Source organism: Patagioenas fasciata, chromosome W, assembly GCF_037038585.1.
Source record: "Patagioenas fasciata isolate bPatFas1 chromosome W, bPatFas1.hap1, whole genome shotgun sequence".
NCBI classification, from domain to species: Eukaryota; Metazoa; Chordata; class Aves; order Columbiformes; family Columbidae; genus Patagioenas; species Patagioenas fasciata.
In genome coordinates, this window is record NC_092559.1 from 6,425,034 (window position 1) to 6,495,624 (window position 70,591).

General features: G+C 55.1%; 1 protein-coding gene across 1 annotated transcript; it reads right to left on the reverse strand.

The window, feature by feature from the left end:
* Positions 1-19,494: 19,494 nt before the first annotated feature.
* LOC136115684 (olfactory receptor 14J1-like) lies at positions 19,495-20,427 on the reverse strand. The gene has a single exon (XM_065861889.1). It carries the CDS (start codon positions 20,425-20,427, stop codon positions 19,495-19,497), a length of 933 nt encoding a protein of 310 aa, XP_065717961.1.
* Between the last annotated feature and the right edge of the window lie 50,164 nt (positions 20,428-70,591).

A 70,591-nucleotide genomic window follows, 5' to 3' on the forward strand; every position in this document is an offset into this window, starting at 1 on the left:
CAACCCCACAAGTTCCCTGCCTGCCCTGCCGGGGGTCGCTCCTTCCACCCACAGCTGCTGCCATGGGATCTCCCTGGGCAGGCTGAGCGCTGACCCTGGCAGGCGGCAGAGTCCCTGCCCCGGCACAGCCCTGGGGTGCAGGGACCCTGCTCTGCAGGACAGCCCTGGGCACCCCTGGGTGCTCACCCGGCTTCACAGCTGTTCAAAATTGAGGGGCAAGATCCCCCACCTTACAGATCCCACAAGCTGTGCCTGTGTCAGTTTTAGGAGATGCCTCCAGGAGCTACAGCTGCATTGCCCTGCACCCAGAGACTTACCATGGCAAGGGCTGCAAAGGTTTCTCCTCCAGTGAGCTCTCAGTCATCCTCCCAGTCCTGACCACCTTTAATCTCTCTCTGCCTTGCTCGTCTCCCTGAGATCCCCAGGCAGAGCCCTCAGCCCTGCTGCGCTGTGCAGAGGAGCTGCTCCTGGGCAGAGCTGTCTCTCTGCAGCGCTGCCGCTTGCCAGGAGCTCCCTCTGTCCCAGGAGCCCAGCCCAGCTCAGCAGCACAGGAGCAGCCCAAGGCGCTTTAATGACCCCTCTGGTGGCTTTGGTGCAGAGTCCATGGACCTCAGGCCCTGGAGGAAGATGATGAAACCTCTCAAGAAGTCAAACTCATATCTAAGCTTCAAAGTTTCTTTTAATGTTAATGGGTCCCACTGAGGGACACAACTGAGAAAGCATCCCCAGGGTCAGTTACAGAAGAAAACTGGAGGCAGTGATAACAGATCAGGAAGAGCAAAGTAAAGATGGCTGATGCTGAGTAAACCTGGATGTGTTTCATTAATCAAAGGGCCAAGCCCTGACTTTGTACCATGGGAAGTCAGATCCTCTCCCTCCCACGTTGCCCAGGGCCCTTCCTGGACAGTGTGATGTGGGGCTGTGCAAGGCCAAGGGCAAGACTATGGTCCCACACCTCCCAGGCTCCTGGCTGGGGCCAAGGAGGCCATGAGGCCCCTGTGCTGGAAGGACAAGGTGTCTCCTCACAGGCATCAGAGGTGCAGACAACAGCCATAGCCAAGGGGAGAAGGAGCTCATGTCTGCTGGGGCTTTCAGCCTCTTTACATCCCTTGATCATCTCCACCACAGCCTGTCCTGTGCTGTGGCATCCCCTGCACCTCTTCCCCTGCAGGCTGCAGACATCCCCCCTGCTGCCCCACCTTGCTCTTGTCTGAGCATCTTCCTTCCTTTGCTGAGATCTCTGCATCCTCCCCAGCTGTTCCTTGAAGCACAAAGCCTTGGGCTGATGCAGACTCCCTCTGCTGACCTGCTCCACCACAGCACTGCCCTTCCAGTCACATTCCTTCCTGCTCATGTCCAGCCTGGACCTCCCCAGCTGCACTTTGGGCCATTATTGCTTTCTCATGCTCTTTCCCACTAGGCAGAAAACCTCCACCACCTCTGAAACCACCCTTCAAGCACTCTCAGGCTACTCCTGCACTGCTGCAGCCTCCCCAGCGCTGCTGGGCCCAAGCAGCCCAGGTCCCTCAGCATACCACACCATGTGCACAAGGTGCTGAACCTGGCTTGGCAGAGCCCTGCACTCTCCAGTTCCTCCCTGCTTCTCCAAACTGGGAAGCGGCACACTAGCACACCCCCGTGTGTGGGGGGTCACACCAGTGCTGAACCGAATGGGACGAGAACTCCAGGTGTCTGGGTCCCCACGCTCCTCCTCATGCAGCCCCGTGTGCAGCTGCCTTGTTCATGGTGAGCGTGCACCACGGGCTGGTGTGGGGACTTTGGAGTGCCCAGGCCCTTCTCCTCAGGGTCACTGCTCAGTATGTCAAGTCCTCGTCTGTCCTGACAGATGGTGTAGTTCTCCTGCCCCAATACAGAACAGGTCACTTCATCTTGTCAAAATTCAGAGCTTTCTGAATGGGTGAACACCAGATTTTCTCAAGGTCTGGATTGTCCCTTGACTGAAGCTCCATTTGCTCATCTGTTAGTGTTTGCAGTCAGGTGGTTTATCCTAATGAGGTTTTCTCTCTCAAGATAACAGCATGAGGAGTTACAGAACATTACAAATATCATCTCATGGAGAAACAGTGGGGGCTGGAGGGTCCAGTACTCATAATGCCAGAAGTCTGGAGTCAAAGTGATAGATCCCCTTCATGTTGGAGAGCAGCAGCAATGTGTGGAGCTCTGCCTGGGGACAGACAATGTCAGCTGAAGGTTGAGGAGTCAGCATGAGAGGGCAGAACAACATGGGCAATGTTGTGGTGACTGGACATCAGCTACTGACTCACTGATGAGGAAGAGGAATTAGATGAGGCCTCCTTCAGACAAATGAAAGGAGCCTCATGATTGCACGGCAGTGTCCTCCTGGCAGACCTGAGATATCCCAATATCTGCAAGGTACCAGCCAACCAGGAGGGGCTGGAGCTCATTGACAACATCTTCCTGACACAGGTGACTGAGGAGTCAGTGGGATGAGGTGCCCTGTGGGACTTCACACTTACAAACCACAAAGAGTTGGTCAGGATGGAACAGTCAGGGATGGGAAAGTGGAGCTGAGGCTCCTGGGAGATGATAACAAGGCCAAGAGCAGGATTTCAGGAGAGCAAGCTTTGGCCTGCTGAGGGACCTGCTTGGGTCCTATGGGATATGACCCTGGTGTCTGCAGTGCTTTTGTCTCATATTTCCTCTCTCCTCTCTCCCACCTGCTGTTGTGCAGCGTTTTTTACCCTTTCTCAAATACAATATCCCAGAGGTGCTGCCAGCATCACTGAGTGGCTCAGATTTGGCAAGGAGTGGGTCCATCTTGGAGCAGCTGAAATTGGCTCTGTCTGACGTTGGTCCAACTCCTGTTGTCTTTTCAGAGAGGTGACAACTGTAGCACACCCACACTCACCCCAGTTCCAGGACTTTGCCATGTAAACCCAGTACAGGATGACAGCCTGTTGGGTGTTACAAACTACTTGCTCATGGAGAAGAAATGGAAAAGATCTTCTGTCTGTAACCTGAGGAAGTCACCGGACAATGAGCAGGTTCCTATGCGGAACTGTAATTGCCCTGACATTCGCTGGCCATGCAAAGCTGCAGGTGCCAACAGCCCAGAGGATGTTGAGCCAACTTCTTAACATGTCTGCCTGATGGGGCAACAACAGTGATGCTCACCTGGATTGGGAACTGGGAAACAAGGAAGAGCTGGTGAGGGATGTGAACATCAGTGTCCACCTTGGCTGTCGTGACCAGGAAACAGTGGGGTCCCAGGCAGCAGAGGGGAGGGAGGAAGGCCAGCAGCAGAGCGCAGGCTGGTGGGCTCCAGAGGAGAAGATTTGACATACTGGGGAATGGTGAGCGATGTGGTGACATGGAAGTCGGTCTGAAGGGTGAAGGAGCTCAGGAAATCTGACAAGCCTTACAGGACAGCCTGCTCCAAGCACAGGAGTGATCTCCTCAAGTACACATGAAAAGAAGCATTTATCTCATGAGGGTGTTTTTCTGAACTGATGGAGCTGTAGGGCAAAAAGGCAGCACACAGGAGGTGGAAGCAGGGGAAGCTGCAAAGGAGGAATTTAGAAACCTTGTCCATGGATGTGGGGATGATGCCAAGTTCCCCTGGACTTGATACCTGCAAGGGAGTCTGAGGGCAGCAAGATGAGCTGACACTGCTTCATTTGCAGTTAAAGAATAGACAGGGTTAACGTGGGCTTGCTGCTCAACTTTGTAAGAGGAGAATCAAACAGGACTGAGGTTCTTCATGGCTTCTTTGCCTCATTCTTCACCAGCAAGGTCTCCTGGGACTTTGTTCCTGAAGGCAGGAGTCTGGAGAACACCCAGCAGTGGATGGGGCTCAAGTCAGGGGTGACCTGAGCAATCTCAGACACCATTACAGAACAGGAGATGGGTCACTTGACCAGCTCCCTGAACACAAGTATCACTGTGCTGTGGCACCTGAGATTCCCAGGAACACCCACATTTTGGTCCAGAGGAGTGAGATTCCTCTTTAGGTGTCCTGGACTATCTCCTTATTCACACGGTGATTTAGGTACCAACTTTCTGACATATTCAGTCTTATCCTGAGACGCTCCACATCAATATGAACTGGAGGCTGCTGATACCACCTGTTCTGGAAATGGATGGAAGGGCAAACAGGGAAGGAAATAGAAGAATTCTGGATTTATTGTTATTGATTATGGAAATGCTCTCTGTTTGGCTATTCCTGAAATCTCCCTCATCATCCACACCAGACTTGAAGCCTTTAGGAAAATGATGCACAGTGGATTGGAATGGAAGAGCATTTTCCATGTCAATGAGCCCTCTGCTGCCATGATCCTGAACTGCAGCTACTGAAAGAATGAACAAACCTCTGATGAAGTGAAAGGCAGAAGCAAACCCCAAGTTTCTGAGGGTGTTTGGGACCCCATGAAGGGCCATCAGTGACACAGCTGTGAAGGAAACAACCAGTGCAGGTCCCTGTCCCTGGAGGCTGGTGAAGGAAAGACTTGGAGACACTGATTACAGGTGGTGAGGGCCATGTGGATGTGGCTCTGATGCCATGTGAGCCCTTGATGCTTGTTCATCATCACAATGGGTGAGCCCTGACCCCTGGGACCTGGTAGATTTTTCTCAAATGTTTTACAAGGCTTTTCCTGTGGTCACTGTGAGTGTTTCATGCTTTGGGGGTGGGTTTTATGTCAAGTGCTGTTGCTTTAACAGCAAGGCTCTGGTTTTCTGTGGAGCTGCAAATGCCTGTGAGTTCCTCACAACTCATCCAGCTTCTTTCATACACCTGGCAATGGTCACCAATCTCCTTAATGTCCCAGTCCCAAACTTGCTTGAATCCTCTATTTGGATCCATACCCATCACTCCAGGAGGTTCATGCATCCACCAGGTTCATGGATGATATCTGAGGTCCATCCAAGCGTGGGCAGTGTGAGAGAGGAGCAGAGCAGAGCAGGGTCAGCCCTGACCCTCTCCCACACCTACACATGTCCAATCACCGCTGCTCAGGCCTCCTGCTCTTCAGAAGAGGCTCTGTCAATCAACACCCCCATGTCTTTTTCTGACAGCAGCTTTCCAGCCGCTCTTCCCCAGGCCTGTACTGTTGCAGGAGGTTGTTATGACCCATCTGCCTGACCCAGCACTTGGCCTCATAGAACCTCAGACAACTGGCCTCAGTCAGCCAAGATCCCTCTGTATGGCCTTCCCAACCTCCAGCAGATTAACATTCCAACCCAACTTGGTGTCAACTACAAACTTACTGAGATTGCCCTTGATCACCTCATCCAGATCACTGATAAAGAGATTAAACAGAACTGTCCCCAATACTGAGTCCTGGGGATACGACTCCTGACCGGCCACCAACTCGGTTTGGCTCCATTCACCACAACTCTTTGGGCCCAGCCTTCCAGCCAGTTCTTTACCCATCACAGCTACACCATCCAGGCCATGAGCTGCAGCTTCTCCAGGAGATGCTGTGGGATACGGTGTCAAAGGCTTTACTGCAGTCTAAGGACACAACACCCACAGCCTGTGTGGCGGATTCACTCCCCACGACAGACTTTCCCTCATCTGCTCAGCCGGTCACCTTGTCATAGAAGGAGATCAGGGTGGTCAAGCAGGACCTGCCTTTCACAAAGCCATGCTGATTGGGCCCGATTGCTCGTCTGGTGTGTGTGACCTCACAGTCCTTTCCCAGCCATGTTCCTGCTGTTGGCCTATCCCCTGAAGAGGCAGAAGTGACCTCACAGTCCCCTCCACAGCCATTGGCTTCCTACTGGACTATGAGTTCCTGAGACACAAGTGACCACATGGCATCGTACCCAGCCATCACCCTCCTTGTGGTCCAGTGTGTGAGCAGATCAAACTGAGCTGCTTTCATCAAATGTATCCAATAGATTTCCTATCAGGGTTTGAGTGGAGAAACGTTCCTCAGAGGAGCTGCTGTATTTACTCTGGGGTATTTTATATCTCTCTTGATAGAGCTCTCCAAGGAAAACATTCATGGAATCCTACAATAACACAGGTTGGAAGAGACCCCTGAACATCATCTCTGTCCCACTGACCTTCATGGCACCCCAAGGTGCATTTGTGCTCCCTTGGGTTCATCTCACCACATGCACACAGTGGACATGCACATGATGTGTATGGTTACAACTCATCTGTACAATGGAAACATGGACTTTTGACCTAGTATTTCATAGAATTGTAGAATGTCCTGAGTTGGAAGGGACCCACAAGTATCATGGAATCCAACTCCTGTCCCTGCACAGGACACCCCACAGCTCACACCGTGTGTCTGAGGACGTTGTCCAGTCTCTTCTTGAACACTGTCAGGTTGGGGCTGTGACACCTCCCTGGGAGCCTGTTCAGTGTCCAACACCTCTGGGTGAAGAACCTTTTCCTCATGTCCAACCTGACCCTCCCCTGGCACATCTTCTGCCATTCCCTTGGGTTCTGTCATTGGTCACCAGAGAGAAGAGATCAGTACCTTCACTTTCTTCTCCCCTCGTGAGGAAGTTGTAGCCACCGTGAGGTCTCCTTTTAGTCCTCTTCAGCTCTGATGCTGAGAAACCCCTTGGATTGCTTTCTGAAGGAGAAAGGAGAAGCCATGACCTCCAGGCAATGGGAAGGGGGGTCCTGTCCCTCACACACGGCTCAGGGCTCTTCCTGGGACCGTGGGATGTGGGTGTGCAAGGCTGAGGGAACGGCAACACTGGTACGACAACTTCTAGCTTCCCCAAGGGACTGCAAGGAGGCAACGAGGCCCCAGTGCCATGAGGACAACATGGCTTCTCCTGGGCCTCAGTGGCAGAGACAACTGCCATGGCCAAGGGGACAGAGACCTGGGTTCTGTGGGTCCCTTCCAGCCTTGCCAGCGCCCTTTGCCATCTCCACCACAGGCTCTTCTACACGGTCCTACCCCTGCCCCTCTTTCCCTGCAGGCTGCAGACACCCATCTGGCTTCCCCACCTGCTCTCACCCCAGCATTTCTGCACCTTCACTGCTGTGTCTGCACCCTCATTGGCTGCTCTTTGGAACTCAAACCATGGGCTGATCCAGCTCCCTCTGGGTGACCTCTTGCACCACAGCACTGCCCTTCCACTGACATTTCTTCCTCTGATATCCAGTCCTCACTTTCCAAACTGCACTATGTGATATTTTTTTCCCTCTCCTGCTTTTTCCCACTACAAAGGAATACTCAGCCACCTCAGAAACTGCCCTTCATGCAGGGAACCCAACTCGTTAGGCTTCTTGTTGTCTTTTACCTGACAGGAGAGAAGTCACCTCACCATGATCTCCTAAATCCCATGACTGCTGCTGGCCTTTCAGCTTCTCTGGCAGACACGACCATGTTCCTGCTGCTGTCCCGTCATGTTCTCAGGTGGGATGGACATGGCAACCCATCTCCAAGGCCTCTTCCTGGGTAGAGTCTGTGGGTACCTTGGCAGAGGTTCTTTCCCAGCCATGTCCCTGCTGCCTGGCTGTCACCTCCAGAGACAAAACTGACTCCACTGTCCCCTTCACAGCCACACGCTTCTGACTGGATTATGACTGTCTAAGACACAACTGACCTCATAATACCACACCCATCCATCCCCTTTCTTATGGACCAGGACCTAATCAAGACTGAACTGTGTTCTACACAGTCCTACACCTGCCCCTCTTTCCCTACAGGCTGTAGATACCCATCTCACTTCCTTGCCTTTCTTGAAGAGATCCCTTGTCTCACTTACCTTGTCTCACTGTCCTACCCAAGGCTGGGTGAACACTGTCCTGTTCAAGGCCTTGACCCATCTTTGCATCACCCTCAAAAGAGTTAAAATTGCATTCTACAGGAGGATGTGTCCAATCCCTTCTCAGGGACAAAGGAAGGCTGACCAGGCTCCCAATGCCTTTTCTTGCCTTTCTTGAACATGGCTTTGATTTCTGCCTTTTCCAAGGACCCCAGGACCTCCCTAATTACCCTGGTTCTTATGAGAGCACAATCCAGAATCCCAGGCAAGGGTGACAGAGCAGACTGGAGCCCTGGCAATGATCCTGTCCAAGGCATCTGAGATCAATCTCACTGGGGCAGTGAGGTTTGTTCCTGGAGTCACACACCGAAATGTCAGGATCTGTCTGGCATCCATGTCTGAGCCGGTCTCGTGGACTCCTTCTGCACCCAGGGGTGTTCAGAGACAGACTCTGTCTTTTTTACACACAGAGGCCGTGGTCTCAGTTTCTCTCTGGCCTCCTGTTGCCACTCCCAGAGTACAGGAGGCACCTCAGCCCTGTGCTGTGTCACCTGCTCTGCACTCATCTGAAATGTCCCGCGTCATGAGGAATGGACACGGGGATCACAGCTGGAGGATGCAGAACCCAGTGCTGCATTCAGGTGGTTTCCCATAGGATGTTTCTCCCAACATGAAGTGACCTCAAGACACTGTCTGTTCCACAGAACTCTCTTCATGGAACTCTCAGGAATAGCTGATGTTGTTTGTGCTCACTTGGGTTCATCTCACCTCACATGTGCGTGCAAACATCTCATCTGTACAATGCAAACGTGGATTTCTGACCTGCTCATTCAGTGTCCCTCCGTGGACGGAAGAGCAACCTTTGTGAGCTGGGGAGAGAGGCCAGGGCTGAAAATGGAGGTTGTGAGGGGCCAATCCATGATGATGCCCTGGGACAGCTTCTGAGGGGTATCCAGTGCACAGGGGCACAGCCCAGCCCCTGCTCTGCTGGTCCTGCAGGTCTCTGGCAGGAGGCCTGGCTGTGAGAGGACACTGCTGTGTGCCAGCCCTGCACACACACACTGTTTATCTAACACTATCTATAAACAGGTGTTTCAATCTGTGGCCACTTTTGTGTGCATGTTCTTGAGGTAAGGCTTGGAACAAGACCTAAACGTTCAGGCCCTGCCCTGAGGAGATCACCTTTCTATCTGGAAAGGCTGTTGTGAGGCCAGCTCTGTCACATCAGTGCCCATTGCGTGTCCCTGCCTGCGCTCACAGCACTGACACACAGCAGGACGGGGACCAAGCTGCCAGAGCACTCAGGCCTTGCACCAACACAAGGGATGAGAAGGAGAGTGTGGGAGTGGAACCAGAACAGCTCTGGAAGGCCAAGCGCTGGTGTTCCCTGGTTCTGCTGCCATGAGAGAGCTCTTTTCCCTTCCACCCATTCACACGGGAACTGTCCCTGCAGCTCCAGAAAGGTCTTGGAGTTAAGATGCCAGTAGAAAAAAAATTGTTGAAGGTCCGTTTATTTTACTTAAACACAGAGAACACGAATTCCTCACTGACACAGCCACTTACTGAGAAAAGAAAAGCAGGCAGCGAATTGCAAAGGGAATTAAAATCTTTTCATAATAAACAAACACAAGGAGAAACAAAAAATACTGCAGACAGGATGAATCTACAATGAGTTAGACTATAACTCTTCTATAGAACAAGATAGACCCAGTTTATAGCTTCAGAAGTAATCCAGTCATCTGTTTCCCCAGGGCATCCTTGAGCTCCTGGTTCCTCATGCTGTAGATGAGGGGGTTCACTGCTGGAGGCACCACTGAGTACAGAACAGACACCACCAGATCCAGGGAAGGAGAGGAGATGGAGGGGGGCTTCAGGTAGGCAAACATGGAAGTGCTGATAAGCAGGGAGACCACGGCCAGGTGAGGGAGGCAGGTGGAAAAGGCTTTGTGCCGTCCCTGCTCAGAGGGGATCCTCAGCACGGCCCTGAAGATCTGCACATAGGACACCACAATGAACACAAAACACCCACATCCTATTAAGACACTAAACACAATAAGCCCCAGTTCCCTGAGATAGGAGTGTGAACAGGAGAGTTTGAGGATCTGGGGGATTTCACAGAAGAACTGGCCCAGGGCATTGCCCTTGCACAGGGGCAGTGAAAATGTATTGGCCGTGTGCAGCAGAGCATTGAGAAACCCAGTGGCCCAGGCAGCTGCTGCCATGTGGACACAAGCTCTGCTGCCCAGGAGGGTCCCGTAGTGCAGGGGTTTGCAGATGGCAATGTAGCGGTCGTAGGACATGATGGTGAGAAGATACAACTCTGCTAAAATGAAAAAGACAAATGAAAAGAGCTGTGAAGCACATCCCAAGTATGAAATATTCCTGGTGTCCCAGAGGGAGCTGACCATTGATCTGGGGAGAATGGTGGACATGGAGCCCAGGTCAAGGAGGGAGAAGTTGAGCAGGAAGAAGTACATGGGGGTGTGGAGATGCTGGTCCCAGGCTATGGTGGTGATGCTGAGGCCGTTGCCCAGGAGGGCAGCCAGGTAGATGCCCAGGAAGAGCCAGAAGTGCAAGAGCTGCAGCTCCCGTGTGTCTGCGAACGCCAGGAGGAGGAACTGGGTGATGGAGCTGCTGTTGGACATTTGCTTCCTCTGGGCATGGGACACTGTCCAAGGAAGACCTCAAAGGCCAGGGCTTTTGTGCTGGCCTGGGGAGAGGGGATGGGATGGAGGGGTTGCAAACCTCTCAGGATCTGCTGGAGAGGAGACCAAAGGACAGAGGTGCCTCCTTTTCGTTTTGCCATGTATGTTCACCCACCTCTGGGACTGATCGCTTTCTGACCCCCGGAAGCTGCTGTGCCCTTCAGAGGAGCAGAAGCTGTGGGGTGACTGCCTAGAGCACCCCCAGTGGGCACTGCTGTGGGACCAGCCCTGACTGGGCTTTGCTGGGGAGAGGGTGTTGGTGGTGGAGGAGAGAGGGCAGGGGAGGTGGCAGAACCTTGAGAGAACTGGACTGGGCTGGAAAGTACCTGGGAGAGAAAAACATCAGCGTGTATCTCGTGCTGCATGGCCATGCAGAGTGAAGACTCACACCAGGGGGCTGTGGTGCAGAGCCAGGGCTTCTGGAAGGGATCAAAGACATGCAGGTGCAGGAGAGAGGAGACTGCTCTATGCCCTTGGTGACATGGACAGACCAGGAAGGTGGCCCAGGGCCTTTGTCACCACCCAACCACTCATCATCTCTCATGGGCCATGTCCAGCACTGGCCGCTCAGCTCAGGTTTATGGGTGAGGTTCCCTGTGAGGCCATGTCCATCATCCTGCTGGGCTCAGGGCCTGTCTCAGGGAATGGCCAGCCCTGCCCAGTCTCTCTCCTGGCCCAGACCCTGGCAGAGCCTGGCACAGGGCCGTCTTTGACCCCACAGCTGACACGGCCTCTCCAGGAGTTTGGAGAGGCTGCCTAACAGAAAGGCCATGGGGTGACAAGGCACCATGGACTGATGTGGGCATCACATCAGGAGACCGTTCCCTATCCCGAATGCACCCTGTCCTGTGCTGAGCCTGCACCATGGTCCATCTGTGGGGCAGCAGGGCTGGACTGTCACAGCACAAGGTGGAGGCAGGGGCCACAAAGCAGCTGCCAGGGGTGACAGCAAGGGCAGGTGCAGACAAGGAGTTCATGTGCATTAGCTTTGCTGAGCAGGGATGACTTTGGGAAAGGCAAAGCTCACCTGGAGTTGGTGGCTGCAAGAAAAGTCCAGAGCAAAACCAAGAGCTTCAACAGCTGTGTTAGAGACCACGGCTGAAGAAGGGAAACACAGAGCTGCTGCTGGGTGGGGAGGGGAATTCAATAACAGCAGACACTGATACTAGTGCTGAGGGACTCAATGACTCCTGTGCCTGGGTCTTTACTGAAACATCTCTCAGGCCTATGTTCAAGGGGTTCAAGGAGGAGAATATTTCTTAGCAGGACCCTCAGGAAACCTCAGCAGGACCAACATCAGTGTCTGCCCCTGCAGGGAACTCACCCGACAATGGCACAGGCTGGGGCTGCCTGGCTGGGAGCAGCTGTGGGAAAGGTCTGTGTGGGCAGGGAGCTGGACAGGAGGCAGCGTGTGCCCTGGTGCAAGGGAGGCCAGGAGCACCCTGGACTGTGTCACCAGGCGCTCGGCCAGGAGGTGGAGGGAAGGGATTCTCTGAAATACTCCATCCAGATCTCAGATCCCAATTCAGGAAGGATATTGGCAAGCAGATGTGGGTTGAGCAAAGGGCCTCAGGACATCCAGGGACTGGAGCACATGTCCTGTGGGGAGAAGCTGAGGGAGCCGGGCTTTTCCAGCCCAGAGAAGGGAAGGATGACAGGGACCTCATCACAGCCTGTCAGCACCAATGAGGTGGTCATGGAGAACACACAGCCAGGCTCTTCACCGTGGTGTGTGGCAGAAGGACAAAAGAGAATGTGTGGAAGGTGAAAGAGGAGAGGTTCAGCCAGGACATCAGGAAAAGCTTTTTGCCTAGGAGAAGGGTGGTAAATTCATTTTCACCGGGCGTCACATCAGCCTCACGGTTGCCTTCAAAGGACCGAATGCAATTTTAGGACCGTATAAAAGTAACTACTCCTACATTTATACAGTCCTTAAACTACACTCGGCCCTTTGAAGGCAATCATGAGGTAGACGTGGTCTCCAGTGAAAATGAACTTGACACCCCTGCCCTAGGAGCTCAGCCAAGTGCTGTCTCAGGTCACCCAGAGAGGCTCTGCAGCCTCTGTCGTTGCAGGTTTTCAATCTCTGATTGAATCAAGGCTTGAACACCTTGGTGTGACCCAGTTGGTGACAGGCTGGACTGCAGACTCCTGAGGTCCCTTCAGCCTCAGTTCTCGTATGGTCCCATTGTGATGTTGGGCTCTGTTTCTAACTGGAGCAGAGCAGACGATGATGGGGCAGGATCCACCTGTGCTGTAGGTGACCATCTAAACCAACATCTCAGCCAGGGAACCAGCCAACACCTCAGTGTGACTCGCTCTGGGCAACGTGTGAGGAGTCCTGGGCAGGGAAGGTTCAGAGGGCATGGGGCGCTATGTAAGACACAAAATGATCTTGGCTTCATGCCTGCAGGCCCATCCGATGTCAGTTAATGTCAATGAAAATTAAAATAAGAAGAACTGAAGAGAAAGATCCAAAGCAGAGGAAGGTGTCAACATACTTTTCTTTACTTTTTCTTTTTTCTTTTTGGGGGTTTATTTTGTTTGAAAAGGAAAGAGTTTTCCAGAACAGGACATGGATTTAGGACACAAATGTCTTCACCTCCAGGGACACAAACACCTGGTGCCAGTGTGGATGCTCTGGGAACTCCTGCCCAAGCTCCACCTGCATTGCAAGGTGCTCTGGTCTTCCCCAGGTCCTGTGTCATAGATGCCAATCCCAGGTCAGCACCTCAGGTACACTGCGGCCCCAAAAATGGCACTGGTTGTTTATGGTGTGACAGCTGATGACTGATGTCTGCCTGGAAACGTGCACATTTGCATTGTTCTTTTGTTTGTGGTTTGTTTTGTTGTTGTTGTTGTTGTTACTGTTTTCTTTTTGGTTTTCGTTGTTGTTATAGTTTGGTTGGTTTGCTGGGGTTTTTTTGCTATGGTTTTGTGGGGTTTTTTATTTATTTTGATTGGTTTGTTTGTTTGTTTAAGTGGAGATTTTTGTGCAGTTGTTTTTTTAACTTATTAAAATTTAAAAGAAAAAAAAAAAGAATTATGGGGAAGAACTGTACTAATGATTGGAGAAGAAATACTGGTCTTTCCCTGTACTTCTACTACCAACACTCTATTATTTCATCTCCCTCATCATTCAGGAGTTCCCATCTCTCCTGATTATATGTCCCTGTCAAAGGACAACTTTCCAGCACTGTCTGGATGTTCGCCCTTCCCAGTGCTCTCAGGTTTCTCCTCCACTTGCTCTTTGGTCATTCAGTTCCTCTCAACTGTCTGGTTTCTGCTTTGAGCTTCAGGGAGTTACAAACTTACCCCATTCTTCAGAGTTCTAATTGACATGGCAGTCAACACGTTCATTGTGTTTATTTCTATCCTTTCCTGTCTCTCTGTCTAAACCAGTTCTTGTGTGGGTGTCCCTTGTGGATGGTGGACCTCATCAGTTCCAGCTTACACACACAGCTGAGGAAAGTGTTTTACTGTTTGTTAAACTGTGCAGTGTTTGCACAGGAGAGCAGGTGGAGCTGGTGCACAGGAGCTGCAGCATCTCCTGCAGAGCTCAGTGGAGAAGTCTGATGTGAGGAAAAGTGGTGCAAGTCTCTGGTGGCCAATGAGGGAACCGGCAGACTGGGGGTGGGGGTGAGGAGCGAGGTTGTCCATACAGTGTCCAGCCTCAAGGGACTGTTCTCCTGCCTGTCCAGATGTCTTCAGGAGACCCTCTGGATCAATGTCCAGTGTAGAATGCTGCTGTCACTTCTTCTATACACTGAAAAATGACAGAAAATACCCTTGAAAGAAAAAACCTCCCTTATGAAATCTTCATTGAAATGTTCATCACTAAGTGTCCCATTGAAACCTCTCCTGTTAGTTCTACAAGTCTGGAAGATTTGAAGAAAATTAGGGAAAGAAACATTGCTCATTAGGGTTTTCTGTGTTTTAATGAGCCCCATGGCATATTTGGTGCTGAGTCCATGAACCTCAGATACCAAGGAGAGACTGAAGAATCTGCTCAAGAAGTACAAGTCAGAAGCAAACTCCAAAGTACCTTGAAGCATTAATGGGCCCCACTGAGGGCTGTTACTGACAAAGCCTCCCCAGGGACTCGTTAGAGCAGATAATTGGAGGCTGTGATTGCATCAGGCAAAGGCAAAGTGCAGCAGCTCTGATGCTGAGAAAACCCTTGGTTGGTTTGATGAAGGACAATGGCCAAGCCTTGAGCCCCTGCCCCTAGGAAGGGAGATCCTGTCCCTCACGTGTGGCTCAGGGCTCCTCCTGGGTATGTGGGGAGTGCGATGCCCAGTGAAGGATGATGGCGTGACACTCCCTGGGGGTGCAAGGAGGCAATGGGGTGCCATGGCCATGACAACCATGTGTCTCCTCTTAGGCCTCGCTGACAGGGACATCAGCCATAGCCAAGGGGACAAAGACCATGGATCTTTCAGAGACATCCAGCCTCAGCCTTGGCCATGTCCATCATGGTCCATCCTACACTGTCCCAGGCCTGTGGCTGTTTCCCCACAGGCTGCAGACACCCCATGTGCTTCCCCAGCTTGTTCTCACCCCAGTGTGTCCCCACCTGTGCTACTGTCTCTCCATCCTCACCAGCTGTTCCTGGAAGCACAAAGCCATGGCTGATCCAGAGTCCTTCTGAATGACCACAGCACTGTGCTCAGAATGACATTTCTTTATCCTGAGCTCCACTCTGGACCTCCAGAGCTGCAGTTTCTGATGGTTTTCCTTTCTCATGCTGTTTTCCTCTACCATCTTGCAAAGAGATTTTCAAGATTTCTGAAGCTACTACTACCCTTTCTTGTCATGGTTTTACCACAACCACCAACCAAGACCATCAGAGCTGCTCACATCCTGCTCCCAGTCCCTAGGTGTGATAAGGGAGAGAACTGAAAGGGAAGGGAGAAACTTGTGGGTTTAGAAAAAAAAAAAAAAAAAGAAAGAAAACAGTGAAAATTATACACTACTAATAATAATATACTAAAATATACATAAAGTAAAATATATGATTCTCAGTGCAATCCCCCGCGTAACTCCAGTTGTGCTGAACAGACAGCCCAAAAGAAGAGAGCACCCTAGTCCTGAACAAATGATCTCAGCAAGAGAAAGTACAAGTGCAAAAGGCAGAGAGGCCCAAGGCCCAACTGAAAAACAGAAAAACATCATAAAACTGAACTAACACTGAACTCCCAATAGAATGGAACTTCGAAACAGAGCCAACCAAAGTAGCCGGCAAACCAAAACTAACTGGCTGGAAAACGCATCCCCAGCTTTATAGTGATCATGACACCAATGGTAAAGAATTGCTCGTTGATTGACCTGGATGTCAGTCAAGGTGCTGTCCTGTCTGTGCCCCCTCCTGCCAATTTGCACCTGCATCTGGACTCCAGAGAAGTCCTTGGTTTCACTGACAATAGTCCAGGTAAATTAAATAGAAATAGATAAATTAAATTAAGAAAATATACTCAGTGCTATCCCCCGTGTAACTCCAGTCACACGGAACAGCCAGTCCTGCAGAAGGGAGCACCTTGGTCCTGAGCAGCCCATCCCAGCAAGAGAGAGCAGAAGGGCAACAGGCAGAAAGGCCCAAAGGCCAACTGCAGAATGGCAGAACGGCAAAAGGCCGAACTGACATCGAACTCCTGACAGAATGAAACTTGTGAATGGAACAACCAAACCAGCTGGAAAACCCAGAGTAACGGATGTAACAAGCCCTAAAAGCCGGCTCCAGCTTTAGACTGAGCATGACGCTAATCATAGGGAATATTTCATTGATCAGCCTGCATGTCAATCCAGGTGGTGTCCAGTCTGTGTCCCCTCTTGCCAATCTGCATCTGCAGCTGGATGGCCAAAGAAGTCCTTGGTTTCCCTGACAACAGCCAAGATCTCAGTGAGTTCTGACATTCCTTTCATAGCAAATGGCAAACACTGTGAAGCTGCTAAAAGAAAAAAATGAACTCTATCGCAGGGAAGAAACAGCGCTATCTCACTATTCTCATAGCAAATCTAAACAAAAGACTGTACTGGATGTGAAGGAAAATGTATGAAGAATATAAACTCAATTTCAGTAAAAACAGCACATTTCCTCAGCCTCCCCTTCACCAGGCTCAAGAAGTTTGGGTCTCTCAACATCTCCACATGTGACCCAGACTTTCTCTGGCCACATGGCAGCTCCTCCCCGTTCCTCCAGAATGGGGAACCTCACACTGGGACACACCGCTCCAGATGTGACCACACCAGTGCTGAGTCAAGATGGGCAATAACTGCTCTTGTTTGGGTGGCCACGCTCCTCCCAGTGCAGCCCAATGTGCTCCTGGGCATATTCCTGTTTAGCACCACTGAAAACTGGCTGAACATCCAGGGTCAGAGGGCTGTGAGCAGTGGCACAAAGCGCAGCAGGAGGTACCATGAGGAGCACTAAAGGACACCATATCCCTACCCAAACTCTCCTCCTACAGGTGTCACTTGCGTCCTTGGAACCACCTCAGTGACAAGGGGGAGAGCACTGCCTGTATGGGGTGGAGGAGATGGGGTCTGGAATGAGGGTCCTGGGGCAGTTTCTCATGGTTGTTCACGCAGTGACAAGCTGGGCTGGATATTTGGAGAGAGGAACACTTTCTAGGGGCCTCCAAAGGGCATGGGGATGGTCTACGGTTTCTTGCATGGTGCCTTTTCTGGTGGCGATCGCAGAGGCTGCCAGCCCTTTAGAGGACCCAGGACAGGCCTTGTCCTTCCTCTGGTCACAGCTGGACCCCAGTTCTCCAGCTCAGACCCAGCTCAGGAGCCTTGTCTAGGGGTGACTTTCGGGGTAAGGTTGACAAGAGGGGTGCATAAGTTTGTCTTCACGACATGTGATGAGCACCAGGACTGAAGTACCAGAGCAAAATGATGTGGCTTCTGGGTGAATACTTTCTTCAGTGCAAGACCTGACACAGGGTCCCAGACTTGCTTTCCATGCCACCCTTCACGAGGGATGATGCACTAAGAGATGGCAAGTGGGGGACACCAGTCCTTCTCCAGCTACTTCCCAGGCCTGGTGAAGCAGCAGGACAGCAAGGACTTCTGGCCCTGTACCCTCAACTCTGGGTATAATCTTGGGGCAGCTGAACACCAGCATTTTTCTCTCCAAGGCCATTTCCAGCCCAGGTCAGCTCCTGTCTGACCTCCCCCATCCCTCCTCTGATCTGCTCTGGAGCTCCTGGCCCCTTCCCTGCACTCCCCACAGGGCCTCAAACTGGCAGTGATGCTCTACAGAGCAGGTTGGCTGCAGAACCATGGGGTGACTGCAGACTGGTTGTGCTGCTCAGTGAGGGACACAGATGCAGCTGGATGGGCTGCACCGTCACTGAGCTCTTTCCTGGGGGTCTAAAGCTCTGGAATGGGTCCAGAGCATTACTTGGGACTCATTGGGTTTTCCGCTCATTTCTTTTCAGCAATCCCTTCCTTGTCCTTCAGGTTCCTGGAAACTGGTGCAGGAAGACATGGCCTATCCCCTTCCCAGGGACGGAGGTATGCTGACCGTCCCTTCATTCTTCAAATTCTCCTTCAGGCTCTTCTTGAAGATGGGTTTGACATCTTCCTTTCCTGAGGACCTCAGAACTTCTCTGATTCTGCTGTCATTCTTGGTAGCACAATCCAGAATCATGGACAAGGGTGACAGAGCACTTGAAATGAGCCTGGCCCAGCAGCTGAGATGAATCTCACTGGGCCACTGAGGTTTGTTCCTGGAATCACACACAGAAATGCCATGGTTCCAACAGGCATCCATATCTGAGTTGGTCTCAGGACTCCTTCTGCACCCAGGGATGCTCACAGACAGAGTCTGACCCTTTTGCACATAGAGGCCGTAGTCTCAGTTTCTCTCTGGCCTCCTGTTGCCACTCCAAAGGGATGTGAGAAACCTCAGCCCTGTGCTGTGCCACCTGCTCTGCACTCATCTGAGGTGTCCTACATCATGAGGAATGGACACGGGGACATCAGTTCAAGGAAGAAGATCCCAGTGGGTGGTTTCCCATGGGCTGTTACTCCCAATGCGAAGTGACCTTGAGACACTGTCTGTGTCACAGGCCTTCATGGAACCCCCAGGAATAGCTGCTGTCGTTAGTGTTCACCTGGATTCATCTCACCTCTCGTACATGATGTGCATGCTCACATCTCATCTGTACAATGCAGACATGGATTTCTGACCTACTCATTCAGTGTCCATCCATGGAGGGAAGAGCAATGTCTGTGAGCTGGGGAGAGAGGCCAGGGCTGGCAGTGCGGTGCCAGACCATGACGATGCCCTGGGGCAGATTCTGTGGGGTGTCCAGTGCACAGGGGCACAGCCCAGCCCCTGCTCTGCTGGTCCTGCAGGTCTCTGGCAGGAGGCCTGGCTGTGAGAGGACACTGCTGTGTGCCAGCCCTGCACGCACACACTGTTCAGCTGAACAATGGTGTTTCATATGTGGGTCACTTTCTTGGGCATGTTCTTGAGAAAATCTTTGTAAGAAGACCTAAACCTTGAAGCCCTGCCCATAGGAGATCACCTTTCTATCTGGAAAGGCTGTTGTGAGGCCAGCTCTGTCACAGCAGTGCCCATTGCGTGTCCCTGCCTGCGCTCACAGCACTGACACACAGCAGGACGGGGACCAAGCTGCCAGAGCACTCAGGTCTTGCACCAACACAAGGGATGAGAAGGAGAGTGTGGGAGTGGAACCAGAACAGCTCTGGAAGGCCAAGAGCTGGTGCTCCCTGGCTCTGCTGCCATGAGAGAGCTCTTTTCCCTTCCACCCATTCACACGGGAACTGTCCCTGCAGCTCCAGAAAGGTCTTGGAGTTAGGATGCCAGTAGCAAAAAAATTGTTGAAGGTCCGTTTATTTTACTTAAACACAGAGAACACGAATTCCTCACTGACACAGCCATTCAGTGAGAAAAGAAAAGCAGGCAGTGAATTGCAAAGGGAATTAAAATATTTTCATAATAAACAAACACAAGGAGAAACAAAAAATACTGCAGACAGGATGAATCTGCAATGAGTTAGACTATAACTCTTATATAGAACAAGACAGAGCCAGTTTATAGCTTCAGAAATAATCCAGTCATCTGTTTCCTCAGGGCATCCTTGAGCTCCTGGTTCCTCATGCTGTAGATGAGGGGGTTCACTGCTGGAGGCACCACTGAGTACAGAACAGACACCACCAGATCCAGGGAAGGAGAGGAGATGGAGGGGGGCTTCAGGTAGGCAAACATGGAAGTGCTGACAAACAGGGAGACCATGGCCAGGTGAGGGAGACAGGTGGAAAAGGCTTTGTGCCGTCCCTGCTCAGAGGGGATCCTCAGCACGGCCCTGAAGGTCTGCACATAGGACACCACAATGAACACAAAACACATAAAAGCTAAACAGGAACTCACTGCAAGTAGTCCAGGTTCCCTTAGATAGGAGTGTAAGCAGGAGAACTTGAGGATCTGGGGGATTTCACAGAAGAACTGGCCCAGGGCATTGCCCTTGCACAGGGGCAGTGAAAATGTATTGGCCGTGTGCAGCAGAGCATAGAGAAACCCAGTGGCCCAGGCAGCTGCTGCCATGTGGACACAAGCTCTGCTGCCCAGGAGGGTCCCGTAGTGCAGGGGTTTGCAGATGGCAACGTAGCGGTCGTAGGACATGATGGTGAGAAGTGAATGTTCTGCTGTAACACAGAACAAGAAAAAAAAGAGCTGGGTAGCACATCCACGGTAGGAGATGGCCCTGGTGTCCCAAAGGGAATTGGCCATGGACTTGGGGATGACGCTGGAGATGGAGCCCAGGTCGAGGAGGGAGAGGTTGAGCAGGAAGAAGTACATGGGGGTGTGGAGGTGCTGGTCACAGGCTATGGTGGTGATGATGAGGCCGTTGCCCAGGAGGGCAGCCAGGTAGATGCCCAGGAAGAGCCAGAAGTGCAAGAGCTGCAGCTCCCGTGTGCCTGTGAACGCCAGGAGGAGGAACTGGGTGATGGAGCTGCTGTTGGACATTTGCTGCCTGTGGGCATGAGGAACTGTGAAAGGAGGAAAGACAGTTTTGTGTTAGGGGCAACTTCTCTGTGAAAAATAAACGTGCTGTTTCTCATGGAAAACCTCTTCCCTGGTGGAAGGATGTTTCAGCCAATTCTGTTTCTATAAATTAAAAAAAAAAACAGTTCATCACAGCTTAACATAAAGCTTGGGCATCTAGATTCCATGAACACACTTCTGGGGCAAGACCCCTGAGTTACTGTCAGATGAAAAATTGACCCACACTTGCACCCGAACCCCAGAGAGCAAGAGCTCCAGGGACAGGTGTAGAAACAGGGAAAAACACTGCAGTGCTACCAGAAAATAAAGCAAGGACAAAGAGGCAGACGGGCATGCTGTGGAACCTTCTCCTTACCCGGCTGTGCTGCTGCCGCTCACATAATGACACTGTAGAGCAAGTACTTTTAGCACCTCTTTTGTGTACCACGTTCCAGGAACCTTTCACGTGGAGGTCCAGCTACTGAGGTGGAGACTCAGGACCTGGACCCCATGGCTTTGGGGCAGAGGCTCTGCTGGGGAGGAGAGGAGACCAGGGGTTGCACTGAGAATTGTGTCTGTACTGCAGGGGATGGCAGGGGGTTCCTGAATCCCCTCCCCAGCATTTCTGGTCCATCTCCCTCTCCCTGCCCATACCTGTGCTGCCTGCAGCTGTGACTCTGTCCCTGGGTCTGCTCCCTGTCAGTGTCACAGACCCCGTCCCACCCGCTCTGTGCTCAACTCTGTCCTGCTCACACTTCCTGGCACTGCCCAGGGGCAGCTCTGTGTGTGCAGGGGCTCAGGAGCAGCTCAGACAAGTCCTAACGAGAACTGGGGTCTCAGTGTCTTCTCCAAGGAGAGAAATAAATCCCCATCTCCCACTGCACACCCAGACAACCAAGAGCGGAAAACTGAAAGCACAGACTCACTCCCTTGCAGCTGTTGCTGTCTTGATGTCCTTGTTCAGAAGGAGCCTCTGCCATGTCTGTGTGGGTGATCTGGAGCTCTGAGCAGCCCTGACCCACACAGCACCCTTCAACCCCACAAGCTCCTTGCCTACCCTGCCGGGGGTCGCTCCTTCCACCCACAGCTGCTGCCATGGGATCTCCCTGGGCAGGCAGAGCACTGACCCTGGCAGGCGGCTGAGTCCCTGCCCCGGCACAGCCCTGGGGTGCAGGGACCCTGCTCTGCAGGACAGCCCTGGGCACTCCTGGGTGCTCACCCGGCTTCACAGCTGTTCAACATTGCCTCACAAGAGCCCCCTCCTTACAGATCCCACCAGCTGTGCCTGTGCCAGTTTTAGGAGATGCCTCCAGGAGCTACAGCTCCGTTGCCCTGCACCCAGAGACTTACCATGGCAAGGGCTGCAAAGGTTTCTCCTCCAGTGAGCTCTCAGTCATCCTCCCAGTCCTGACCACCTTTAATCTCTCTCTGCCTTGCTCGTCTCCCTGAGATCCCCAGGCAGAGCCCTCAGCCCTGCTGCGCTGCGCAGAGGAGCTGCTCCTGGGCAGAGCTGTCTCTCTGCAGCGCTGCCGCTTGCCAGGAGCTCCCTCTGTCCCAGGAGCCCAGCGCAGCTCAGCAGCACAGGAGTAGCCCATGGGACTTTAATGATCCCTCTGGTGATGAAACCTCTCAAGAAGTCAAAGTCAGATTCAAACTCCAAAGTTTCTTGTGATATTAATGGGTCCCAATGAGTTATATACTGAGAAAGCATCCCCAGGGTCAGTTGCAGAAGAAAACTGGAGGCAGTGATGACAGGTCAGGAAAAGCAAAGTAAAGGTGCCTCTGATGCTGAGAAACCTGGATGTGTTTCATTAACCAAATGGCCAAGCCCTGACCCCCACCACCTGGGAAGGCAGATCCTGTCCCACCCACGTTGCCCAGGGCCCTTCCTGGGACAGTGTGATGTTGGGCTGTGCAAGGCCAAGGGCAGGACTATGGCCCCACAGCTCCCAGGTTCCTGGCTGGGGACAAGGAGGCCATGAGGCCCCTGTGCTGGAAGGACAAGGTGTCTCCTCACAGGCATCAGAGGTGCAAACAACAGCCATAGCCAAGGGGAGAAGGAGCTCATGTCTGCTGGGGGCTTTCAGCCTCTTTAACATCGCTTGATCATCTGCACCACAGCCTGTCCTGTGCTGTGGCATCCCCTGCACCTCTTTCCCTGCAGGCTGCAGACATCCCCCCTGCTGCCCCACCTTGCTCTTGTCTGAGCATCTTCCTTCCTTTGCTGAGATCTCTGCATCCTCCCCAGCTGTTCCTTGAAGCACAAAGCCTTGGGCTGATGCAGACTCCCTCTGCTGACCTGCTCCACCACAGCACTGCCCTTCCAGTCACATTCCTTTCTGCTCATGTCCAGCCTGGACCTCCCCAGCTGCACTTTGGGGCATTATTTCTTTCTCATGCTCTTTCCCACCACGCAGAAAACCTCCACCACCTCTGAAACCACCCTTCAAGTACTCTCAGGTTAATCCTGCACTGCTGCAGCCTCCCCAGCGCTGCTGGGCCCAAGCAGCCCAGGTCCCTCAGCATACCACACCATGTGCACAAGGTGCTGAACCTGCCTTGGCAGAGCCCTGCACTCTCCAGTTCCTCCCTGCTTCTCCAAACTGGGAAGCCGCACACTGGCACACCCCCGTGTGTGTGGGGTCACACCAGTGCTGAACCGAATGGGATGAGAACTCCAGGTGTCTGGGTCCCCACGCTCCTCCTCATGCAGCCCCGTGTGCAGCTGCCTTGTTCATGGTGAGCGTGCACCACGGGCTGGTGTGGGGACCTTGGAGTGCCCAGGCCCTTCTCCTCAGGGTCACTGCTCAGCGTGTCAGGTCCTGCCATGTCTTGATGGATGGGTTTGTTCTCCTGCCCCTGGATAGAACTGGTCACTTCCTCTTATCAAACCCGAACCTGGGTGAACACCAGATTTTCTCAAAGTTGCTGCTCTCCCTGGACTGAAGCTCCATTTACTCAGCTATTGATGTTTTCATGCAGACGGTTTAACCTGATTAGGGTGTCTCTCCCAAGACAACAGGATAAGGAGCTGCAGGGCACTACAAACACCATCTCCTGGAGAAAGTGTGGGGTATTGGGGGTCTGGTACTTATAATACCAGAGGTCTGGATTCAAAGGGGTAGTTTTTTTTCGTGTGGAAAAGCAGCAGGAATGTGTGGAGCTCTGCCTGGGGACAGACAATGTCAGCTGAAGGTTGAGGAGTCAGCAAGAGAGGGCAGAACAACATGGGCAATGTTGTAGTCACTGGACATCAGCTACAGACTCACTGATCAGGCAGAGGAATTAGATGAGGCCTCCTTCAGACAACTGAAAGAAACCTCATGTTTCCAGGGCTATGTCCTCATGGCAGACCTGAGATATCCCAATATCTGCAAGGTACCAGCCATCCAGGAGGGGTTGGAGCTCATTGACAACATCTTCCTGACACGGGTGACTGAGGGGTCAGTGAGTTGAGGTGCCCTGTGGGACTTCACACTTACAAACCACAAAGAGTTGGTCAGGATGGAACAGCCAGGGATGGGAAAGTGGAGCTGAGGCTCCTGGGAGATGATAACAAGGCCAAGAGCAGGATTTCAGGAGAGCAAGCTTTGGCCTGCTGAGGGACCTGCTTGGGTCCTATGGGATATGACCTTGGTGTCTGCAGTGCTTTTCTCTCACATCTCCTCCCTCCTCTCTCCCACCTGCTGTTGTGCAGCGTTTTTTACCCTTTCTCAAATACAATATCCCAGAGGTGCTGCCAGCATCACTGAGTGGCTCAGATTTGGCCAGGAGTGGGTCCATCTTGGAGTCAGCTGAAATCAGCTCTGTCTGACGTTGTTCAAACTCCTGTTGTCTTCTCAGAGAGGTGACAACTGTAGCACAGAAACACTCACCCCAGTTCCAAGACTGCCATGTAAACCCAGAACAGGGTGACAGCGCGTTGGGTTTTGCAAACTACTTGATCATGGAAAAGATCTTCTGTCAGCAACCTTTTGAAATCTCCAGTCAATAAGCAGGTTCCTGTGGGGAACTATAATTGCCCTGACATTCACTGATCAGGCAAAGCTGCAGGTGCTAACAGTCCAAAGGATCTTGGGCCAACTGCTTAACATGTCTGCGGGTGGACAACAAGGGTGATGCTCACCTAGATCTGGAACTGGGATACAAGGAAGATGTGGTGAGGGATGTGAACATCAGTGTCCACCTTGGCTGTTGTGACCAGGAAACAGTGGGGTCCCAGGCAGCAGAGGGGAGGGAGGAAGGCCAGCAGCAGAGCACAGGCTGGTGGGCTCCAGAGGAGAAGACTTTCACATAACTGGGTGTCTGATACAGGTGGTGCCATGGGCAGCAGTTCATAAGGGTGAAGGAGCTCAGAAAATCTGATCAGCGTTACAGGACAGCCTGCTCCAAGCACAAGAATGATCTCTCCACGTACCCATGAGAAGAACCATTTATCTCGTGAGGCTGCTTCTCTGAACTGATGGAGCTCCAGGGCACAAAGGCAGCACACAGGAGGTGGAAGCAGGGGAAGCTGTAAAGGAGGAATTTAGAAACCTTGTCCATGGATGTGGGGATGATGCCAAAGCTGCCCTGGACTTGGTACCTGCAGGAGAGTCTGAGGGCAGCAAGATGAGCTGACACTGCTTCATTTCCAGTAAAAGAACAGACAGGTTGAATGTGGAACTGCGGATGAACTTCATAAGGGTAGAATCAGACAGGACTGAGGTTCTTCATGGATTCTTTGCCTCCATATTCACCAGCAAAGTCTCCTGGGACTTTATTCCTGAAGGCAGGAGTCTGGAGAACACCCAGCAGTGGATGGGGCTCAAGTCAGGGGTGACCTGAGCAAACTCAGACACCATTACAGAACAGGAGATGGGTCACTTGAACAGCTCCCTGAACACAAGTATGGCTGTGCTGTGGCACCTGAGATTCCCAGGAACACCCACCTCTTGGTCCAGAGTTGTGTGATTCCTTTTGAGGTGTCCTGGCCTGTCTCCTCGGTCAAGTGATCCTTTAGGCACCCACTTCTCTGACACATTCAGTCGTTATCAGGAGATTCTCTAGATCAATATTCATTGGAGATTGTTGATACCAGCTGTTCTGGAAATGAGGGTTTTGGGAGGGGGACGGAAATATTAGAGATTTGGCTTTATTACCCTTTATTATGGAAATGCTCACTGTTTGGCTACAATTCTGAAATCTCTGAAATCATCCACACAGGACTTGGAGCCTTTAGGAAAGTGCTGCAGAGAGCATTGTCTTGTAAGGGCATTTTGGATGTTACTGAGCCCTCTGCTGCCATGATCCTTAACTGCAGGTACTGAAAAAATGAACAAACCTGTCATGAACTGAAGGGCAGAAACAAACCCCAAGTTTCTGAGGGTGTTTGGACCCCGTGAAGGGCCAGTGCTGACACAAGCAGTCCCTGTCCCTGGAGACAATGGTCATAGGTGGTAAAGGCGATGTGGAGGTGGCTCTGGTGCCACGTCAGCCCTTGACGTTTGTTCATCATCAGAATGGCCAAGCCCTGACCCCAGGACCAGACAAAGGAGACCCTTTCAGTCAAATGCTTCTCAGGCTCTGCCTGTGGTCACTGTGAGTGTTTTGTGTTTTGGGGGTGGGTTTGGTGCCAAGTGCTGTTGCTTTAACCACAAGGCTCTGGTTTTCTGAGGACTTGGCAATGCCTGTGAAGTCCCCCAAACCCATTCAACTTCTTTCATACAACTGGCAATGGTCACCAATCACCTGAGCTCTCCCAGTCCCAAACTTGCTTGAATCCTCAATTTGGATCCATGCCCTAGTACTGAACTGCACACGTTCCTTCTTCTGTTGTCGTAAAATAAAAGGAAAAATCAATCTATTTTACATTGGCATGACCAGACCATGGTCTTTAGGTGTTCTTCTTTAACACACTTACTGCTACATGTAGACCACTCTCTTCCTGCACTCCCATGTGTCTCACAAACCTTTCACTCTTGTCCTCCAGTAATGGGCCAACATTCCAGGATCTGGTGCTTCCTCCGGGATCATGGATGATTCCAGAGGACCATCCAAGTGTGGGCAGTGTAAGAGAGGAGCAGAGCAGGGTCAGCTCATGGGCCATGACTGAGCACAAACACCCCAGCAGCAGCCATTCCCCATCTCCCAGGCACAGCCAAGCCCACAGCATGCAAATGGCACTGCCATATATCCTTAGTCCAAAAAAGCCTACCTTCTTTCCAAAATCAACATTCTACCATTCCCCTTCGACCCCCAGATATCAGCCGCATTCCACTTGTGGCTCAGACATGGTTGTAAGGATTTGCTGAAGTCATCAGCCATCACCCTTTTCTACCCCACATCTCCTGACCCTCTCCCACACCACACATGGCCGGTCACTGCTGCTCAGGGCCTCGCGCTCTACAGAAGAGGCCTTGAGCTTCTTGGCTCTTCATGGTGCTTGTTATAATCTCCCTCACGCCCTCCAGATCTCACGGTGAGATTTCTTGTTCATGACAGGGCCTTTGTAACCAACTCTTATGACATGGTTGTCCTTCTGTGATCATCTGTGCAGAAGAAGTGATCACAGAAAAGCACCAAATATGTCAAATCTGATGCCGAGTGAAATGCAATAAAACCTTGTTGAGCCAGCCCCGTAGCTGTGTCTTTCCAGCAAGGAGTTTCTCCTGAGAAAGGGATCCAACCTCTGCCACTCTCTGCAGAGGCACATGAGCAGCGTCCATGCACCTGGGGACACAAAGGGTGACTTTGGCAAGATCACCCTCTATCTGGACCATTTAGATCTGTACCTGTGGATGGGGTATCAAGCCTTACAGTACAGCAGAGACTGGAGTTCTGAGCTCCCTTCAACTCCCTGTGTGACAGTCTGTAAAATTAATTAACCCAGTGAAATGTTGGTTTTGATTCTCTTCACAGCCTGAAGCACCACATGGCTCAGGAGACAATCCAGGATACCCAACCAGCACTCACATGCTCTGCACTTAAAGTTCAGGTGTTCCCTGGAATCTCAGCAGACACGTCACGCTGATATCTGGGTTCAAGGAGATGGTCAAGAGCCTCGTCTGCATTTCTGTAACGATGGCTTTGCTGCCTGGCTGATGTGCAGACTCTGTACATGGATGCTGACACCTCTTGAACAACCTGCTCTGAAAGGATGAACAAGGTGGTGTTTTCTTTTTGGAAGGGTATTAGGACAGCAAACAAGAGGAAGCTGGGTTGGAGGAAATTAAAAAGGATACAAAGGTTGTGATCAGGGCTGTTTATGGTTACTTGTAAAGCAGCCTTGCGCCTCATGTGAATTATTTCTGTGATCAGAAGGAACCTGAGAACTTTCTCCAAATCAGAAACATGAATGGGAAGGAAGGAAGGACAGCATCATTCAGTCTCTAAGGCACCTCAAGAGGTGTCTTGAGCAACCTCCTCCTAAAAGCAGGGTCAGACCAGATTAGTGAGGGGTCTATACAAACACATGGTGTTAACTTTCTGAGGTAGAGTGGATGCACACTGCTGGGAAACAGCTTCCAGTGCTTGACTGTCGTCAGGAATTGAAAGTTTTTCCCTTTATGTACTGTCCTTCTAAGCCAAACCATCCAGATTACCTTTTACCCATCTACTTGCACACTGACACAGACCATAATATCCTAACTTGGGCACAAGCACATTGTGGGGGATGACGCTGAATGCCTTGCTGACTTCCAGGTAACAGACCACCCCTGCTCTGCCCACATCCAAACCCTGTCCTTTCCTCACAGAAAGCAAAGAGGATGGACAGGCACAACCTGCCCTGGGTAAACCCCGTCACCTTCTCTTCCAGAAACCCAGAAATGGGGTCCCAGTGGACATGTTCTGGGGCACAGCCCTTAGTTCCCCTGCTCACCCATTGCCCATTTTGAAAAGTGCACACACTGTGTGAGAGCTGCCAGTGGTCAGGGAGTCCCCCCAGTGTCCATGAGCTTTCCAAGATGGTGGAGAGTGGCCTCCCTGTGACATCGTCCTGCTGTCTCAGCTCCTGGGATGCTGCCCCTGCTGTCCCATAGACTGGAAAGGGTTGTGTTAGTTCCAGTTACCCTGACTTGATCCCCATCCACTGCTGGTTGTTCTCCAGATTCCTGTCTCAAGCCACAGAGGCTTGGGAGGCAGAAATTTTTCAGAAGAAAGATTCTTCCTTTGAGAGTGCTGGTAGGAAATGTATTTTGCTGAGTAACTGGACATGATTATTTATTTTCCCTATGTATTTACCAACACATAAATATATTTCTTTTCCTTAGGATCACTTAGAAAGACAGATAACACAGATCTGTTGAGGTCACTGTGAACATGGCCATCTAAACAGAGAACAGTTCAATTCACCTTTTTATCCTTATTTCCTCCATCAGACAAGAGTGGCCAACAGCTTCCAGCACAACTCACTGTGTGCCAGGGGTAAAAAGTGGCACTGACAGTCCATGGCAGTGGATTGTTTGGTGCCTTCGACTCTGTGCCAGACACAAGGATTGTCTTTCTTAATGCTGGAGGCTTTGGTAGGAGAGAAATCTAGAGAACCCATTTAAAAAGTGTAGGGGAAAAGAAACCAAAATAAAGATGTAGAATGAAGTAAATGTCTTTTTGCAACTTTAAGCATCAAACGTTGTTGGTGTTTTAATTCTCCTTTTTATGTTTTGAATACTTTAAATATCAGTGTTTTCCCATGACATCAAAATGAGACTTATCAGGATGTGCATTAAGAACAAGAGGAGAAGTTCTCATCTTTGACACCATTTCCCTTCTCAGCACTCTCTGTTATCTGTGCATCTGATCTCCCTCATCCTCCAGGTATTTCCTCCTGCCCTAACTAAACTCACCATGTCTGAAGTCCCATTTCCAGCAGCTGATCTGCACACAAGCACTTGCGATTGCTCTCTGGGTTTTCCTTCCTCTTACGGTTTGATCACTCGGACACTTGTCAACAATCCAGTTGCTGCTTTCAGCTTCAAGGAGTTAAATGCTTCCTTGTCTTTCAGTAGTCTGTCTAATTCTGCCTTTAGCCAATTCTTTTATTGTGTTTATTTTAGAGTTTCCTTTCTCTCTACAACATTACTTGCGTGGTTCTGCCTTGGAGAAGGTGAACCTCAGTGGTGGCAGTTTGTCCTTGACGTACAGTTGAGGAGTGTGTTTTCTTTTAATCATGACTCTCATCAGTGTTATTTTGTTTGTTCAAAGGTAAAGCAAACTCCCTCTTTGCTGTGTGCAGCCAGGTCTCCAAGGAGAGCAGGTGGGAGCTGGTGCAAAGGAGCTGGCACATCCAGCTGCAGACTGCAGGGGAGAAGTCTGGTGTAAGGAAAAGGGATGCAAGGCCCAGGGGGCCATGAGAGAAACGATGGGGTTGGGGAGGTGAGGAGCAAGGTTGTGCACACGGTGTGAGAGCTCAAGGGACAGCTTCTCCAGCCAGTCCAGACCTCCTTAGGAGAGACCCTGGACCAACATCAGATAATGCTGCAATCAGCTCCTCTCCACACTGAAAAGTAATAAAATACACCCTTTACATTACAAAGACATTTTTATTAAAATATTTTTTGAAATCTTTCTCCATAATTACACCAAGAAAACTCTCAAATTCACTGTACAATACTAGAAGGTGATTACAAGAAGAGACATGGTTTGTTAGAGTTCTCTACTGTGTAATGCTCCCCATGGTGCATTTGGTGCTCAGTCCTTGAACATTACTCAGGTGCTGAGAGGAGATTGCACAAACCTTTCCAGAAGTCAAAGCCAGAAGAAAAAAGTACTAAGTACCTTGAAGTATTAATGAGTTCCACTGAGGGCAAGTACCAGCAGAGCCTCCCCAGGGACTCGTTAGAGCAGAGAATTGGAGGCCATGGTGGCAGATAAACAAAGGGAAATGTGCAGGCAGCTGAGGTGCTGAGAAAACCCTGGTTTTGTTGGGTGAAGCAGAGAGGCCAAGGCCTGACCCCCAGCCCCTGAGAAGGCAGATCCTGTCCCTCACACATTGCTCAGGGCTCTTCCTGGGGCAGGGGGCTGTGGGCTGTGTGATGCTGAGTGAAAGACAATGGTGAAGGACAGTTCCCAGCCTTCCTGGGGGTGTGCAAGGAGGCCATGAGGTGCCCCAGTGCCTGAGGACAACATGTCTCCTCACAGGCCTTGGTGGCAGAGGCCATTGCCATAACCAAGGGGGTCCTCTTGGTGACATCCAGCCTTGCCAGTGCCCTTTGCCATCTCCACCACAGGTTGTCCTACACTGTCCCACAGCTGCTTCTGTTTCCCTGCAGGCTGTAGACACCCATCTGGCTTCCTCCCCTTGCTCTCACCCTGGTATTTCCATACATTGACTGATGTGTCTCCACTCTTGTGCTCTGTTCCTTGAAACACAAAGAGATGGACTGATCTCATGCTCCTTCTGGATGATTTCGCGTACCACGGCACTAGCCTTTGAGTGACAGTTCTTCCTCCTCATGTCCAGTCTCCATGTTCCAAGCTGCTGTGCTGTGTGGCAGTGTTTCTCTCCTCTGCTCTAGAAAGAAGGACCCTGAAAAGTACTGACCTGTCAGCCTCTTATCTGTGCCTGGGAAGATCCTCCTAGAAACTGTGCTAAGGCACAAGGAGGACAGGGAGGTGATTTGAGACCGCCAGCACGGCTCCACCAAGGGCAAATCCTGCCTGACTAAACTAGTGATCTTCTACAATGGAGTAACTACATTAGTGGACAAAGAAAGGGCTATGGATGTCATCTGTCTGGACTTCTGCAAGGCCTTTGACATGGTCCCTCACAACATCCTTCTCTCTACATTGGAGAGATATGGATTTGATGGCTGGACTGTTCGGTTGGTGAGGAACTGGCTCAGTGATCTCACCCAGGGAGTGGTGTTCAATGGCACAATGTCTGGATGGACACTGGTGACAAGTGGTGTCCCTCAGGGCTCCATACTGGGATCAGTACTGTTTAATATCTTCATCAATGACATAGTGGGATCAAGTGCACCCTCAGCAAATTCGTGGATGACACCAAGCTGAGTGGTGCTGCTGATAAACCTGAGGGACAGCAGCCATTCAGACGAACCTGGATAAGCTGAAGAAGTGGTTCATGTGAGTCTCCTGAGGTTGAACAAGGCCAAACACAAGGTCCTGCACCTGGGTTGGGGCAACCCCTGGTATCAGTACAGGCTGAGGATGAAGGGATTGAGAGCAGCCCTGATGAGAAGGACTTGGGGATACTGGTGGGTGAAAGACTGGACAGGATTCAGCAATGTGCGCTTGCAATCCAGAAGGCCAACCATATCTTGGGCTGCATCCAAAGGAGCATGACCAGCAGGTCAAGGGATGAGATTCTGCTCCTCTGCTTCACTCTGGTGAGACCCCACTTGGAGTCCTGCGTCCAGCTCTGGGGTCCTCAGTACAGGACAGACATGGAGAGACCAACACCCTCCAACCTCCTTTATGTAGTTGTAGAGTGAGAAGGTCTCCCCTCAGCCTTCTTTTCTTCAGACTAAACAGCACCAGTTCCCTCAGACACTCCTCATCAGACTTTTGCTCCAGCCTCTTCACCAGCTCCATTGCCCTTCCCTGAACTTGCTCCAGCACCTCAAGGTCTTTCCTATAGTGAGGGACCCGAAACCAACCACAGTATTTGAGGTGGGACCTCACAAGCGCCAAATACAATTAGACAATCACTAACCTGGTCCTGCTGGCTGTGCTACTCTTAATGCAAGCCGGGATGCTGATGGCATATTGGCCACCGGGGCACATGCTGCCTCACCTTCAGCTGGCTCAATCAATGCTCCAGGTCCCTCTTTTCCAAGCAGATTTCCAGCCCCTCTTCCCCAAGACTGTAGTGCTGCCTGTGGTTGTTGTGACTCAAGTGCAGGACCTGGCACTTGGCCTTGTTAAACCTCAAATATTTTCCCTCAGGTCATCACTTCGCCCAGTCCAGATCTCTCTGTAGAGCCTTCCTACTCTCCATCGGGAGAACATTCCCACCCAATTTGGTGTCATCTGCAAATTTACTGAGGGTGCATTAGATGCCCTCATCCAGATCACTGATAAAGAGATCAAACAGAACTGGCCCCAATACTGAGCCCTGGGTACACCACTCCATTCACCACAACTCTTTGGCCCGGCCCTCCAGCCAGTTCTTTACCCATCACAGATACACCATCCAGGCCAGGAGCTGCAGCTTCTCCAGGAGATGCTGTGGGATACGGTGTCAAAGGCTTTACTGCAGTCTAAGGACACAACACCCACAGCCTGTGTGGCGGATTCACTCCCCATGACAGACTTTCCCTCATCTGCTCAGCCGGTCACCTTGTCATAGAAGGAGATCAGGCTGGTCAAGCAGGACCTGCTGCTGTATGTACTCTGGGGCATTTTATATCTCTCTTGAAACAGCTCTCCAAGGAAAATATTCATGGAATCCTACAATAACACAGGTTGGAAGAGACCCCTGAACACCATCTCTGTCCCACTGACCTTTATGGCACCCCAAGGAACAGCTGACAGCATTTGTGCTCACTTGGGCTCATCTCACGACATGCACACAATGGACATCCACATGATGTGTATGGTTACAACTCATCTGCACAATGAAGCATGGACTTTTGACCTTGTATTTCATAGAATCATAGAATCTCTTGGGTTGGAAGGGGCGCACGAGGATCATCGACTCCAACTCCTGTCCCTGCACAGGACACCCCACAGGTCACACCGTGTGTCTGAGGACCTTGTCCAGTCTCTGCTTGATCACTGTCAGGTTGGGGCCGTGACTCCTCCCTGGGAGACTGTTCAGTGTCCAGCACCTCTGCAAACATGGAAACATGGACTTCTGACCTATTCATTCAGTGTAATTCCATGGAGGGACAAAGAACTCTGAGCTGGGGTGAGAGGCCAGTGCTGGAAATGGTGGTTGTGAGGGTCCAGCCCATGACGATTGCCCTGGGTGTCCAGTGCACAGGGGCACAGCCCAGCCCCTGCTCTGCTGGTCCTGCAGGTCTCTGGCAGGAGGCCTGGCAGGAGGCCTGGCTCTGCTGTGTGCCAGCCTGCACACACACACTGTTCAGCTGTGCCCTGGGGTTTGCATCTGTGGCCACTTTTGTGGACATGTTCTTGAGAGAAGGTTTATAAGAAGACCTAAACCTTCAGGCCCTGCCCCGAGGAGATCACCTTTCTATCTGGAAAGGCTGTTGTGAGCCCATCTCTGTCACAGCAGTGCCCATTGCCTGTCCCTGCCTGCGCTCACAGCACTGACACACAGCAGGACGGGGACCAAGCTGCCAGAGCGCTCAGGCCTTGCACCAACACAAGGGATGAGAAGGAGAGTGTGGGAGTGGAACCAGAACAGCTCAGGAAGACCAAGCACTGGTGCTCTGTGGCAGTGCTGCCATGCTGAACTCTTTTCCCTTCTACCCATGCACACAGGAACTGTCCCTGCAGCTCCAAAATAGCTTTGCAGGAGGGATACAGTGAAAAACAAGTCACTATAAGAACCTTTATTTTGTTTAAACAGAAGGAGAGCACGGCTCCTCATTTATACAGCCAGTGGTTATAAAAGAAAAGCAGACAGAGAATTGTAAAGGGGATGAAAACATTATAACAATAAAAAACCAACACACCAAAACAGAAAATCCAGATGACAGGCTAAGCCTGTAATAAGTTACTTTAAAACTCCTATGCAGAAGCAGAGGGGCAGTTTATTGCTCCAGAAAACACTTATATATGAGTTTGCACAGGGCATCCTTGAGCTCCTGGTTCCTCATGCTGTAGATGAGGGGGTTGACTGCTGGAGGTAACACTGAGTACAGAACAGACACCACCAGATCCAGGGATGAGGAGGAGACAGAGTGGGGCTTCAGGTGAGCAAATATGCCAGTGCTGACAAACAAGGAGACCACGACCAGGTGAGGGAGGCAGGTGGAAAAGGCTTTGTGCCGTCCCTGCTCAGAGGGGATCCTCAGCACGGCCCTCAAGATCTGCACGTAGGACACCATGATGAAAATGAAGCACATAAAAGCTAAACAGCAACTGACCACAAGAATCCCAAGTTCCCTGAGATAGGTGTCTGAGCAGGAGAGCTTGAGGATCTGGGGGATTTCACAGAAGAACTGGCCCAGGGCATGGCCCTTGCACAGGGGCAGTGAAAATGTATTGGCCGTGTGCACCAGAGCATAGAGAAACCCAGTGGCCCAGGCAGCTGCTGCCGTGTGGACACAAGCTCTGCTGCCCAGGAGGGTCCCGTAGTGCAGGGGTTTGCAGATGGCAACGTAGCGGTCGTAGGACATGATGGTGAGAAGAGAATACTCTGCTGTAGCACAGAAAAAGAAAAAAAAGATCTGGGCAGCACATCCTGTGTAGGAGATGGCCCTGGTGTCCCACAGAGAGTTGGCCATGGACTTGGGGCCAATGGTGGAGATGAAGCCCAGGTCAAGGAGGGCGAGGTTGAGCAGGAAGAAGTACATGGGGGTGTGGAGGTGCTGGTCCCAGGCTATGGTGGTGATGATGAGGCCGTTGCCCAGGAGGGCAGCCAGGTAGATGCCCAGGAAGAGCCAGAAGTGCAAGACCTGCAGCTCCTGTGTGTCTGTGAATGCCAGGAGCAGGAACTGTGTGATGGAGCTGCTGTTGGACATCTGCAGCCTCTGGGCATAGGACACTGACAAGTTAGGGGAGATTTCTCTGAGCAAAGTCAAAGCCATTTCTCACACACCCTCCCCTGCTCCACACCCCCTTGTCCTTTTCCAGACCTTCCTCCAGCTCCGTGGCTGAGCCCTGGCTGGTGCTGGCTGGAGGTGCCGTGAGAAGCAGGGCCTGTGCCCGCTGGCTGCCGAGGAGTCAGCCCTGCTCTGCAGCAGGGGGCATGGGTACAGGGGGGCAGGGGACAGTCCTGGGGTTCAGCTTTGTCAGATGGAACCAAAACAGGTCTCATCCTTTCCTAAAAAGCATTTTCTCAGTTGCAGCCTCTCTGCACTTCTTCAAGGGGCTTTCAGATAACACACAGAGGCTATAGGACAGGTTTCCATCCTGGAGGGAAGCTCGCAGCTTGGAAGAAAACCTCAGCGAGACAGACAAGGGTCCTGGGGGACACTCAGCTCACTCCCCAGCCCCACAGACTGCATTGCCCACACCCCACAGGTCACAGCAAAGCTGGGACACGTGTTCCCATGGACACACCTGCAGGAAAGGACCCACAAGATCAGGCTGTGACTCTGCAGCTGAAACTGCCATCCCCAGAGAGCCTGAGAGCAAGAACAAGATCCCAACAGCAGTGACCCAGAGCAGGGGAGCAAGAAGGACAATACTGTGAGGCTGGGTGTGAGAGAGGCCAGGGCAGAGGCAGCTGGGCACTCAGACAGCGTCACCCTTCCCCAGCTGTGCAGCCACCTCCCAGACACCAACATTGCCGGGCAGCTGCTCTCAGCCCCTGTGCTCTGCAGAGGAACTGGAGCTCTGGCTGGGGTGGTGAAGGGATGTCATGAGTCTTCTGGCAGATGTACTGATCACTCAGAGTTGCAGTTCAGGAGTCTCAGTGACTTGTTTAAGCATGAGAGCTCATTTTCCTTTTATCCTTTTTTGCACCCCCCACCCCTTGAGAGAGGAAACTCAAAAGACAGGCTCTGGAAATCTGTGTCGTAATCCTTGTGTGGACCTTCTCTTAAGACATCCTGCTCTGCAGGACAGCCCTTGGCACTCCTGGGTGCTCACCTGGCTTCACAGCTGTTCAATATTGCCTGAAAAGATCCCCTCCTTACAGATCCCACAAGCTGTGCCTGTGCCAGTTTTAGGAGATGCCTCCAGGAGCTACAGCTGCATTGCCCTGCATGCAGAGACTTACCATGGCAAGGGCTGCAAAGGTTTCTCCTCCAGTGAGCTCTCAGTCATCCTCCCAATCCTGACCACCTTTAATCTCTCTCTGCCTTGCTCATCTCCCTGAGATCCCCAGGCAGAGCCCTCAGCCCTGCTGCGCTGTGCAGAGGAGCTGCTCCTGGGCAGAGCTGTCTCTCTGCAGCGCTGCCGCTTGCCAGGAGCTCCCTCTGTCCCAGGAGCCCAGCCCAGCTCAGCAGCACAGGAGCAGCCCAGGGCGCTTTAATGACCCCTCTGGTGGCTTTGGTGCTGAGTCCATGGACTTCACACCCTAGAAGAATTTGAAGAAGACAAAATCAGATCTAAACTTCAAATGATGTTGTAAGGTTAATGAATCCATTGAGGGACACAACTGAGAAACCATACCCAGGATCAGTTTGGACAGAAAACTTGAAACAGGGTAAGCAAGTAAAAGGTGGCTCTGATGCTGAGTAAACCTGGATGTGTTTCATTAACCAAAGGGCCAAGCCCTGACCCCCAGCCCTGGGAAGGCAGATCCTCTCCCTCCCACGTTGCCAGGGGTCCTTCCTGGACAGTGTGATGTGGGGCTGTGCAAGGCCAAGGGCAGGACTATGGTCCCACACCTCCCAGGTTCCTGGCTGGGGACAAGGAGGCCATGAGGCCCCTGTGCTGGAAGGACAAGGTGTCTCCTCACAGGCATCAGAGGTGCAGACAACAGCCATAGCCAAGGGGAGAAGGAGCTCATGTCTGCTGGGGGCTTTCAGCCTCTTTACATCCCTTGATCATCTCCACCACAGCCTGTCCTGTGCTGTGGCATCCCCTGCACCTCTTTCCCTGCAGGCTGCAGACATCCCCCCTGCTGCCCCACCTTGCTCTTGTCTGAGCATCTTCCTTCCTTTGCTGAGATCTCTGCATCCTCCCCAGCTGTTCCTTGAAGCACAAAGCCTTGGGCTGATGCAGACTCCCGCTGTTGACCTGCTCCACCACAGCACTGCCCTTCCAGTCACATTCCTGTCCTGGTTTTGTTAAAAACAAGTTTCTTTTTTAGTGAATTTGCCTGTCAGCTAAAGCCTTCATGTTAGCTGCATTTTCCTGGAAAACCCAACACATGTTTTGGTTAAACCTAGCAATGGAATGCAAACTTATTGATAAGCACGGATGAACATCTCGCGAGAGGGGCAACGAGAAACTGGTGATCAAGAGACTGACCAACAGTGTATAACATTCCATTCACGTGAATACTTCATATAAAAGTGGGAGATCACGAGGATCTCGTCCCTTTTGTCTTTTTTTCCCTTTTTTCCACATGGCTGACATTAGGAGAGGACCTTGCTGGTCGTCCCTGCGAACTGAGGCCTAGTGACAGACTGAATCCAGCTCCGGTTGGCTACAGAGTCTAATCCAGGACTTTGGGTGCTGGCTCTGCAGTTGCTGAGACTTACAAGATTGGTTTTGTATATTTTGTATTATTTTCTCTATTCTTATTAGCAGCGTTAGTAAAACATCTTTAACTTTTCCAACTCTCTTCTCTCTGTTCTTCTTTCCCTCCCAATCGCCTGTCCTGAGTGGGAAGGGGGGAGAGGGAGGGGCAAAAGGGGGAAGCGGGGGGGAGAGGAGGTTAACAATACATCTGCCAGGGTTTGATTGTCACCCCGCAATCCTAACCCTCGACAAATAATTGACGCCCAACGTGGGGCAAGAGAAAGGGGTAAATTTGGAGATTTTTGGCTTTTCTACTGCTCTGACGTACCTTTCAATTTTCTTGGCACGGTGCCAACTCATAGAGTTGTGATACTCGCGCATCTGTTTGCTACGGATATCATTTAATGGTATTAAGGCAAAGTGAATTACATTGACTTAAAGATGTTATGGCAAAAGTTGTATCAGTTATTTTCTACATTGTGCTCGCTGATCCCATATCTGTGTTGCTGTTTCTTTCTGAATCGAAGTATTCATTATATAACAACAAGAAACTGGACAGCGGTCATGATGATTCTGTGTAGTACGGCACTGGTTTATTTCATTATACTGCAGCCGCTAATGAATTTCTACTCGCTTCTGCTTTACCTTGAAAAACCTCCAGGAGAGATTAAAGAGCAGAATGGCTCTATATTTGCTAATTGGTCAAGCAAATCTTTAGAAAGGCTGACTAACAATACTTTTGTGATTTCACTGGGACAGTTTGCAAATGTGTTAGAGAGCTTTGAATATCCTTGGAGCTTTGTAGAACTGTGATGGTGTTACGTGGTTTGCTGAATGTGTGTCAGTTTGTGTTACTGATAAGAGAAATGAGGTTCAATAGGAAGTTTGCGTCTCTTTTTAGTCCTGAGATTTGCAGTGCGCCTTCGGAAGCTTTAGCAAAAAGCACTCCTAGCCGCTCGAGAAAAGGCAAAACAGCCAAAGCTGCTGCTGCAGCCACTGTCCCCCCAACCGCGGCTTCACAGGCTGAAGCTACAGCTCCTCCGCATTGCTCCTCTGCCAAGGTCGCTGCAGATAACGTTACTTCTCCAGCCTCAAAGGCTGACAAGGCAGCCCCCCCGTCTTCACACACTGGGCACTGTTGCTGCTGTAACCACAGCAATCACTGTGACAGTCATTCAGACTCTGAAAATGAATCAGATGATGGTGAACCCATATCAGCATCAGTTGCTGGTTGTAAGAAAGTCACTAGAAAGACTACCCGTGCAGCAGGTGATGGCACAGGGCCAACATCAACCCAAGGGGCATCATCATCAGGACAGGGTGGAGATGAAGTGACCACCACTCGGTCCTTTTCTCCAGGTGAGCTGAGAGATCTGCGAAAAGACTTCAGTCGTCATGAAGGCGAGAATATTTTAACCTGGCTGCTGCGATGCTGGGACAATGGGGCAGAAACAATTGAATTAGAAGGTGGTGAAGCCAGGCAGCTGGGATCTCTGTCAAAAGATTCCGCCATTGATAGGGCAATTTCAAGAGAGTCTAATGCCGCTACTCTCTGGACCCGACTCCTGGCAGCTATGAAAGTCAGATTTCCCTACAAGGAAGATTGTATATCCAAGTTAGGGAAATGGAATACTATGGAGAGAGGTATCCAATTCCTGAGAGAATTAGCTGTGCGAGAGATCATCTATCTAGGACCAAACAGCCAAGAGGGGACAGACCCAGATAGAATCAATTGTACAAAATCTATGTGGTGCAGATTTGTACAAAGTGCACCACCTGCATATGCTAAGTCATTGGCAGGAATGGTCTGGTCAGCTAGAGGTGCACAAGAAATTAATGAAGTGATTGAGCAGCTCCGGTACTTTGAGGACAGCCTTGGTGGTTCTCTACGGGCTTGTGTCTCCGCTGTGGAGAAACTGTGTGAAAAATCTGATGACCGGTTTGAAAAGCTGTTGCAAGAAATCCAAGAGCTCAGAGCAGACTCGTACCGTTCACGACCTGCACAGAACCTATGTTTCAGCTGTTAGGAGAAGGCGTTTCCAATCTCGAGAGAGAGGGCAGAGACAGCCCACAAAAAGAGGTTCACTGTGGTTCTTCCTACATGAGCAGGGAGAAAACATGAATAAGTGGCATGGAAGGCCTACCTCAGAACTTCAGGAACGAGTACGTGAGATAAAAGGAAAAACTCCTAGGAAGGTGGCTGCTCCAGTTTACAAAAGGAGCAGAAGAGATTCTGATGCTCTTGAAGGAACCTCTAATTTACACCCAGAGACTGTGCAAAACAGGAATTAGAGGTGCCCTGCCTCCAACCAGGTGGAGGAAAGGGATAACAGAGTTTATTGGACTGTACAAATACTATGGCCTGGTACAACACAACCCCAGGAGTACAAAGCTTTAGTGGACACTGGTGCTCAGTGCACAATAATTCCTTCTAACTATAAAGGAACACAATCCATCAATATTGTTGGAGTGACTGGGGGATCCCAGGAACTGACTGTTGTAGAGGCTGAAATGAGCATAACTGGAAAAAACTGGCAAAAGCATCCCATTGTTACTGGTCCAGATGCTCCGTGCATCCTTGGTATAGACTACCTCAGGAGAGGGTATTTTAAGGACCCAAAAGGGTATAGGTGGGCATTTGGTATAGCAGCTGTGGACACTGAGAAAATTGAACAGCTGTCTGATTTGCCTGGTCTTTCAGATGACCCTTCTGTTGTAGGACTGCTGATGGTTGACGATCAGCAGGTGCCAATTGCTACCACGACGGTGCATCGCCGGCAATATCGCACCAATCGAGACTCTTGGATTCCTATCCAGAAGCTGATTCATCAATTGGAAAGCCAGGGTGTGATCAGTAAGACTCGCTCACCTTTTAACAGCCCAATCTGGCCAGTGCGTAAGTCTAATGACGAGTGGAGACTAACTGTAGACTATCGTGGCCTGAATGAAGTTACACCACCACTGAGTGCTGCTGTGCCTGACATGCTAGAACTGCAATTTGAACTGGAGTCAAAGGCAGTGAAGTGCGATGCTACAATTGACATTGCTCATGCATTTTTTCTCTATTCCTGCAGCAGCAGAGTGCAGGCCGCAGTTTGCTTTCACCTGGAGGGGCATCCAGTATACATGGAATCGCTTGCCCCAGGGGTGGAAACACAGCCCTACCATCTGCCATGGACTGATCCAGACCACGCTGGAGCAAGGTGAAGCTCCAGAACACTTGCAATATATTGATGACATCATTGTATGGGGCGACCCAGCGAAAGAAGTCTCCGAGAAAGGTGAGAGAATAATTCATATTCTTTTAGATGCTGGTTTTGCCATAAAACAAAGCAAGGTCAAGGGACCTGCACGAGAGATCCAGTTTTTAGGAATAAAATGGCAAGATGGCCGTCGTCAGATCCCAATGGATGTGATCAACAAAATTGCAGCAATGTCTCCACCTGCTAATAAAAAGGAGACACAGACTTTCTTGGGCATTGTAGGTTTTTGGAGAATGCATATTCCTGACTACAGCCACATTGTGAGCCTCTCTATCGAGTGACTCGTAAAAAGAACCAATTTGAGTGGGGCCCTGAACAACGACAAACCTTTGAACAAATGAAGCGTGAGATAACTCATGCGGTGGCCCTTGGACCAGTCCGAACTGGACTAGATGTTAAAAATGTGCTCTACACCGCAGCCGGAGATAATGGACTTACCTGGAGCCTCTGGCAGAAAGCACCAGGAGAAACCCGAGGTCGACCCTTAGGTTTTTGGAGTCGAGGATACAAAGGATCTGAGGCCAACTATACTCCAACTGAAAAGGAAATACTAGCAGCATATGAAGGAGTTCCAGCTGCTTCAGAAGTGATCTGCACCGAAAACGCTCCGCAACGACAGCGACGCCAAAACCAGAGATGGCATCAATCAAAACGCCCTGCAGGGAGGCAGTGATGAGGCAAGGAGCCTCTTCTGCAACCCCAGGAAAAAGGAGCCCAACGTCACGGCTCCTTATGAGACGGCGGCACTGGCGCGCACACACCCACAGAGGAGACGGCGGCACTGGCGCGCACACACCCACAGAGGAGACGGCGGCACTGGCGCGCACACACCCACAGAGGAGACGGCGGCACTGGCGCGCACACACCCACAGAGGAGACGGCGGCACTGGCGCGCACACACCCACAGAGGAGACGGCGGCACTGGCGCGCACACACCCACAGAGGAGACGGCGGCACAACCTAAGAACTTCTTCCCAGCATCTTGAAGTGTCAGTCCCTAGGACTGGAGGGGTAGAGAGCAGAGATGCTGATGCAGCCCAGAATGACACCATAAATCACAACTAACCAGGAACATCCAAAATGCAAGAACCGTCCACGCTTTTGGCTGATGATACAATAATCCAGCACCCGATTTGCATTACACCAATTGACACCGTCATTCCGGATCCCGGGATGGCACCTGAGAGGCCCCTTGGGCCCCCGGAGTACAGCGAGACCCCGGGATCATCTGACAGACGCAAGGCAGGCTTCCCGAGCTACACGACAACGCAGACGCAGGCTGGAGCTGCCCTGCCCGGCACATGCTGGCATCGCACCGTAAAGTTCCCTGGGCTCTTTACCCACCCAAAGGGGACTTTTCCTGGACAGCCCTTTCCCTTATCAGAACTTTACCCCCATCCCTGCGATTCCCAGCCCCTTCCCAGCCCCCGTGCCTCCACTTATCTTTCAGAGGGCCGAGGGACCAAATCCACCTTCGACAGAGAAAACGCCACGTGCGCTAACGGAGATGTTCCTGCATTGCCGGGCTCCTCTTCAACATCTACGGTAACACAGGAAAACATACGCTCACTAAGCCGTGCCAGCATACAGTACAGCGGGGTAAACGCCGACTCCTCCCGCGACACCCACCTCCTAAGTTCCTCGGCGTTCCGTTCGGCGCGTCGTGTCACGGGTGCGGTCACAAACCCTCATCGCTCGTAACACCTAAGACAGCAAGAAACAAAAGAACTGTAGGGCTTGGAGCGAGTCCCCAGCCCCACGCTCCTCCTCGCCCATACCCCGGCTCACCAGAAACGTTCCTCCAAGTCCAAAGGGCCCAAAAGGAGCCTGCAAAACAAGAAGGAAACGCTGAACCGAGTCACCGAGCGACACCGGGCTCCTCAACACCCACCACCGCCTCACCTTCTCGGCTGCTGACCGGCGTGCGGCTTCGCCCCTCCGAGCTGGTCCACGGCACCTGCGAAAACAAAGGCACCTGCTCGTACGCTGCTCAAAAACAGCCCGCCCGTAGACGGGCCCGTCTCCCGCTCCTTTACCTTGGCCGCTCTCCCACCTGCCTGCCCACCCTTGCTTTTGACTGCAACGCCCTTGACCACAAAGGTTCAGCTGCCGCCTGTAAAACACAACCCAATGACGCTCACACCTCCACTGGCAACACGGGACCTGAAACGTGCTGCTGCTTCGGCCCGACGCTCATTGTTCACCTTGCCCGAGGAGTTGCGGTGATAATACCCAGGTTTCCTCTTAGCTTCTATGAAAGAGACAAATGACCAAACTTACATAGAGCCACACGGCACATCTTCCCGCTGGCATCACACACCGACCCACCTGCTTATGGCGCGCTGCTCGCCTCTTCTGTTGCTCTTTCATACCAAGTCATCCCTCTACCTCTGAAAATAAGGTATTCAACAAGTCACCCAGACGCTCATCAACAGCTTGACCATTCCACAGGTTTGCTTTCTATTCAGGAATCCCACCCGACACTCTAATTGAGTCCCTAAAACACTGGGGAACGGACTGCCAGCTCCCCTGCCCACATCTACTACATCCCAGATGATCGCACAACCTTTGCCTACACAATTGAATCTGTCAACAGATTAACCCTGGACTCCTAGAGTTCGCTCCACCCGCCCCTGACTCCACACCGCCGGGCAAAGCAGCTCCGAGCCGAACGTGCATGTGCGCAGACAAACGCGCCACAGAACGCTATGGACGACACAACCGCAACAGCACCAAAAACGCTCTGCAACGACAGTGACCCAAAACCAGAGACGGCATCAATCCAAATGCCCTGCAGGGAGGCAGTGATGAGGCAAGGAGCCTCTTCCGCAGCCCCAGGAAAAAGAAAAAGGAGCCGAACATCACACCCTTACGAGACAGCGGCACTGCCCCACACACACGCAGAGGAGACGGCGGCACGACCTAAGAACTTCTTCCCAGCATCTTGAAGTGCCAGTCCCTTAGACTGGAGGAGTAGAGAGCAGAGCTGCTGATGCAGCCCAGATTGACACCGTAAGTCACAGCTGACCAGAAATGTCCAAAATGCAAGCACCGTCCATGCTTTTGGCTGATGATACAAGAATCCAGCACCCGATTGGCTCTACGCCAATTAACACCGGCGTTCCGGATCCCAGGATAGCACCTGAGAGGCCCGTTGGGCCCCCGGAGCACAGCGAGACCCCGTGATCGTCTGACTGGCACGAGGCGGGCTTCCCGAACTACACGACAACAGGCGCCGGCTGGAGCTGCCCTGCCCGGCAGATGCTGGCATCGCACCGGAACGTTCCCTGACCCCTTATCTGCCCGAAGGGGACCGCTCCTAGACTGCGCTTTTCTGTCTGAGAACTTTAAACCCACCCTGCGATTCCCAGCCCCTTCCCAGCCCTCGTGCCTCCACTTATCTTTCAGAGGGTCGAGGGACTGAATCCACCTTCGACAGAGGAAAATGCCACCTGTGCTAACGGGGATCTTCCCGCAGTTGTCGCTTTCTCCATCGCCGCCTACAATAAGGAAAGTGAGAACACGCACGCTATCAAGCGCCCAAATAATATTTATCCATAGTAGCCTACGGTTCGTTGCTCACCTTGGCTGAGTTCTGGGAGGTACATTTGAATGATCCACCGGGGGCCGCTGCACGCTGCAAAGGTTCTGGAGACAAGACGCTCTTCCAGGAGAAGAGATTACATTAACAACTATTAATACAGCAATACAAACCAAAAAACAACACTCCCTCTCCATTGTAGTCAGGAATCTTGGGAAAATGCAAAGCACCTGGAAATGAATCAACAAATGAAACATAACGACAAACAACTTTTCTACTACAGCTGTTGTTAAACCTTCGCTGTTCCTGAAGCTCTTACATCAAACAGGCACCTCTGCTTGTCCAAAGACATCTGCCTATTTGGATTAAAAATCTCAAAAGTTGCCGACTGGCTGAAGAAGCAGCAGAGAACCACCACCCAAGCTGCCCTGGAGCAGAATGAGCTCCCTGCCCAGGGACCGGGGCTCAAATACCCAGGGCTCCGCCCACCCCTTCCCACAAACCCCTGGGAAAGGGGCAGGGTCATTCACCCCAGAACCCCTCACCACCCTTACCAAATTACCTGGAATCTCCCTGAAAATGACAGCACCTGCACTTTATTGCTGCTATTGCAGCTACAATGAGATTGAGTATGGATTTCAACTTCGTTTTTCTAGGGAGCAGATGGAAAGTGAAATACAACTGCCAGCACTCCCTCTTCATTGTAGTCAGGAATTTTGGGAAAATGTAAAGCACCTGGAACCGAATCAATGAATGAAACATAATGACAAACAACCTTTCTACTACAGCTGCTACTGAACCTTTGCTGCTCCTGAAGCTCGTACCTCAAACAGACACCTCCACTTCTCCAAAGACGTCTGCCCATGTAGATTAAACAGCTCAAAAGCTGCCGAGGGGAGGGGTCGATCATCCCAGGCCCCGCCCACCACCCTTATAAAATCACCTGGACCCTAACTAGAAATGACAGCACCTGTGGGAGATTTAAGGGATTTTCTTAAGGTTGTTGTGCAGATGGGTTTCTGTTAGATAGAGATTTATTTCTGAACTAGACAAAGCGACTCCAAGGCTGGCGCGAAGGCTGAAAAACAACATCTGTTATGAGAGTGAGGTAATTCTATAATAACAAGACCCGAACGTGGACGATATCCGATCAGCCGACGCGTGTTTGGAACGTGGACGCTTATCGGGAAATAACTGCGTATATAAGGAGGCTTGTCTCTGTAATAAATGGCTTTGCTTGAATTCGTGTTAAGTAGCGTGGAGTCTGTAAGTTTGCGCCCTCGCAAGCGGTGACCCCGACGTGATCCCTAAGGAAAATTTACGGAAAGCGCGCGACCGCTGCAGGGAGCGAGCCCCAGCTGGAACGGCTCGGCTGGACCGGGACCGGGACGCAGGCTGCGGGCTGCGTGACTCCCGATTGATGGCTACGGAGTGACAGAGGAGTGATAAAGGATCCAATATCGTCGCAAAGGACGCCCAAAGAGGTGAGCAGCTGGGGGAGAGAGGAGATGGAGCAGAATATTTTTAAAGAAGAAAAAGAAATACTGTGGCTCCTCTCGCATATTCTCTCTAAGAGAGTGGTGAAGTATGAGGAGAGTAAACTCAAAAGATTGGTAATTTGGTGCAGAGGCAGTGGGTTTCCTGCTGACCTGTTAGGAGTTTTTCAAATAGAGACCTGGGAAAAAGTGGGAACTGTGTTGTGGAAGGCGATTAGTCGCAGTGAAAAATATATTCTCGGCCTTGTAACCACCTGTAAAATGGTAATTACTACAGTGAAGCAATTAAAACCTGGAAAGACTGTTATGAGCATTAGTGACTCAAAACTTAAACTTGAACTTTGGGATGATACGTAAAAACATAACCCTAACCCTAAACCCTAACCCGGTGTGAAGTGGCCGGGGCGGAGGTGTGAAGCGAAGTGGCCAGGCAGGCCAGGAGTATCAGGAGGGACCCGCCCAGGAGTTCAAGAGGGGACCGGGAGTTCAGGGAGGGACTGAAAGATTCAGGAGGGAACCTAGGAGTTCAGGGGGTAACCCAAGAGGTCAGTATAGGACCCAAGAGTGCCCAAAGGACCCAAGAGTTCAGGAGGGGACCCAGGAGTGCCCCAAAGGATTCAGAGTTCAGGAGGGGACCCAGGAATGCCCCAAAGGACCCAGGAGTTCAGGGTGGAACCCAGGCGTTCTGAGGGGACCCAGGAGTGCCTCAAAGTACCCAGGAGTTCGGGAGGGGACCCACCCAGGAGATCAGGAGGGGACCCAGCAGTGCCCCAAATGACCCAGGAGTTCAGGGGGGAACCCAAGAGTACTGAAGAGACCCAGGAGTGCCCCAAAGGACCGAGGAGTTAAGGGGTGAACCCAAGAGTTCTGAGGGGACCCAGGAGTTCAGGAGGGGGACCAGAAGTTCAGGAGGGGGACCAGGAGTTCCCCAAAGGACCCAGGAGTTCAGTGGGGAAGCGAGGAGTGCCCCAAAGGATCCAGAGTTCAGGAGGGGACCCAGGAGTGCCCCAAAGGACCCAGGAGTTCAGGAGGGGACCCAGGAGTGCCCCAAGAGATCCAGAGTTCAGGAGGGTACCCAGGAATGCCCCAAAGGACCCAGGAGTTCAGGGGGGAACCCAGGCGTTCTGAGGTGACCCAGGAGTGCCCCAAAGTACCCAGGAGTTCGGGAGGGGACCCACCCAGGAGTTCGGGAGGGGACCCAGCAGTACCCCAAAGGACCCAGGAGTTCAGGGTGGGACCCAAGAGTTCAGGAGGGACCCAGGAGTACCCCAAAGGACCCAGGAGTTCAGGGGTGAACCCAGGAGTTCTGGGGGACCCAAGAGTTCACCAAAGGACCCAAGAATTCAGGAGGGGACCCAGGAGTGCCCCAAGGGATCCAGAGTTCAGGGGGGAACCCAGGAGTTCAGGAGGGGACCCAGGCGTTCTGAGGGGACCCAGGAGTGCCCCAAAGTACCCAGGAGTTCGGGAGGGGACCCACCCAGGAGTTCAGGAGGGGACCCAGCGGTGCCACAAAAGACCCAGGAGTTCAGGGGGGAACACAGGAGTTCGGAGGGAACCCAGGCGTTCTGAGGGGACCCAGGAGTGCCCCAAAGGACCCAAGAGCTTAGGAGGGGACCCAGGAGTGCCCCGAAGGACCCAGAGTTCAGGAGGGGACCCACCCAGGAGTTCAGGAGGGGACCCAGCAGTGCCCCAAAGGACCCAGGAGTTCAGGGGGGAACCCAGGAGTGCCCCAAAGGATCCAGAGTTCAGGAGGGACCCATTCAGGAGTTCAGGAGGGACCCATTCAGGAGTTCAGGAGGGGGACCAGGAGTGCCCCAAAGGATCCAGAGTTCAGGAGGGGACCCAGCAGTGCCCCAAAGGACCCAGGAGTGCAGGGGGGAACACAAGAGTTCGGAGGGGACCCAGGAGTTCAGGAGGGGACCCAGGAGTGCCCCAAAGGATCCAGAGTTCAGGAGGGGACCCGCCCAGGAGTTCAGGAGGGGACCCGCCCAGGAGTTCAGGAGGGGACCCGCCCAGGAGTTCAGGAGGGGACCCGCCCAGGAGTTCAGGAGGGGACCCGCCCAGGAGTTCAGGAGGGGACCGGGAGTTCAGGGAGGAACTGAAGAATTCACGAGGGGACCTAGGAGTTCAGGAGAGGAACCAGGAGTGCCCCAAAGGATCCAGAGTTCAGGAGGGGACCCAGGAATGCCCCAAAAAACCCAGGAGTTCAGGGGGGAACCCAGGCGTTCTGAGGGGACCCAGGAGTGCCTCAAAGTACCCAGGAGTTCGGGAGGGGACCCACCCAGGAGTTCGGGAGGGGACCCACCCAGGAGTTCGGGAGGGGACCCACCCAGGAGTGCCCCAAAGGATCCAGAGTTCAGGAGGGGACCCGCCCAGGAGTTCAGGAGGGGACCCGCCCAGGAGTTCAGGAGGGGACCGGGAGTTCAGGGAGGAACTGAAGAATTCAGGAGGGGACCTAGGAGTTCAGGAGAGGACCCAGGAGTGCCCCAAAGGATCCAGAGTTCAGGAGGGGACCCAGGAATGCCCCAAAAAACCCAGGAGTTCAGGGGGGAACCCAGGCGTTCTGAGGGGACCCAGGAGTGCCTCAAAGTACTCAGGAGTTCGGGAGGGGACCCAGCCAGGAGTTCGGGAGGGGACCCACCCAGGAGTTCGGGAGGGGACCCAGCAGTGCCCCAAATGACCCAGGAGTTCAGGGGGGAAACCCAAGAGTACTGAGGAGACCCAGGAGTGCCCCAAAGGACCCAGGAGTTCAGGGGTGAACCCAGGAGTTCTGAGGGGACCCAAGAGTTCCCCAAAGGACCCAAGAGCTCAGGAGGGGACCCAGGAATGCCCCAAAGGACCCAAGAGTTCAGGAGGGGACCCAAAAGTTCAGGAGAGGACCCAGGAGTGCCCCAAAGGACCCGGGAGATCAGGAGGGGACCCAGGACTTCAGTGGGGGACCGAAGAGTTCAGGAGGGGGACCAGGAGTGCCCCAAAGGACTCAGGAGTTCAGGAGGGGACCCAGGAGTTCAGTGGGGGACCGAAGAGTTCAGGAGGGGGACAAGGAGTGCCCCAAAGGACCCAGGAGTTCAGGAGGGGACCCAGGAGTTCAGTGGGGGACCGAAGAGTTCAGGAGGGGGACCAGGAGTGCCCCAAAGGACCCAGGAGTTCAGGAGGGGACCCGCCCAGGAGTTCAGGAGGGGACCCGCCCAGGAGTTCAGGAGGGGACCCGCCCAGGAGTTCAGGAGGGGACCCGCCCAGGAGTTCAGGAGGGGACCCGCCCAGGAGTTCAGGAGGGGACCCGCCCAGGAGTTCAGGAGGGGACCCGCCCAGGAGTTCAGGAGGGGACCTGGAGTTCAGGGAGGAACTGAAGAATTCAGGAGAGCACCTAGGAGTTAAGGGGGGGACTGAAGAATTCAGGAGGGGACCTAGGAGTTCAGGGGGTAACCCAAGAGTTCAAGAGCAGATCCAAGAGTTCAGGAGAGGACCCAGGAGTGTCCCAAAGGACCCAAGAGTTCAGGAGGGGACCCAGGAATGCCCCAAAGGACCCAGGAGTTCAGGGGAGAACCCAGGCATTCTGAGGGGACCCAGGAATGCCCCAAAGTACCCAAGAGTTCAGGAGGAGACCCAGGAGTTCGGGAGGGGACCCACCCAGGAGTTCAGGAGGGGACCCAGCAGTGCCCCAAAGGACCCAGGAGTTCCTGGCGGGACCCACCCAGGAATTCAGGACGGGACCCAGGAGTTCTGAGGGGAGCCATTCAGGAGTTCAGGAGGGGGACCAGGAGTGCCCCAAGGACCCAGGAGTTCAGGAGGGGACCCGCCCAGGAGTTCAGGAGGGGACCCGCCCAGGAGTTCAGGAGGGGACCCGCCCAGGAGTTCAGGAGGGGACCCGCCCAGGAGTTCAGGAGGGGACCCGCCCAGGAGTTCAGGAGGGGACCCGCCCAGGAGTTCAGGAGGGGACCCGCCCAGGAGTTCAGGAGGGGACCCGCCCAGGAGTTCAGGGGGTAACCCAAGAGTTCAGGAGCAGACCCAGGAGTTCAGGAGAGGACCCAGGAGTGTCCCAAAGGACCCAAGAGTTCAGGAGGGGACCCAGGAATGCCCCAAAGGACCCAGGAGTTCATGGGGGAACCCAGGCGTTCTGAGGGGACCCAAGAGTTCCCGAAAGGACCCAAGAGTTTAGGAGGGGACCCAGATGTGCCCCAAAGGACCCAAGAGTTCAGGAGGGGACCCAAGAGTTCAGGAGGGGACCCAAGAGTTCAGGAGGGGACCCAAGAGTGCCCCAAAGGACCCAGGAGTTCAGGAGGGGACCCAGGAGTTCAGTGGGGGACCGAAGAAGTCAGGAGAGGCCCAGGAGTGCCCCTAAGGACCCAGGAGTTCAGTGGGGAACCCAGGAGTTCTTAGGGGACCCAGGAGTGCCCCAAATGACCCAGGAGTTCAGGAGGGGACCCACCCAGGAGTTCAGGAGGGGACCCACCCAGGAGTTCAGGAGGGGACCCAGCAGTGCCCCAAAGGACCCAGGAGTTCAGGGGGGAACCCAGTAGTGCCCCAAAGGATCCAGAGTTCAGGAGGGGCCCCAGGAGTGCCCCAGAGGACCCAAGAGTTCAGGAGGGGACCCACCCAGGAGTTCAGGAGGGGACCCACCCAGGAGTTCAGGAGGGGACCCACCCAGGAGTTCAGGAGGGGGACCAGGAGTGCCCCAAAGGACCCAGGAGTTCAGGAGGGGACCCAGGAGTGCCCCAAATGATCCAGAGTTCAGGAGGGGATCCAGCAGTGCCCCAAAAAACCCAGGAGTGCAGGGGAAAACACAAGAGTTTGGAGGGGACCCAGGAGTTCAGGAGGGGACCGAGGAGTGCCCCAAAGGATCCAGAGTTCAGGAGGGGACCCAGGAGTGCCCCAAAGGATCCAGAGTTCAGGAGGGGACCCGCCCACGAGTTCAGGAGGGGACCCGCCCAGGAGTTCAGGAGGGGACCCGCCCAGGAGTTCAGGAGGGGACCCGCCCAGGAGTTCAGGAGGGGACCCGCCCAGGAGTTCAGGGAGGGAATGAATAATTCAGGAGGGGACCTAGGAGTTCAGGGGGGAACCCAGGCGTTCTGAAGGGTCCCAGGAGTGCCTCAAAGTGCCCAGGAGTTCGGGAGGGGACCCACCCAGGAGTTCGGGAGGGGACCCACCCAGGAGTTCGGGAGGGGACCCACCCAGGAGTTCGGGAGGGGACCCAGCAGTGCCCCAAATGACCCAGGAGTTCAGGGGGGAAACCCATGAGTACTGAGGAGACCCAGGAGTGCCCCAAAGGACCCAGGAGTTCAGGGGTGAACCCAGGAGTTCTGAGGGGACCCAAGAGTTCCCCAAAGGACCCAAGAGCTTAGGAGGGGACCCAGGAGTGCCCCAAAGGACCCAAGAGTTCAGGAGGGGACCCAGGAGTGCCCCAAAGGACCCAGGAGTTCAGTGGGGGACCGAAGAGTTCAGGAGGGGGACCAGGAGTGCCCCAAAGGACCCAGGAGTTCAGTGGGGAACCCAGGAGTTCTGAGGGGACCCAGGAGTGCCCCAAATGACCCAGGAGTTCAGGAGGGGACCCGCCCAGGAGTTCAGGAGGGGACCCGCCCAGGAGTTCAGGAGGGGACCCGCCCAGGAGTTCAGGAGGGGACTGAAGAATTCAGGGGAGACCTAGGAGTTCAGGGGGTAACCCAAGAGTTCAGGAGAGGACCCAGGAGTTCAGGAGAGGACCCAGGAGTGCCCCGAAGGATCCAGAGTTCAGGAGAGGACCCAGGAATGCCCCAAAGGACACAGGAGTTCGGGGGGAACCCAGGCGTTCTGAGGGGACCCAGGAGTGCCTCAAAGTACCCAGGAGTTCGGGAGGGGACCCACCCAGGAGTTTGGGAGGGGACCCAGCAGTGCCCCAAATGACCCAGGAGTTCAGGGGGGAAACGCAAGAGTACTGATGAGACCCAGGAGTGCCCCATAGGTCCTAGGAGTTCAGGGGTGAACCCAGGAGTTCTGAGGGTACCCAAGAGTTCCCCAAAGGACCCAAGAGCTTAGGAGGGGACCCAGGAGTGCCCCAAAGGACCCAAGAGTTCAGGAGAGGACCCAGGAGTGCCCCAAAGGACCCAAGAGTTCCCCAAAGGACCCAAGAGTTTAGGAGGGGACCCAGATGTGCCCCAAAGGACCCAAGAGTTCAGGAGGGGACCCAAGAGTTCAGGAGGGGACCCAAGAGTTCAGGAGGGGACCCAAGAGTTCAGGAGGGGACCCAAGAGTGCCCCAAAGGACCCAGGAGTTCAGGAGGGGACCCAGGAGTTCAGTGGGGGACCGAAGAATTCAGGAGGTGCCCAGGAGTGCCCCTAAGGACCCAGGAGTTCTGAGGGGACCCAGGAGTGCCCCAAATGACCCAAGAGTTCAGGAGGGGACCCACCCAGGAGTTCAGGAGGGGACCCACCCAGGAGTTCAGGAGGGGACCCAGCAGTGCCCCAAAGGACCCAGGAGTTCAGGGGGGAACCCAGGAGTGCCCCAAAGGATACAGAGTTCAGGAGGGGACCCAGGAGTGCCCCAAAGGACCCAAGAGTTCAGGAGGGACCCACCCAGGACTTCATGGTGGGACCCACCCAGAACTTCAGGAGGGGACACAGGAGTTCTGAGGGGACCCAGGAGTTCAGGAGGGACCCATTCAATAGTTCAGGAAGGGGACCAGGAGTGCCCCAAAGGACCCAGGATTTCAGGGTGGGACTCAAAAGTTCAGGAGGGACCCACCCAGGAATTCATTGCGGGACCCACCCAGGACTTCAGGAGGGGACCCAGGAGTTCTGAGGGGACCCAGGAATGCCCCAAATGACCCAGGAGTTCAGTATGGGACCCACCCAGGAGTTCAGTATGGGACCCACCCAGGAGTTCAGTATGGGACCCACCCAGGAGTTCAGGAGGGGACCCACCCAGGAGTTCAGGAGGGGACCCACCCAGGAGTTCAGGAGGGGACCCACCCAGGAGTTCAGGAGGGGACCCAGGAATGCCCCAAAGGACCCAGGAGTTCAGTGGGGAACCCAGGCGTTCTGAGGTGACCCAGGAGTGCCCCAAAGTACCCAGGAGTTCGGGAGGGGACCCACCCAGGAGTTCGGGAGGGGACCCACCCAGGAGTTCGGGAGGGGACCCAGCAGTACCCCAAAGGACCCAGGAGTTCAGGGGGGAACCCAGGAGTTCTGGGGGACCCAAGAGTTCACCAAAGGACCCAAGAATTCAGGAGGGGACGCAGGAGTGCCCCAAGGGATCCAGAGTTCAGGGGGGAACACAGGAGTTCAGGAGGGGACCCAAGAGTTCAGGAGGGGACCCAGGCGTTCTGAGGGGACCCAGGAGTGCCCTAAAGTACCCAGGAGTTCGGGAGGGGACCCACCCAGGAGTTCAGGAGGGGACCCAGCGGTGCCACAAAAGACCCAGGAGTTCAGGGGGGAACACAGGAGTTCGGAGGGGACCCAGGAGTTCAGGAGGGGACTCAGGCGTTCTGAGGGGACCCAGCAGTGCCCCAAAGGACCCAGGAGTTCAGGGGGGAACCCAGGAGTTCTGAGGGGACCCAAGAGTTCCCCAAAGGACCCAAGAGCTTAGGAGGGGACCCAGGAGTGCCCCGAAGGATCCAGAGTTCAGGAGGGGACCCACCCAGGAGTTCAGGATGGGACCCACCCAGGAGTTCAGGAGGGGACCCAGCAGTGCCCCAAAGGACCCAGGAGTTCAGGGGGGAACCCAGGAGTGCCCCAAAGGATCCAGAGTTCAGGAGGGACCCATTCAGGAGTTCAGGAGGGACCCATTCAGGAGTTCAGGAGGGGGACCAGGAGTGCCCCAAAGGATCCAGAGTTCAGGAGGGACCCATTCAGGAGTTCAGGAGGGACCCATTCAGGAGTTCAGGAGGGGGACCAGGAGTGCCCCAAAGGACCCAGGAGTTCCGGGTGGGACCAAAAAGTTCAGGAGGGACCCACCCAGGAGTTCATGGCAGGACCCACCCAGGACTTCAGGAGGGGACCCAGGAGTTCTGAGGGGACCCATTCAGGAGTTCAGGAGGGGACCCAGGAGTGCCCCGAAGGACCCAGGAGTTCAGGAGGGGACCCAGGAGTGTCCCAAAGGATCCAGAGTTCAGGAGGGGACCCAGCAGTGCCCCAAAGGACCCAGGAGTGCAGGGGGGAACTCAAGAGTTCGGAGGGGACCCAGGAGTTCAGGAGGGGACCCAGGAGTGCCCCAAAGGATCCAGAGTTCAGGAGGGGACCCGCCCAGGAGTTCAGGAGGGGACCCGCCCAGGAGTTCAGGAGGGGACCCGCCCAGGAGTTCAGGAGGGGACCCGCCCAGGAGTTCAGGGAGGAACTGAAGAATTCAGGAGGGGACCTAGGAGTTCAGGAGAGGACCCAGGAGTGCCCCAAAGGATCCAGAGTTCAGGAGGGGACCCAGGAGTGCCTCAAAGTACCCAGGAGTTCGGGAGGGGACCCACCCAGGAGTTCATGGCAGGACCCACCCAGGACTTCAGGAGGGGACCCAGGAGTTCTGAGGGGACCCATTCAGGAGTTCAGGAGGGGACCCAGGAGTGCCCCGAAGGACCCAGGAGTTCAGGAGGGGACCCAGGAGTGTCCCAAAGGATCCAGAGTTCAGGAGGGGACCCAGCAGTGCCCCAAAGGACCCAGGAGTTCAGGGGTGAACCCAGGAGTTCTGAGGGGACCCAAGAGTTCCCCAAAGGACCCAAGAGCTCAGGAGGGGACCCAGGAATGCCCCAAAGGACCCAAGAGTTCAGGAGGGGACCCAAAAGTTCAGGAGAGGACCCAGGAGTGCCCCAAAGGACCCAGGAGTTCAGGAGGGGACCCAGGACTTCAGTGGGGGACAGAAGAGTTCAGGAGGGGGACCAGGAGTGCCCCAAAGGACCCAGGAGTTCAGGAGGGGACCCAGGAGTTCAGTGGGGGACCGAAGAGTTCAGGAGGGGGACCAGGAGTGCCCCAAAGGACCCAGGAGTTCAGGAGGGGACCCAGGAGTTCAGTGGGGGACCGAAGAGTTCAGGAGGGGGACCAGGAGTGCCCCAAAGGACCCAGGAGTTCAGTGGGGAACCCAGGAGTTCTGAGGGGACCCAGGAGTGCCCCAAATGACCCAGGAGTTCAGGAGGGGACCCGCCCAGGAGTTCAGGAGGGGACCCGCCCAGGAGTTCAGGAGGGGACCCGGAGTTCAGGGAGGGACTGAAGAATTCAGGAGGGGACCTAGGAGTTCAGGGGGTAACCCAAGTGTTCAGGAGAGGACCCAGGAGTTCAGGAGAGGACCCAGGAGTGCCCCAAAGGATCCAGAGTTCAGGAGAGGACCCAGGAATGCCCCAAAGGACACAGGAGTTCAGGGGGGAACCCAGGCGTTCTGAGGGGACCCAGGAGTGCCTCAAAGTACCCAGGAGTTCGGGAGGGGACCCACCCAGGAGTTCGGGAGGGGACCCACCCAGGAGTTCGGGAGGGGACCCACCCAGGAGTTCGGGAGGGGACCCACCCAGGAGTTCGGGAGGGGACCCACCCAGGAGTTCGGGAGGGGACCCAGCAGTGCCCCAAAGGACCCAGGGGTTCAGACGGGAACCCAGGAGTGCCCCAAAGGATCCAGAGTTCAGGAGGGGACCCAGGAGTGCCCCAAAGGGTCCAGAGTTCAGGAGGGGACCCAAGAGTTCAGGAGGGACCCACCCAGGAGTTCATGGCGGGACCCACCCAGGACTTTAGGAGGGGACCCGTTCAGGAGTGACCCATTCAATAGTTCAAGAGGGGGACCAGGAGTGCCCCAAAGGACCCAGGAGTTCAGGAGGGACCCACCCAAGAGTTCATGGCAGGACCCACCCAGGACTTCAGGAGGGGACCCAGGAGTTCTGAGAGGAGCCATTCAGGAGTTCAGGAGGGGGACCAGGAGTGCCCAAAAGGACCCAGGATTTCAGGAGGGGACCCAGGAGTGCCCCAAAGAATCCAGAGTTCAGGAGGGGACCCGCCCAGGAGTTCAGGAGGGGACCCGCCCAGGAGTTCAGGAGGGGACCCGCCCAGGAGTTCAGGAGGGGACCCGCCCAGGAGTTCAGGGAGGAACTGAAGAATTCAGGAGGGCACCTAGGAGTTCAGGGGGGGACTGAATAATTCAGGAGGGGACCTAGGAGTTCAGGGGGTAACCCAGGAGTTCAGGAGCGGACCCAGGAGTTCAGGAGAGGACCCAGGAGTTCAGGAGAGGACCCAGGAGTGTCCCAAAGGACTCAGGAGTTCAGGCGGGGACCCAGGAGTGCCCCAAAGGATCCAGAGTTCAGGAGGGGACCCAGGAATGCCCCAAAGGACCCAGGAGTTCAGGGGAGAACCCAGGCATTCTGAGGGGACCCAGGAATGCCCCAAAGTACCCAAGAGTTCAGGAGGACACCCAGGAGTTCGGGAGGGGACCCACCCAGGAGTTCGGGAGGGGACCCAGCAGTGCCCCAAAGGACCCAGGAGTTCAGGGGTGAACCCAGGAGTTCTGAGAGGACCCAAGAGTTCCCCAAAGGACCCAAGAGCTTAGGAGGGGACCCAGGAGTGCCCCAAAGGATCCAGAGTTCAGGAGAAGACCCAGGAGTGCCCCAAAGGACACAGGAGTTCAGGAGGGGACCCAGGAGTTCAGTGGGGGACCGAAGAGTTCAGGAGGGGGACAAGGAGTGCCCCAAAGGACCCAGGAGTTCAGGAGGGGACCCAGGAGTTCAGTGGGGGACCGAAGAGTTCAGGAGGGGGACCAGGAGTGCCCCAAAGGACCCAGGAGTTCAGGAGGGGACCCGCCCAGGAGTTCAGGAGGGGACCCGCCCAGGAGTTCAGGGGGTAACCTAAGTGTTCAGGAGAGGACCCAGGAGTTCAGGAGAGGACCCAGGAGTGCCCCAAAGGTGCCAGAATTCAGGAGAGGACCCAGGAATGCCCAAAGGACACAGGAGTTCAGGGGGGAACCCAGGCGTTCTGAGGGGACCCAGGAGTGCCTCAAAGTACCCAGGAGTTCGGGAGGGGACCCACCCAGGAGTTCGGGAGGGGACCCACCCAGGAGTTAGGGAGGGGACCCACCCAGGAGTTCGGGAGGGGACCCACCCAGGAGTTCGGGAGGGGACCCACCCAGGAGTTCGGGAGGGGACCCACCCAGGAGTTCGGGAGGGGACCCACCCAGGAGTTCGGGAGGGGACCCAGCAGTGCCCCAAATGACCCAGGAGTTCAGGAGGGAAACGCAAGAGTACTGATGAGACCCAGGAGTGCCCCAAAGGTCCCAGGAGTTCAGGGGTGAACCCAGGAGTTCTGAGGGGACCCAAAAGTTCCCCAAAAGACCCAAGAGCTTAGCAGGGGACCCAGGAGTGCCCCAAAGAACGCAAGAGTTCAGGAGGGGACCCAAGAGTTCAGGAGAGGACCCAGGAGTGCCCCAAAGGACCCAGGAGTTCAGTGGGGGACCGAAGAGTTCAGGAGGGGGACCAGGAGTGCCCTAAAGGACCCAGGAGTTCAGTGGGGAACCCAGGAGTTCTGAGGGGACCCAGGAGTGCCCCAAATGACCCAGGAGTTCAGGAGGGGACCCACCCAGGAGTTCAGGAGGGGACCCACCCAGGAGTTCAGGAGGGGACCCAGCAGTGCCCCAAAATACCCAGGAGTTCAGAGGGGAACCCAGGGGTGCCCCAAAGGATCCAGAGTTCAGGAGGGGACCCAGGAGTGCCCCAAAGGATCCAGAGTTCAGGAGGGGACCCAAGAGTTCAGGAGGGACCCACCCAGAAGTTCATGGCGGGACCCACCCAGGACTTCAGGAGGGGACCCATTCAGGAGTTCAGGAGTGACCCATTCAATAGTTCAGGAGGGGGACCAGGAGTGCCCCAAAGGACCCAGTAGTTCAGGAGGGACCCACCCAGGAGTTTATGGCGGGACCCACCCAGGACTTCAGGAGGGGACCCAGGAGTTCTGAGGGGAGCCATTCAGGAGTTCAGGAGGGGGACCAGGAGTGCCCCAAAGGACCCAGGACTTCAGGAGGGGACCCAGGAGTTCTGAGGGGAGCCATTCAGGAGTTCAGGAGGGGGACCAGGAGTGCCCCAAAGGACACAGGAGTTCAGGAGGGGACCCAGGAGTGCCCCAAAGAATCCAGAGTTCAGGAGGGGACCCGCCCAGGAGTTCAGGAGGGGACCCGCCCAGGAGTTCAGGAGGGGACCCGCCCAGGAGTTCAGGAGGGGACCCGCCCAGGAGTTCAGGAGGGGACCCGCCCAGGAGTTCAGGGAGGAACTGAAGAATTCAGGAGGGCACCTAGGAGTTAAGGGGGGGACCCAAGAGTTCAAGAGCAGATCCAAGAGTTCAGGAGAGGACCCAGGAGTGTCCCAAAGGACCCAAGAGTTCAGGAGGGGACCCAGGAATGCCCCAAAGGACCCAGGAGTTCAGGGGAGAACCCAGGCATTCTGAGGGGACCCAGGAATGCCCCAAAGTACCCAAGAGTTCAGGAGGAGACCCAGGAGTTCGGGAGGGGACCCACCCAGGAGTTCAGGAGGGGACCCAGCAGTGCCCCAAAGGACCCAGGAGTTCCTGGCGGGACCCACCCAGGAATTCAGGACGGGACCCAGGAGTTCTGAGGGGAGCCATTCAGGAGTTCAGGAGGGGGACCAGGAGTGCCCCAAGGACCCAGGAGTTCAGGAGGGGACCCGCCCAGGAGTTCAGGAGGGGACCCGCCCAGGAGTTCAGGAGGGGACCCGCCCAGGAGTTCAGGAGGGGACCCGCCCAGGAGTTCAGGAGGGGACCCGCCCAGGAGTTCAGGAGGGGACTGAAGAATTCAGGAGGGGACCTAGGAGTTCAGGGGGTAACCCAAGAGTTCAGGAGCAGACCCAGGAGTTCAGGAGAGGACCCAGGAGTGTCCCAAAGGACCCAAGAGTTCAGGAGGGGACCCAGGAATGCCCCAAAGGACCCAGGAGTTCATGGGGGAACCCAGGCGTTCTGAGGGGACCCAGGAGTGCCCCAAAGTACCCAAAAGTTCAGGAGGGGACCCTGGAGTTCGGAAGGGACCCACCCAGGAGTTCAGGAGGGACCCACCCTGGAGTTCGGGAGAGGACTCAGCAGTGCCCCAAAGGACCCAGGAGTTCAGGGGGGAACCCAAGAGTACTGAGGAGACCCAGGAGTGCCCCAAAGGACCCAGGAGTTCAGGGTGGGACCCAAGAGTTCAGGAGGGGACCCAGGAGTACCCCAAAGGACCCAGGAGTTCAGGGGGGAAGCCAGGAGTTCTGAGGGGACCCAAGAGTTCCCCAAAGGACCCAAGAGTTTAGGAGGGGACCCAGATGTGCCCCAAAGGACCCAAGAGTTCAGGAGGGGACCCAAGAGTGCCCCAAAGGACCCAGGAGTTCAGGAGGGGACCCAGGAGTTCAGTGGGGGACCGAAGAAGTCAGGAGGGGCCCAGGAGTGCCCCTAAGGACCCAGGAGTTCAGTGGGGAACCCAGGAGTTCTGAGGGGACCCAGGAGTGCCCCAAATGACCCAGGAGTTCAGGAGGGGACCCACCCAGGAGTTCAGGAGGGGACCCACCCAGGAGTTCAGGAGGGGACCCACCCAGGAGTTCAGGAGGGGACCCACCCAGGAGTTCAGGAGGGGACCCAGCAGTGCCCCAAAGGACCCAGGAGTTCAGGGGGGAACCCAGTAGTGCCCCAAAGGATCCAGAGTTCAGGAGGGGACCCAGGAGTGCCCCAGAGGACCCTAGAGTTCAGGAGGGGACCCACCCAGGAGTTCAGGAGGGGACCCACCCAGGAGTTCAGGAGGGGACCCACCCAGGAGTTCAGGAGGGGACACAGGAGTTCTGAGGGGACCCAGGAGTTCAGGAGGGACCCATTCAATAGTTCAGGAGGGGGACCAGGAGTGCCCCAAAGGACCCAGGAGTTCAGGAGGGGACCCAGGAGTGCCCCAAATGATCCAGAGTTCAGGAGGGGATCCAGCAGTGCCCCAAAAAACCCAGGAGTGCAGGGGAAAACACAAGAGTTTGGAGGGGACCCAGGAGTTCAGGAGGGGACCGAGGAGTGCCCCAAAGGATCCAGAGTTCAGGAGGGGACCCAGGAGTGCCCCAAAGGATCCAGAGTTCAGGAGGGGACCCGCCCAGGAGTTGAGGAGGGGACCCGCCCAGGAGTTGAGGAGGGGACCCGCCCAGGAGTTGAGGAGGGGACCCGCCCAGGAGTTGAGGAGGGGACCCGCCCAGGAGTTGAGGAGGGGACCCGCCCAGGAGTTGAGGAGGGGACCCGCCCAGGAGTTCAGGAGGGGACCCGCCCAGGAGTTCAGGAGGGGACCCGCCCAGGAGTTCAGGGAGGGACTGAATAATTCAGGAGGGGACCTAGGAGTTCAGGGGGTAACCCAGGAGTTCAGGAGAAGACACAGGAGTGCCCCAAAAAATCCAGAGTTCAGGAGGGGACCCAGGAATGCCCCAAAGAACCCAGGACTTCAGGGGGGAACCCAGGCGTTCTGAAGGGTCCCAGGAGTGCCTCAAAGTGCCCAGGAGTTCGGGAGGGGACCCACCCAGGAGTTCGGGAGGGGACCCAGCAGTGCCCCAAATGACCCAGGAGTTCAGGGGGGAAACCCGTGAGTACTGAGGAGACCCAGGAGTGCCCCAAAGGACCCAGGAGTTCTGAGGGGACCCAGGAGTGCCCCAAAGGACCCAAGAGTTCAGGAAGGGACCCAGGAGTGCCCCAAAGGACCCAGGAGTTCAGGAGGGGACCCAGGAGTTCAGTGGGGGACCGAAGAGTTCAGGAGGGGGACCAGGAGTGCCCCAAAGGACCCAGGAGTTCAGGAGGGGACCCGCCCAGGAGTTCAGGAGGGGACCCGCCCAGGAGTTCAGGAGGGGACTGAAGAATTCAGGGGAGACCTAGGAGTTCAGGGGGTAACCCAAGAGTTCAGGAGAGGACCCAGGAGTTCAGGAGAGGACCCAGGAGTGCCCCGAAGGATCCAGAGTTCAGGAGAGGACCCAGGAATGCCCCAAAGGACACAGGAGTTCAGGGGGGAACCCAGGCGTTCTGAGGGGACCCAGGAGTGCCTCAAAGTACCCAGGAGTTCGGGAGGGGACCCACCCAGGAGTTCGGGAGGGGACCCACCCAGGAGTTCGGGAGGGGACCCACCCAGGAGTTCGGGAGGGGACCCACCCAGGAGTTCGGGAGGGGACCCACCCAGGAGTTCGGGAGGGGACCCAGCAGTGCCCCAAATGACCCAGGAGTTCAGGGGGGAAACGCAAGAGTACTGATGAGACCCAGGAGTGCCCCATAGGTCCTAGGAGTTCAGGGGTGAACCCAGGAGTTCTGAGGGTACCCAAGAGTTCCCCAAAGGACGCAAGAGCTTAGGAGGGGACCCAGGAGTGCCCCAAAGGACCCAAGAGTTCAGGAGAGGACCCAGGAGTGCCCCAAAGGACCCAAGAGTTCCCCAAAGGACCCAAGAGTTTAGGAGGGGACCCAGATGTGCCCCAAAGGACCCAAGAGTTCAGGAGGGGACCCAAGAGTGCCCCAAAGGACCCAGGAGTTCAGGAGGGAACCCAGGAGTTCAGTGGGGGACCGAAGAATTCAGGAGGTGCCCAGGAGTGCCCCTAAGGACCCAGGAGTTCAGTGGGGAACCCAGGAGTTCTGAGGGGACCCAGGAGTGCCCCAAATGACCCAAGAGTTCAGGAGGGACCCACCCAGGAGTTCAGGAGGGGACCCACCCAGGAGTTCAGGAGGGGACCCACCCAGGAGTTCAGGAGGGGACCCAGCAGTGCCCCAAAGGACCCAGGAGTTCAGGGGGGAACCCAGGAGTGCCCCAAAGGATACAGAGTTCAGGAGGGGACCCAGGAGTGCCCCAAAGGACCCAAGAGTTCAGGAGGGGACCCAAGAGTTCAGGAGGGACCCACCCAGGACTTCATGGTGGGACCCACCCAGAACTTCAGGAGGGGACACAGGAGTTCTGAGGGGACCCATTCAGGAGTTCAGGAGGGACCCATTCAATAGTTCAGGAAGGGGACCAGGAGTGCCCCAAAGGACCCAGGAGTTCAGGAGGGGACCCACCCAGGAGTTCAGGAGGGGACCCACCCAGGAGTTCAGGAGGGGACCCAGCAGTGCCCCAAAGGACCCAGGAGTTCAGGGGGGAACCCAGGAGTGCCCCAAAGGATACAGAGTTCAGGAGGGGACCCAGGAGTGCCCCAAAGGATCCAGAGTTCAGGAGGGGACCCAAGAGTTCAGGAGGGACCCACCCAGCAGTTCAGGAGGGACCCAACCAGGAGTTCAGGAGGGGACCCAGGAGTGCCCCAAAGGACCCAAGAGTTCAGGAGGGACCCACCCAGGACTTCATGGTGGGACCCACCCAGAACTTCAGGAGGGGACACAGGAGTTCTGAGGGGACCCAGGAGTTCAGGAGGGACCCATTCAGGAGTTCAGGAGGGACCCATTCAATAGTTCAGGAAGGGGACCAGGAGTGCCCCAAAGGACCCAGGATTTCAGGAGGGGACCCACCCAGGAGTTCAGGAGGGGACCCACCCAGGAGTTCAGGAGGGGACCCACCCAGGAGTTCAGGAGGGGACCCAGCAGTGCCCCAAAGGACCCAGGAGTTCAGGGGGGAACCCAGGAGTGCCCCAAAGGATACAGAGTTCAGGAGGGAACCCAGGAGTGCCCCAAAGGATCCAGAGTTCAGGAGGGGACCCAAGAGTTCAGGAGGGACCCACCCAGGAGTTCATGGCGGGACCCACCCAGGACTTCAGGAGGGGACCCATTCAGGAGTTCAGGAGGGGGACCAGGAGTGCCCCAAAGGACCCAGGACTTCAGGAGGGACCCACCCAGGAGTTCATGGCGGGACCCACCCAGGACTTCAGGAGGGGACCCAGGAGTTCTGAGGGGAGCAATTCAGGAGTTCAGGAGGGGGACCAGGAGTGCCCCAAAGGACCCAAGAGTTCAGGAGGGGACCGAGGAGTGCCCCAAAGGATCCAGAGTTCAGGAGGGGACCCAGGAGTGCCCCAAAGGATCCAGAGTTCAGGAGGGGACCCGCCCAGGAGTTCAGGGAGCGACTGAAGAATTCAGGAGGGGACCTAGGAGTTCAGGAGAAGACCCAGGAGTGCCCCAAAGGATCCAGAGTTCAGGAGGGGACCCAGGAATGCCCCAAAGGACCCAGGAGTTCAGGGGGGAACCCAGGCGTTCTGAGGGGACCCAGGAGTGCCCCAAAGTACCCAGGAGTTCGGGAGGGGACCCACTCAGGAGTTCGGGAGGGGACCCAGCAGTGCCCCAAATGACCCAGGAGTTCAGGGGGGAAACCCAAGAGTACTGAGGAGACCCAGGAGTGCCCCAAAGGACCCAGGAGTTCAGGGGTGAACCCAAGAGTTCCCCAAAGGACCCAAGAGCTTAGGAGGGGACCCAGGAGTGCCCCAAAGGACACAAGAGTTCAGGAGGGGACCCAAGAGTTCAGGAGGGGACCCAAGAGTGCCCCAAAGGACCCAGGAGTTCTGGAGGGGACCCAGGAGTTCAGTGGGGGACCGAAGAGTTCAGGAGGGGGACCAGGAGTGCCCCAAAGGACCCAGGAGTTCAGTGGGGAACCCAGGAGTTCTGAGGGGACCCAGGAGTGCCCCAAATGACCCAGGAGTTCAGGAGGGGACCCGCCCAGGAGTTCAGGAGGGGACCCGCCCAGGAGTTCAGGAGGGGACCCGCCCAGGAGTTCAGGAGGGGACCCGCCCAGGAGTTCAGGAGGGGACCCGCCCAGGAGTTCAGGAGGGGACCCGCCCAGGAGTGCCCCGAAGGATCCAGAGTTCAGGAGAGGACCCAGGAATGCCCCAAAGGACACAGGAGTTCAGGGGGGAACCCAGGCGTTCTGAGGGGACCCAGGAGTGCCTCAAAGTACCCAGGAGTTCGGGAGGGGACCCACCCAGGAGTTCGGGAGGGGACCCAGCAGTGCCCCAAATGACCCAGGAGTTCAGGGGGGAAACGCAAGAGTACTGATGAGACCCAGGAGTGCCCCAAAGGTCCTAGGAGTTCAGGGGTGAACCCAGGAGTTCTGAGGGGACCCAAGAGTTCCCCAAAGGACCCAAGAGTTTAGGAGGGGACCCAGGAGTACCCCAAAGGACCCAAGAGTTCCCCAAAGGACCCAAGAGTTTAGGAGGGGACCCAGATGTGCCCCAAAGGACCCAAGAGTTCAGGAGGGGACCCAAGAGTTCAGGAGGGGACCCAGGAGTTCCCCCAAAGGACCCAGGAGTTCAGGAGGGGACCCAGGAGTTCAGTGGGGGACCGAAGAATTCAGGAGGGGGACCAGGAGTGCCCCTAAGGACCCAGGAGTTCTGAGGGGACCCAGGAGTGCCCCAAATGACCCAACAGTTCAGGAGGGACCCACCCAGGAGTTCAGGAGGGGACCCACCCAGGAGTTCAGGGGGGGACCCAGCAGTGCCCCAAAGGACCCAGGAGTTCAGGGGGGAACCCAGGAGTGCCCCAAAGGATCCAGAGTTCAGGAGGGGACCCAGGAGTGCCCCAAAGGACCCAAGAGTTCAGGAGGGACCCACCCAGGAGTTCAGGAGGGGACCCACCCAGGAGTTCAGGAGGGGACCCACCCAGGAGTTCAGGAGGGGACCCACCCAGGAGTTCAGGAGGGGACCCAGCAGTGCCCCAAAGGACCCAGGAGTTCAGGGGGGAACCCAGGAGTGCCCCAAAGGATACAGAGTTCAGGAGGGGACCCAGGAGTGCCCCAAAGGACCCAAGAGTTCAGGAGGGGACCCAAGAGTTCAGGAGGGACCCACCCAGGACTTCATGGTGGGACCCACCCAGAACTTCAGGAGGGGACACAGGAGTTCTGAGGGGACCCAGGAGTTCAGGAGGGACCCATTCAGGAGTTCAGGAGGGACACATTCAATAGTTCAGGAAGGGGACCAGGAGTGCCCCAAAGGACCCAGGAGTTCAGGAGGGGACCCACCCAGGAGTTCAGGAGGGGACCCACCCAGGAGTTCAGGAGGGGACCCACCCAGGAGTTCAGGAGGGGACCCAGCAGTGCCCCAAAGGACCCAGGAGTTCAGGGGGGAACCCAGGAGTGCCCCAAAGGATACAGAGTTCAGGAGGGGACCCAGGAGTGCCCCAAAGGATCCAGAGTTCAGGAGGGGACCCAAGAGTTCAGGAGGGACCCACCCAGGAGTTCATGGCGGGACCCACCCAGGACTTCAGGAGGGGACCCTTTCAGGAGTTCAGGAGGGGAACCAGGAGTGCCCCAAAGGACCCAGGACTTCAGGAGGGGACCCATTCAGGAGTTCAGGAGGGGGACCAGGAGTGCCCCAAAGGACCCAGGACTTCAGGAGGGACCCACCCAGGAGTTCATGGCGGGACCCACCCAGGACTTCAGGAGGGGACCCAGGAGTTCTGAGGGGAGCAATTCAGGAGTTCAGGAGGGGGACCAGGAGTGCCCCAAAGGACCCAGGAGTTCAGGAGGGGACCCAGGAGTGCCCCAAAGAATCCAGAGTTCAGGAGGGGACCCGCCCAGGAGTTCAGGAGGGGACCCGCCCAGGAGTTCAGGAGGAACTGAAGAATTCAGGAGGGGACCTAGGAGTTCAGGGGTAACCCCAGAGTTCAGGAGCCGACCCAGGAGTGTCCCAAAGGACCCAGGAGTTCAGGGGGGGACCCAGGAATGCCCCAAAGGACCCAGGAGTTCAGGGGAGAACCCAGGCGTTCTGAGGGGACCCAGGAATGCCCCAAAGTACCCAAGAGTTCAGGAGGAGACCCAGGAGTTCGGGAGGGGACCCACCCAGGAGTTCAGGAGGGGACCCAGCAGTGCCCGAAAGGACCCAGGAGTTCAAGAGGGACCCATCCAGGAGTTCCTGGCGGGACCCACCCAGGAATTCTGGAGGGGACCCAGGAGTTCTGAGGGGAGCCATTCAGGATTTCAGGAGGGGGACCAGGAGTGCCCCAAAGGACCCAGGAGTTCAGGAGGGGACCCAAGAGTTCTGGAGAGGACCCAGGAGTGCCCCAAAGGACCCAAGAGTTCCCCAAAGGACCCAAGAGTTTAGGAGGGGACCCAGATGTGCCCCAAAGGACCCAAGAGTTCAGGAGGGGATCCAAGAGTTCAGGAGGGGACCCAAGAGTGCCCCAAAGGACCCAAGAGTTCAGGAGGGACCCACCCAGAACTTCAGGAGGGGACACAGGAGTTCAGGAGGGACCCATTCAGGAGTTCAGGAGGGACCCATTCAGGAGTTCAGGAGGGACCCATTCAGGAGTTCAGGAGGGACCCATTCAATAGTTCAGGAGGGGGACCAGGAGTGCCCCAAAGGACCTAGGATTTCAGGAGGGACCCATTCAGGAGTTCAGGAGGGGGACCAGGAGTGCCCCAAAGGACCCAGGATTTCAGGAGGGGACCCAGGAGTGCCCCAAATGATCCAGAGTTCAGGAGGGGATCCAGCAGTGCCCCAAAAAACCCAGGAGTGCAGGGGAAAACACAAGAGTTCGGAGGGGACCCAGGAGTTCAGGAGGGGACCGAGGAGTGCCCCAAAGGATCCAGAGTTCAGGAGGGGACCCAGGAGTGCCCCAAAGGATCCAGAGTTCAGGAGGGGACCCGCCCAGGAGTTCAGGAGGGGACCCGCCCAGGAGTTCAGGAGGGGACCCGCCCAGGAGTTCAGGAGGGGACCCGCCCAGGAGTTCAGGAGGGGACCCGCCCAGGAGTTCAGGGAGCGACTGAAGAATTCAGGAGGGGACCTAGGAGTTCAGGAGAAGACCCAGGAGTGCCCCAAAGGATCCAGAGTTCAGGAGGGGACCCAAGAATGCCCCAAAGGACCCAGGAGTTCAGGGGGGAACCCAGGTGTTCTGAGGGGACCCAGGAGTGCCCCAAAGTACCCAGGAGTTCGGGAGGGGACCCACCCAGGAGTTCGGGAGGGGACCCAGCAGTGCCCCAAATGACCCAGGAGTTCAGGGGGGAAACCCAAGAGTACTGAGGAGACCCAGGAGTGCCCCGAAGGACCCAGGAGTTCGGGAGGGGACCCACCCAGGAGTTCGGGAGGGGACCCAGCAGTGCCCCAAATGACCCAGTAGTTCAGGGGGGAAACCCAAGAGTACTGAGGAGACCCAGGAGTGCCCCGAAGGACCCAGGAGTTCAGGGGTGAACCCAAGAGTTCCCCAAAGGACCCAAGAGCTTAGGAGGGGACCCAGGAGTGCCCCAAAGGACCCAAGAGTTCAGGAGGGGACCCAGGAGTGCCCCAAAGGACCCAGGAGTTCAGGAGGGGACCCGCCCAGGAGTTCAGGAGGGGACCCGCCCAGGAGTTCAGGAGGGGACCCGCCCAGGAGTTCAGGGAGCGACTGAAGAATTCAGGAGGGGACCCAAGAGTGCCCCAAAGGACCCAGGAGTTCTGGAGAGGACCCAGGAGTTCAGTGGGGGACCGAAGAGTTCAGGAGGGGGACCAGGAGTGCCCCAAAGGACCCAGGAGTTCAGTGGGGAACCCAGGAGTTCTGAGGGGACCCAGGAGTGCCCCAAATGACCCAGGAGTTCAGGAGGGGACCCGCCCAGGAGTTCAGGAGGGGACCCGCCCAGGAGTTCAGGAGGGGACCCGCCCAGGAGTTCAGGAGGGGACTGAAGAATTCAGGGGAGACCTAGGAGTTCAGGAGAGGACCCAGGAGTTCAGGAGAGGACCCAGGAGTGCCCCGAAGGATCCAGAGTTCAGGAGAGGACCCAGGAATGCCCCAAAGGACACAGGAGTTCAGGGGGGAACCCAGGCATTCTGAGGGGACCCAGGAGTGCCTCAAAGTACCCAGGAGTTCGGGAGGGGACCCACCCAGGAGTTCGGGAGGGGACCCACCCAGGAGTTCGGGAGGGGACCCAGCAGTGCCCCAAATGACCCAGGAGTTCAGGGGGGAAACCCAAGAGTACTGAGGAGACCCAGGAGTGCCCCAAAGGACCCAGGAGTTCAGGGGTGAACCCAAGAGTTCCCCAAAGGACCCAAGAGCTTAGGAGGGGACCCAGGAGTGCCCCAAAGGACACAAGAGTTCAGGAGGGGACCCAAGAGTTCAGGAGGGGACCCAAGAGTGCCCCAAAGGACCCAGGAGTTCTGGAGGGGACCCAGGAGTTCAGTGGGGGACCGAAGAGTTCAGGAGGGGGACCAGGAGTGCCCCAAAGGACCCAGGAGTTCAGTGGGGAACCCAGGAGTTCTGAGGGGACCCAGGAGTGCCCCAAATGACCCAGGAGTTCAGGAGGGGACCCGCCCAGGAGTTCAGGAGGGGACCCGCCCAGGAGTTCAGGAGGGGACCCGCCCAGGAGTTCAGGAGGGGACCCGCCCAGGAGTGCCCCGAAGGATCCAGAGTTCAGGAGAGGACCCAGGAATGCCCCAAAGGACACAGGAGTTCAGGGGGGAACCCAGGCGTTCTGAGGGGACCCAGGAGTGCCTCAAAGTACCCAGGAGTTCGGGAGGGGACCCACCCAGGAGTTCGGGAGGGGACCCAGCAGTGCCCCAAATGACCCAGGAGTTCAGGGGGGAAACGCAAGAGTACTGATGAGACCCAGGAGTGCCCCAAAGGTCCTAGGAGTTCAGGGGTGAACCCAGGAGTTCTGAGGGGACCCAAGAGTTCCCCAAAGGACCCAAGAGTTTAGGAGGGGACCCAGGAGTACCCCAAAGGACCCAAGAGTTCCCCAAAGGACCCAAGAGTTTAGGAGGGGACCCAGATGTGCCCCAAAGGACCCAAGAGTTCAGGAGGGGACCCAAGAGTTCAGGAGGGGACCCAGGAGTTCCCCCAAAGGACCCAGGAGTTCAGGAGGGGACCCAGGAGTTCAGTGGGGGACCGAAGAATTCAGGAGGGGGACCAGGAGTGCCCCTAAGGACCCAGGAGTTCTGAGGGGACCCAGGAGTGCCCCAAATGACCCAACAGTTCAGGAGGGACCCACCCAGGAGTTCAGGAGGGGACCCACCCAGGAGTTCAGGGGGGGACCCAGCAGTGCCCCAAAGGACCCAGGAGTTCAGGGGGGAACCCAGGAGTGCCCCAAAGGATCCAGAGTTCAGGAGGGGACCCAGGAGTGCCCCAAAGGACCCAAGAGTTCAGGAGGGACCCACCCAGGAGTTCAGGAGGGGACCCACCCAGGAGTTCAGGAGGGGACCCACCCAGGAGTTCAGGAGGGGACCCACCCAGGAGTTCAGGAGGGGACCCACCCAGGAGTTCAGGAGGGGACCCAGCAGTGCCCCAAAGGACCCAGGAGTTCAGGGGGGAACCCAGGAGTGCCCCAAAGGATACAGAGTTCAGGAGGGGACCCAGGAGTGCCCCAAAGGACCCAAGAGTTCAGGAGGGGACCCAAGAGTTCAGGAGGGACCCACCCAGGACTTCATGGTGGGACCCACCCAGAACTTCAGGAGGGGACACAGGAGTTCTGAGGGGACCCAGGAGTTCAGGAGGGACCCATTCAGGAGTTCAGGAGGGACACATTCAATAGTTCAGGAAGGGGACCAGGAGTGCCCCAAAGGACCCAGGAGTTCAGGAGGGGACCCACCCAGGAGTTCAGGAGGGGACCCACCCAGGAGTTCAGGAGGGGACCCACCCAGGAGTTCAGGAGGGGACCCACCCAGGAGTTCAGGAGGGGACCCAGCAGTGCCCCAAAGGACCCAGGAGTTCAGGGGGGAACCCAGGAGTGCCCCAAAGGATACAGAGTTCAGGAGGGGACCCAGGAGTGCCCCAAAGGATCCAGAGTTCAGGAGGGGACCCAAGAGTTCAGGAGGGACCCACCCAGGAGTTCATGGCGGGACCCACCCAGGACTTCAGGAGGGGACCCATTCAGGAGTTCAGGAGGGGAACCAGGAGTGCCCCAAAGGACCCAGGACTTCAGGAGGGGACCCATTCAGGAGTTCAGGAGGGGGACCAGGAGTGCCCCAAAGGACCCAGGACTTCAGGGGGGACCCAGGACTTCAGGAGGGACCCACCCAGGAGTTCATGGCGGGACCCACCCAGGACTTCAGGAGGGGACCCAGGAGTTCTGAGGGGAGCAATTCAGGAGTTCAGGAGGGGGACCAGGAGTGCCCCAAAGGACCCAGGAGTTCAGGAGGGGACCCAGGAGTGCCCCAAAGAATCCAGAGTTCAGGAGGGGACCCGCCCAGGAGTTCAGGAGGGGACCCGCCCAGGAGTTCAGGAGGAACTGAAGAATTCAGGAGGGGACCTAGGAGTTCAGGGGTAACCCCAGAGTTCAGGAGCCGACCCAGGAGTGTCCCAAAGGACCCAGGAGTTCAGGGGGGGACCCAGGAATGCCCCAAAGGACCCAGGAGTTCAGGGGAGAACCCAGGCGTTCTGAGGGGACCCAGGAATGCCCCAAAGTACCCAAGAGTTCAGGAGGAGACCCAGGAGTTCGGGAGGGGACCCACCCAGGAGTTCAGGAGGGGACCCAGCAGTGCCCGAAAGGACCCAGGAGTTCAAGAGGGACCCATCCAGGAGTTCCTGGCGGGACCCACCCAGGAATTCTGGAGGGGACCCAGGAGTTCTGAGGGGAGCCATTCAGGATTTCAGGAGGGGGACCAGGAGTGCCCCAAAGGACCCAGGAGTTCAGGAGGGGACCCAAGAGTTCTGGAGAGGACCCAGGAGTGCCCCAAAGGACCCAAGAGTTCCCCAAAGGACCCAAGAGTTTAGGAGGGGACCCAGATGTGCCCCAAAGGACCCAAGAGTTCAGGAGGGGATCCAAGAGTTCAGGAGGGGACCCAAGAGTGCCCCAAAGGACCCAAGAGTTCAGGAGGGACCCACCCAGAACTTCAGGAGGGGACACAGGAGTTCAGGAGGGACCCA

Bases quoted from the DNA above. Each gene is read 5' to 3' on its own strand.
- LOC136115684 (XM_065861889.1), bottom strand. From the start codon at position 20,427: ATGTCCAACAGCAGCTCCATCACCCAGTTCCTCCTCCTGGCGTTCACA.